Source organism: Nuphar pumila, chromosome 6 (assembly GCF_984573655.1).
Source record: "Nuphar pumila chromosome 6, dmNupPumi1.hap1.1, whole genome shotgun sequence".
In the NCBI taxonomy this organism is placed as follows: Eukaryota; Viridiplantae; Streptophyta; class Magnoliopsida; order Nymphaeales; family Nymphaeaceae; genus Nuphar; species Nuphar pumila.
This window is the reverse complement of record NC_143254.1, coordinates 51,551,728-51,623,816: the sequence shown is the minus strand read 5'-3', so window position 1 is coordinate 51,623,816 and position 72,089 is coordinate 51,551,728. Positions and strand designations below refer to the sequence as shown.

At 37.7% G+C, this 72,089-nt stretch overlaps 3 protein-coding genes across 4 annotated transcripts; 1 reads left to right on the top strand and 2 right to left on the bottom strand.

Annotated features, from left to right (window-relative positions):
• The first annotated feature begins 13,662 nt into the window (after positions 1-13,662).
• On the top strand, positions 13,663-18,907 carry LOC149834834 (uncharacterized). Its single transcript, XM_090009467.1, has 3 exons — positions 13,663-13,927; positions 15,512-15,669; positions 18,764-18,907. The coding sequence occupies exons 1-3, from the start codon at positions 13,663-13,665 to the stop codon at positions 18,905-18,907; spliced, it is 567 nt and encodes a 188-aa protein (XP_089865593.1).
• A 298-nt stretch (positions 18,908-19,205) lies between these two features.
• LOC149834833 (transcription factor MYC2-like) lies at positions 19,206-20,132 on the bottom strand. Its single transcript, XM_090009466.1, has one exon. The coding sequence runs from the start codon at positions 20,130-20,132 to the stop codon at positions 19,206-19,208; it is 927 nt and encodes a 308-aa protein (XP_089865592.1).
• A 34,379-nt stretch (positions 20,133-54,511) lies between these two features.
• Positions 54,512-56,872, bottom strand: PUT5 (Amino acid permease family protein). 2 transcript variants are annotated; one of them, XM_090010315.1, is made up of 3 exons: positions 56,643-56,833; positions 55,456-55,924; positions 54,512-55,278 (listed from the first exon to the last, which is right to left on the bottom strand). In XM_090010315.1, exons 1-3 carry the CDS (start codon positions 56,746-56,748, stop codon positions 54,747-54,749), a joined length of 1,107 nt encoding a protein of 368 aa, XP_089866441.1. In that variant the 5' UTR covers positions 56,749-56,833; the 3' UTR covers positions 54,512-54,746. The 2 variants fall into 2 exon arrangements, with proteins under 2 accessions (XP_089866441.1, XP_089866440.1); XM_090010314.1 differs by having other exon boundaries at positions 55,456-56,872.
• Positions 56,873-72,089: the final 15,217 nt, after the last annotated feature.

The window sequence follows — 72,089 nt, the reverse complement described above, 5'->3', positions numbered from 1 at the left end:
AAGCAGTTTTGACCTCTGTAAAAAATCGAATTTCTCAGACGTCTGGGAAATATCGATTTTCTTTTGTCAGGGTATAGACAGACTTTAATGCACCAAGTCCGCCAAATCTGTAGCCCCTATGCACAAACTTTCAACACAAAAGTTCTTCCTAACATTATTTTCTGTCATTTCCCAAAATTTGGGAATTTTTGGATCTGTTTCATTATTTTTCCTGGATTTTCCCTTTCTGTCTAACAGATTCCAATGTCCAGAAATCTCAGAGATTTAGGTCTCTGATAACAGTATGGCATTTTCCAAACCATAATGGTTTCAAAAAATCAAATCTTTCTCTGTTTGTCAAGGACATTTTCCCACAATTTCAGCCTTTTTCCCATCTGTCTGTTATTTTTCCCATATTTTCTACTGAAACATGTCTGTCTCCCCTAAATCCTAGAGTCGCCGGATTCTGATCCGACTTGCCGGAGTGGCACAGCTCCGACCATAGGTCAAAACCAGAAAGTGTAAAAGGAAAAAATCCTTTCCTTACTGTCCTTTGTCACCCCATAAAATTTGGGAAAATTTTATGGAAGTTTGATATCCTAAATCTCCTTTAGAATCAACATTTTAGGCAAAAATCACAAAATTTAGGATTTTTATTTGAATTTCTATGTTTAAAAATACAAAAAAAAATAGATTTTCGAGTTCTATTCTGTTATTAGGGTTATTTTAGGTGTCCATGCCAAATTTGGTTTAATTCCAAGTTCATTTGCTCCATATGTTAGTTTATTTTTAAATTCAGAAGCGAAAATCAGGTTAAATTTGATATTTTGTGATATTTTCGTTATTTTAAGGTTTTTATCATTTTCATGAGCATATAGAATTATATTAGGGTTAATTTCAATGTCATTTTAATTTCACATTATTCATTTTTGCAAAATTTATTTCAGAAAACCTTGGTTTCAAGGCCATAGTCTTGTTATCGGGGGTATTTTGGTCATTTTGACTTAAATTTCGAAATTTCAATTTATAATTCTCCAAAATTTCATGCATATCATCATATTTTATCATATTATGTTTGATTTATTTCATTTGATTTTCAAAATTCTAAAATTTACAAAAATTCTTTTAAAAAACCATGATTTCAAAGTCATCAGGGGTATTTTGGTCATTTTGACCCCAATTTCGAATTTTCAAGTTTATTTTCGAAATTTGTTCATTATTTATCATGTTTATATCAAAGGGGGTATGATTTTGGGTTTATATCTGAATAATATCCGATAATTTTCCATATTTTCGGATAACTTCAGAAAAACCTACATTTTTTTGCTAACCTTGTTTTCTAGTTTTGCATGAACATTCAATAAGAAGATTTAGCTTTTATTTCTTTTATTTCAATTCAATGTAAAAATCAATGTAATATTTGGAATAAGAGTTATTTTTCTGCTTAGAATAGGGTTGCATTGCATATAGTTTAATTTCTGCAAAATTTCAATATTTGATGTATGATCCATGCATATTTATTTCAAATTCACTATGGTTTACACGAATGGCACGTGCACAAGCTTTTATGAAGTTTATAAACTCGGTGGGATTCGTATTTATGGCCATAGTCAGAATACGAAGAAAACCAAGATTTATGACCTTTATATTAGCCACATTCAGTCTACACACTTAGGCTAACTTCAAAATGCACTGCATTTCTCAAAGTTTTAAAAGGACTTCCCAATTTCTCAATTGAAATTCCCCTTTCAAATTCATATTCATTCATTAATATCATTCAAATTGCATGATTTTCAAATTCATTTTCCAATTTCAATTTCAGAAAAATCAATTTTCTCAAGGATTTACCAAGTCTTTCTCAGGATTGGATTTTCCCAGAATTCTAAATTTTAAAATTAGATTTCAAAGTATTTCCCAAGTTCAAATCAAGATTTTCCTATGTTTTAACATTCTCAAATTTCAAAATCCCAAGTTTTCATAAATCCATTTTCTCAGAATTCCCATTTTCCTGAGAATCCATTTTTCATTTCAAAAGTCCTTTTCCAATGAATTTCTTATATTTTCTCAGAATTCTCAAATCCATTTTCTCAGAAAAGCAATTCCAAATTTCAAAATCGATTTTTCAAAGTTCAAGTCTTCATGCGAATTCATTTTCCAATCCATTTTCTGATTTTCAATGAAATTTAATGATTTTCCCAAGAATTCCAATTTCAAGTACTTTTCCAATAATTTTCCAAGCATATTTGCCAAAGCAAACATCATATTTTCTCAAACTTGCATCTTTTCAAAATTTCATAGCACAAGCCTGATTCTTTGTGCATTCTAGGAAAATAGAGCATAATTTAGATATTTGAGTCAAGTTAAAGCACATAATTGATCCTTGGTTCAATTACCCCTGGTAAAGGCGCCAGGAACGGTTGAACCTCGTACCAACAGGCGGATCCCATTCCACGGAATTTTCCCGCAAATTTTTAAAACGGAGGCGAGTTAATTTTCAAAAATCATTTTCAAAACTTTGGTCGAGTTTGACTCGCAAAATTCGTTTCTCTCTCGCAAGGGAGGGGAAAAAATTTTGCGATGAGAACAGGTTTGGCGACCGTGATGGGACCTGTCTTCGTCTGATCAATTGTGTGCTTTGACTTAGCTTAATTATCAAAATCGTGCTCTATAAACTGTCAGCTTTTAATTTCTGATATCATGTGAACCTAGGAGCCTAGACTTGAACCCACCTGACATGGATTGCATGTAGACTAGGCATGGTTTGGTAGGACCATATTGAGGAGAATTATGCATGCTCATTTAGACTTAGGTCTGAAATACAACACTCCTCAATCTAGGAATTGTATGAAAACAATGCTTGCTTTTTAAAAAAAAATCAAAATTTTATCTCTTTAGGACTTACAGCCCTCTGTTTGTCTGCATGTGATCATTTTTCAAAAACCACCCCACCTATGTCTACCCGGTCTTCATGTTGCTAGGCTCTCTTCCAGAACCATAGTTCGGGACAGAGCCTCACAACTGGGCCACTTATTTGGGCTAACGCCCCCCTGCCACGTACCAAGGGCCATAGTCCAACGTATATCGGCAGGCGCTCAAGGATGTTGGGAAAACACAAGCCTAGACCCGGAGATGAATTTTTATGCCACGTACATCAAGCCTCGGCTCGAGTATATCGGCATAGCATGATTGGACACAGTTGATCTGAGCCTAGAGTCAGGATTAGGATCCTAAAGCTCTTTCAAAATTAATGCATTTAGAGTAAGCTTCTTAGGGATTGCTGTATGTGCATAATTGTTTGTGATTAAATGTATAATATTCAGTTTCGTCTTATTTTCTCATACTTTTCCCAATTTTTCCAAAATATCGGACAATTTTTTTAAAATACCTCATTTTTCATCTTTTATGAAATATCTCCTTTTTCTCAAAAACCCTGGATGATTTTTCCAAATTATCCACCTTTTCTTCAAAACTCTAGGTGATTTTCCATTCTTCCGTTCCTCTGGACTTCGAATTTTCAGCATTTCATCCTGCCTGCAATTTTCAAAATTCTTGTATTTTTTCAAGGTTTAATTCCAATCTTTCTATCTTTCAATCCAATGGCATCTAGTCAGCTCGACTCTATCTTTCCTGAGAGTCACATCTCCTATGAGGTGCGACAAAGTCTTTATAAGCATCGAGCTCTTAGCACCGGATCCTTCTTTCCTCGGTGGTACTATGTCTGGTTCAAAAACTTCTCCCGTATGTTTTCGGACCACTTGAGCGATTGCGGGTTGGAACTGACATCTGCAGTGGGGAAGTTGACAGTTAATGGTAATCTGATCCATGCACTGGCAGAGCGGTGGAATCCACGCACTTGCACGTTCTGGTTCCCGTGGGGCGAGATGACACTACTGATGGATGAATTTTCAGAGATTATGGGACTGCCCGAGCCAGCCGGTCAGCCTGGAGATCCATTAGAGCAGCAATTTCTAATCAATGTCAAGGGTCTGGACCCCAAAGATGTCGTAGCTCGCATAACAGAGCGCAAGTCGTGGCCACTGATTGAAGAAAACGGAAATGAATACGTGAGCCTGATCGAGATCTACCGGCAGTATGGAGAATTTGCAGAAGTCAGCTCGTTGTCTAGGACAGCTCGAGAGAGAATTCAGCATGCGATGGTTCTGTGTACTGTGGGACTTGCTTTCTTTCCAGGTGGACAAAATTATCCCAAATAGGAGATAAAATACCGTAAAAATCTCTTACACTTTTATTTCCTTGTTTTGAATTATGTACCTTATCTTGGAGATAATAAAGTCTAGCCATATCCTTTTGGATAAAAGTACTTCTTAGAAAGCTCCATGCGTCACATGCCTTCTTAAATTTGATGATATTGGTAGCGATCTTGAACTCCATGGTATTCATAAACCATGAGAGTATTTGTGCATTGCTTGCCTCCCAATCTTCCAATTTATTTTTGGAATTCTTCCAAGGCTTTTTCTTTTTCTTCTTCGGACAAGGCATTGACTCGATCTCCTTCTCTTCTAGTCAATTTGAGTTGTGGTTCACTAGTAGAACCACTAACAAAATCCCACAATTTTTTTCTTTTGATATGATTCTCCATAGCCGTCGCCCACATCAAGTAGTTGTTTTCATTGAGTTTGTAGGTGATGACGGTGGCGAACTCTCTTTCTCCCATAATGAATACTTGAGTTTAGACTAGAGGAGATAGGGAATGATCAATGATCAATGATCAATGATCGAAGAACACTTCCTTCACGAGATTCTCCTTCTTTCAAGAACCTGGCTCTGATACCATGTAATGAAACAAGGTACAATAGAACAATAGGGAAACAAACACAATGCCAACAAAGGGCTTTAATAAACTCACTTAAAGTTGGTCACTAATGGACCAAATACAATCTCAAAAGAGATAAAAATACCAAACAGCACAAGAGGCATACAAGCCTATAAGATGGGAAAAAACTCTAGAGAAAACCCTCAAATGCTTCTAAAAGCATTGAGGAATAACAAGGGAGTGAGGCTCTATTTATAGAGCCTCACTCCAACACATGGGAGGCAATCCAGCTCTTTGGACTGCCTTCCAACAGTCATTATTATGACTATTGGGTGGTAGTCCAACGTCTAGTTGGACTGCTGCCCAACAGTCATATTTTGACTGTTGTGCACAACAGTCATATTTTTGACTGTTGTGCCTAACAGTCATATTTTGACTGTTATGCCCAACTGTCATATTTTTGACTGTTGTGCCTAAGTTGTATGGCAGTTTATTTATTTATTATAATGTTAAATTACATTTCAGTCTCTAGTGGACTGTACTATATGATAAAAGACAAAAATACCCTTATTGGGTATTTGAATACAATTTTATTTTTAACACAAATGTCGCTAAACAAATAGTTGTAATGATTGACCTTCATAAATTAAAATCGAACAAGCATTTATATAAGGCTTAAACGATTTACACAAACATTCATAAACATCGATCACGAGTTGCACAAGCATTGACAGTGCACTTGTACCACGATTTCTACTCATGCACAGAGCGATTTTTATCCAGTTGTGGCCGACATAGACGTCATTGTGTAAATCATTATACCATTGCGTTTTACACAATGAAGTTTGTCTTTAAGACAATGAGCTTTTCTAAGTGAACCATAAGTACCATCGCAATTTACACAATGACGTATGAAGGCTACGTGCTATCGCGATTTGCTTTTACGGGCAATGTCTATGTCAACGAAATTTCCTAATTGCTTTTACGGGCGATTGGGGTTGAGGGTTTAAGGATTTTGGGTTTTTAACGATACAAAATGAGTTAAATTCTTAAATACAAATCGATTTTGTTTGCAAATACAAACAAAGACATATCATTCTCGCCGTAACTTCGTAACTACAAATCCACATGATTTACAACCAAATTCATATAGAAAAAATACTAGTATTTAGTTACAATATCTATGGGAGGACAATTTTGTCGAACGCATATCTATCTTTTAGAGACTCAAATTTTTACAAAAGAGATCACCAAAACATCTGTATCGTTCATCGTTGTGTCCTTCTATGCTGATGATACATCCTCTGCAAGCAGACGAGCTCATTAGTAATGGCAACCCACTGCACTATTTTCCTCAGACTGAGGGTAATTCTTAGAGACTCCAGCATTGGTCAGCATTGGTGCGCTCTTGACAATAAGCTTCAAAGGTCAAGAACCGTTCTCTTGAAGGAGCCGAGGAGATACATGATAGATCGCTCACCCTACATATTTGTCATGAAGTATATCGAAGATTAGGCAGATATTTTTTCAACTGTGAAGTATGGTTTGTGAACAATGTAGAGTTCGGTAGTAGGAATAGATCAAATAGATGGACATCTGCATCACCCCCCTCCAGTTTATCAAGCACAGGTAGAAGAAACACAGAAGAACAAAGAAGAAAGAAAAATACAAGGAACAAGAAGAAGAAAGAGAAGAAGAAGAAGAAGGCGAAGGAGAAAAAAGAAGAAAAAGAAGAAGTTGCGCTGTCGCAGAAAAGAAAGAGGAAGAGAGGTTAAATAAATTAGGGTTTAAGACCTGGACAACGGGTCGGGTCGGGTAGGGTTTTATATATACATCTATATTAGGGTTTTATATATACATCTATATTAGGGTTTTATATATACATCTATATTAGGGTTTTACATTTTGTAGGGTTTTACGCACGTGTACAGGCATCGACACGATGTGTAATCTTGGTAAAGTACAAATCCAATTAACAGTTGCAAAACGTTATGAGTAAATCGTTATAATCCATATCGATATCGTTCACATAGACAAACAAACACATATCTGTTTTTTTTATACAATTAGACATCCCATTAATTACCTACTGATGATGATATCGGTTTTGTTGGTGATGATGGTCATGTGTTTTATCTAAGCCAAACCATTGTGGTCAGGTAAAAAAGACTAGGTTTTTTGGTAAATGATTGCGGTTGTAAATGACATCGATTTATAGTTTTAAAGTTATCGATTGTAAATGGCATCGGTTGTAAACCATTCCCGTTAATTACCCAGAGTTGAGAAATCGATTTGTATTTATGAAGTTACCGCGACAACAATATGTCTTTGATAGTCTTTGTGAACGAAATCGATTTGTATTTATAAAGTTACATCGATTTGTATCATTGAATTATTCACGATTAGTTCTTTACTAAGTCTGTATATCATGTGACTTTGTTTGTTAATGAATTATTCTCGGACAATACCGGATGCTGTGGAGGCCCTCCCATACAATATGGACGATACAATTTATATATAATGATTTATATATGTGAAGGCTAGATGAGAAAACGATTTTCACTAATTGTATAAACACTGAGTTCACATACAATTCTCAATTTATAATGATTTATATACCAAATTAATCACCATAGAGGCAATTTACTAATGGTTCAAAAATTATGCTATAGCGATTTAACAACGATCATGCACAAGTAGTAAATGTAACAACTTTTTGCTTTTAAGACAGTTTATTTATAGGATAACTTTTTGCGCAACTATAGTATATGTATAATGATTTGTATATGTGAAGGCTAGATGAAACAACAATTTTCAGTAATTGTATAAGCATTGAGCAACGGCGATTTACTTGCGGTATCAAAATTATAGCTTTGTATGCTAGATAAGACAACGATTTATACATGTGAATGATACATATTACAAGGATTTATACATGTGAAAGGTACATTATTAAACAAAGTTCTATTTTTAATACATGTGAAAGATACAATTCTATTTTTATGGCTCACGATTCATGAAAATGGCTTCATCCAAAAACTCTTTCTTAATAAGACCATCTAGTGTATACGCATATTCACCTCCTGTTTTGTTAAACTATTAACAAATCTGACAATGTGGAAATTGGGTCATACAAAGAGGCATGACAACTAACTTTATGGTAAGACTTAAACAGAATTCACACGCGATTTCTGTGTTCCATAGCTCGCTTTCGAATTGATTTGAGATTGTCATGAAACAAAACAATATAAGACACTACATTAAGTTTCACAAGAAATGCAAACATCCTCCCAACATTGATTACATACCAAAAGACTTATAAAACTGAAGCTATCATTCCGAAAAAACTGGTTGGGGGGATTGAAGGTTACAACATTAGAAATTATGTCCATAGGGTATTGTTGCATGTTGGAAATTACGTCTGTAGGGTATTGATGCATGTTGAAAATTACACAAGTTAGATATTACTTCACGTAATGCAATTTATATGGGAAGCAATATAATGTCTTACATACATGTTCATGCGAAGGGTTTCATTGCTTTTGCTTAGAGGTTGGTTGTTTCTTAGACCTTTTTTTGCGAACCAATTCTAGTCCACCCTTTGTCCTCTAACGACTGCTATCAGAGGCAAGTTTTCTTTTGATACCCTTCGCTAGGTGAATTTTTCCATCATAATCTACAACGTTCACTCCTGACTTGTTGAAGATGATGTTTACGCTTCGGCACTTTTCATGAGTGTCAAGGGAAACATGATTTACACCTTTGTTGTTCGCTACCATTTTTTTCGATTGGTCTTCATGAGCTGCAACGAACCGATGGTGAATTAAATGTACTTTTTTAAGTAACTTCCTTGACGCTTTTCTCATGCATACATAGGCTTCTTTACTTTTCGATGTCAAATCTGCAACATACATAAATGACCTACATAGTTGTTGGTAACGGGAGGATGTGTGGCACTTCTCATCAACACTAGATTGACTGACATTATCTGTATCTAGCAGTTCAATCTTTGCTTGTCTTTTCCATCTTTGCATTAAATATGACTCAGGTATTTCTCGTATCTTCTCTTCATTAAGTGCTTTTAATGCATGACGACATAAAATACCTTTGAATTCATACTTTTTGCACGTACATTCAACTATTTCACTATCAATATTGTACGTGACATGTGCTTTTTGCCTTTTTTGATGCTCTTCGCCTTTCCATACGATATAGTATTTGTACATATTCTTGGTTTGTATGCGTCCTTCTATGTTGCAATTTATGACCTGTATAACTTTCTTCTTAATGCATTCAAATACAGTTAGTGTATACAGATCTGCAGGTCGCATCAATATTTTCATGCCCAAAGTTACAAGGCGTGTATTGAAGTATTTCACATCTTGTTCAAGCTCATTCTGTCTAAGACCGTTTACAAATAATTCATATTGTTCCATGAAGTGAAACATTGTTAAACATGAATACAGGGTTTTCTTCAGTGTGACATGCATAAATTTCACTCTTTGTGTGCTTATCATACCTGCACAAAAGTATTGTCTTCCATATGTCAATGCACACTTCTCTTTTTCTGCACAGACAATCTTCAAGGTCGTATATCTGAATCATTTCCTCTCAATCAGACATAAAGGTGATCTCGTCTACACTCTCAAGTACACACCTAGTAAACTTTTTGTCAAACCCTATATTCTGATTAAATGTGTTCTATGTTCTTTGTTGCATTTTGAAATATATGCCACAAACATAGGCGATGATGTGCATCTGGCTACACATAAGACACTGCAGCTGCAATTGCGTGATCACCATCTGTAAGTACAACTTTAGGTTGCTTCTCATTCATGTGTAAATACTCTGAACAACTACTCAAAGCTTTCCTTGGTCTGGTCGTACAAAAAAGCGCTGCCTAATATACAACTCTGTGAGTGATGGTTCACTCCGACAAACTGCGCAAATGGCCATTGTTCAATATTAATCTTCACTATTGTATAAAAAACAAACACATAATTGAAGCATTCAAAATCTACTCTTGACTTTGAATCTGCCCAAAACATATTCACAGCATATTCATCTTCATCCAGTTGCATTGCACTAAAGAAACCAGGGTCAATGCTTGATTTCTTCTATAAGTAATCAACCAAAGAACATATTTCTCCATTCTTCATGTTATCTGTTCTCTTCCTTCTCAAGTGGTGTCTTAGATCCATAGGTGTGAATGACACATTCTCGCGACCATCATCTATGTGCGCAAACAAATTGTTTGTCTTCCTTGGTGCAAAGCCGATGCTATCAACTATTTCATCAATTGCAACATGTGCTTCTGTTACTTTACGATGTGACCTTAACATAGGAGTCATAAATGAAGCAGATAAATCATGATTATGATCACTGATTAAAGTACGAACTACATATTTCTCATTCAGAAGTCTTCTTAACACCATTATCGCTAGACATCCACATCTTGATTCTGGCATGCTCCTTGTTGGATTTTCACTTGACTTCTTTCAACCTTCCTTAGAACAAACATATGTCTTTCTCACCACGATACCCTGTGCATTTTTTTTACCAAGAATACCTTCTAACACGGAAGCCAAATTTTAAGGCATAATCATTATAAAATTTATATGCAACATCCTTATTATTAAATTGCATTTCTTCTACGGGAACAAAGTCAGGTGTACTATCATGTACATTCCCAGTGCCTGCACCTTTATCAAGTGTACTGTCACGATCGTCTACCTCATTATCGAATTCATTTCTTCAGCTGGAACATTCAAGTCAAGAGTGAATCCAATGCATGCACCCTTGTTATCATGTACATCATTAGTGCACATGTTCACTTCTTTAGGTGCTTCATTAGTACAAATGTTCACTTCTCCATATCTTTCAAACGATTGAGATAGATCATCTTCATTACAACCAGATAATAAGCTCACCACTGTTATAAGCAAGATATCAATTTGTGTTAGCAAGCACATATGTTTACTATGATTTATTCAAGATGCATATAACAACGGATACCGATAAGGTTAAGTCAAAGAAACGATTAAATGAATCACAGTATAAAACAACGGCGATTTGTTATTTGCTTATACTATGCATCGAGTTGTTACTTACCATGCCAATAAAAGCAACGGTTTGTCGTATATGTGTGCTAACAATAGCGATTTAATTATATCTACGATGTTGTGAAGCGATTTCAATAGAAATCGCTAAATGAGCTGCGATTTGAATACAAAAATCGCCACCGCAAGCATGTAATAATGTATTTCTGCACGCACACATTTTAAAAGTCTTTCTACAAATATCTTACAAATCGATACTAGAAAACACATAATATCTTACAAATCGATATACATATCGCATAATATATTATAAATCGATACGGTAATTCACATAATAGCTTACAAATCGACACTACAAAACACAATATCTTACAAATCGATATATATATCATAAAATATATTACAAATCGATATAAAAATTCAGCACAATAGCTTACAAATCGATATTAACAAACAAAACAATATCTCACAAATCGGTAGTATGTTACTACAATCGCGATTTGCGATACATTGCATATACTGAGTGAATGGAGGATACCGAATGGGGTAGAGGCCTTTCCTCGCATCTGTAAACAAGCATTCTTGTCAACAGGTCCTAGCGTCTTACAAATATCGTTAAGTTTCCAACCATCGAAAGGACAAGATCCACCTGCAATAACAAAACAATGCTTTAATGGCACTCACGACAACATACGTTCTTCAACGATAGCATGATGACATTGAAAGGTACTCACGACGCCTTAATGGCACTTGTTGGAATGTTTGTGCATCATTGTTTTCTTCCATAATGCCTAACGACAACGAAAAAGAATAGAAGACTGTAAAAAGAGATGGCCGACAAATGCCCTATGACGCCCATCAATGATCGAACCAGTCGATCGCGAACCCGAGAATGTTTTGTAACACAAGGCAGGAATGAGAAGGCGACAATGTGTTGTAACACAAGCTAAAAACCAAGGTGGAAACCTCGACTCGAGACGACGGCAAAGGCTGCTACTCCGGTGGCAAAGTTTGCATCGTCAAAGGGAGCTCCTGTTACAGCAGATGATGCAAAAGTTTACTGCTTAGGGCGAAAACAGAACGTTTGGACTTTGAAGAGTTAACATCATCCTCGACTTTCTGGATGGAAGATATTTTTGTCCTTTTCTCAAACTGTCGTTTTCTTTTTTTTGAATGAAGGACATTTTTGTCATTTTCTCGAACCGTCGTTTCATGGCGAGAATAACAAGACAGGCTACTTAAGTCTTTGCAACCGCACCGGACTCCGATGCTAAGTGATGCCGACACATGAGAATACGAGCTCCATGTGCTTATATACGTGGCGCTCATTGGGCCTCCCGAACACGCACTGTGGCTAACGGCCGTCTTCGGGGGAGAACACACACCACCTTTCTGCTAATGTTTGGTCTGTGATTGCACAGCTTTTGCCGGCATAGTAACATCAGGGGAGTGAATTGAGATCAGGTGCAATGTGATTGCACACTTTAAGTGTGATTACCCACCATCTGTTGTTGGGCCCCACAGCTGACAGGCTGTATTCCAAAGATGGTGGGAGTGGTCACACCTGATCTGTACTGTGATAATAAGTTTGTTGGTTATAGTTAATTAGCACTTATATCATAAAATTGCCAAGAATAAGTAGGTGATATATTAAAAATTATCTGTAATAAGCATGTGATGAGCAGTATCAGGAAGTATGTCAAACCTGAAAATCAATCTTCACAATATGTTATAAACTAGTGGATGTTGAAACTTGAAAGGGTTCAAATGCAAGAATGCAGTCATTTCATGTTTCAACTTTTATTCCACTTGTGTCTCATTTCTCAAAGTGATTTTAGGGTCCCACAAATCTCTGATGACACGTTATAACAAATAACTGCTTAATTGATTATAAAGCCCATATAAAATGAGTACTTTTGATTGCATTATTTTGTGACAAACGCCCCCCCTAAGGGAAAGCTTTTCCAGTGTGCAGGTCGAGTACTTGTGAAGTTCTACAATGAGGGTGCTGGAATAAGACATTGTCAATATTGCACCTCTTGGTGACTCAAAACAGCAGTTTTACCCCTTCATCAAAAAATTGATCACTTGTAAGATAGTTAGGCCTCTTTTGTTTTATGCAAGAGGTTGTGTGCCTGGCTTTTTAAGTTCAGGTTGGAATTGGAGAAGGTTTATCTCCTTCAGCTACAACTAATATTATTGCCATATAACCTATTTGGGTAACATTTCTTTTTCTTTTCCTTTTTTCTAATCACTCTGTTTTGAGGACCTTGTGTGTTGTATATATAATATTGATTGGCTTGCACACAACGCATAACTATACCTCCAGTGGAATGATCTAGAGCTGTTTGGTTTGTTTTTGGTGGTCTAAGCATTGAAAATGTTGCAGGGGTGTGGAACCTGTACGTGTTTATCTTTGGAAATGGTTCTCAGGCAGTTGTCAGTTTTATTTGTTGTAGGCATACTTCGAAATATTTTGCAAGAAAATTAAAATTCATGCTTTAGTTTTGTCTCTTCTTGTCCACATTCTTGCAATTTTGCATGCTTCGTGTTTTCTTTTGTGTGCCTCCCTAAAGAGCTTGTTATAACACACATATAAATATATATACATGAAATTGTAATGACCCCGATTTATAGCTCGATTTTTCTTGTGATTTTTTTTTTATAAAAACTCGGCGGAATATACAAATCAAAACTCAACCGAAATGGGTGGCGATCTCGTCGTACTGCCGACGGAACGACATCGAGCACGGGCCGGTGCAGTGCCAGAAGCGGTGGAGCAACTTCGTCGGAGACTTCAGGAAGATAAAGGAGTGGGAAAGGGAGGGCGGCGAGGAGAGCTTCTGGGTGATGCGGAACGACGCCAAGAGGGAGCGGAGGCTGCCAGGGTTTTTTGACCGGGAGGTCTATGACATGCTCGACGGCGGCCAGCATAGCTGCCATGCTGGCGGTGGAGCCGATCTTCGACAGCGGCCGACCCATCGACAAGGGCTTGTTCTTGGATTTCGAGTCGCCCGAGCACGAGAGGCAGAGGATGGGAGCCCTCCACCGAGTCTGCCGACAGAGGTAAAGGTCAAGAGCTCAGTGTTGCCACCGGCCGTGCTGATCAGTGTCGGTGAGCTTCAGCTTTCTTCTTCTTTTTTTAAACATTGGTTTTCGTTCATCGGTTGAGAATTATGAGAAATTTCTAGGGGATTTATTCGGGACGAATTTGATGTGTCCTTTTATTTGCATTCTTTTTGTGTTCATGTTTTGGTGCATGGAATCATCTTCAGCAGTGTTTTATAAGGTGTTTTGATCTGGGTAAGCTTTAATCTTTTGATTTGAATATGGTTTAGGGTTTCTGAATTTAGGGATTTAGGGATTTTCTTGCTCTGCTGATGACTTTTTTGCACTATCTGTTAAATGCACAACTCATATTTGTTGTTTCTCACATTAACTGCAAGTCAATATGAAGCATCCGCTACCATGGTCTTCCTTTCAGTTTGGTTCTGGGTGCACATTATGATTAGATTCGGATTATGGGGTATTTTAGTTATGGATTACTTTTTACTTAAATTACAAGAATAAGAATGGGAACCATTTACTGGAACTAATAATAATGATAAGAAGATGAAGAATGAAAGTGTTGACACAAATTTATCATTTTGAAATCCCATGAAGTGTCATAGGGACTCTTTTCATAAAGGCTACATTACTCGGTTCCTGAGTCAGTTTGCAGTTCTATCCTTTCTACCTAGTCAAGAATTATTATTCGTCACATAGATAAACTGAAAGTAGTTGGTACCTCGATTTCACGATCTGGTTGAGGGCAGTTTAGTTCTTATCTATGTCACAGGGATTCGGCTAGCAGGGTGCCGCACCCGCGTCGACGCGACTCGACGCGGATGCGGGTGCGGGTGCGGCACCGGGTGCGGTCAACCCAATCCTGGGTGCGTTGACCGCACCCAGGATCATTTCGGTCCATTTTTGTTTGGAGTTTTTTTTTAAAAAAAAAAAATTTGCCCTACGAAATGGGCTGCGAAATTTTAAAAAAAAAAAAATCTGCTAGCAGCTGACAGCAGCTGCCTTTTCAATTTCGTAAAGGGTTTTCTCTCTCCACAATAAATGACAGCAGCTGCTGCTCCTGCCTTTTCAATTTCGTAAAGGGTTTTCTCTCTCCACAATAAATGACAACAGCTGCTGCTCCTGCCTTTTCAATTTCGTAAAGGGTTTTCTCTTTCCACAATAAATGACAGCAGCTGCTGCTCTGCCTTTTCAATTTCGTAAAGGATTTTCTCTCTCCACAATAAATGACAGCTGACAGCAGCTGCCTTTTCAATCCTTTTTTGTAAAGGATTTTCTCTCTCCATAATAAATGATAATGATGATTCTTTTTAGTAAAGGATTTCCACTGTTCTCCTGTTCTCCTGACGAAATGGGTGCGTGCAGCTGTATATAAAATGAAATTTGAAAAAACCCGCGTCGCATATATATATATATATATATATATATATATATATATATATATATATATATATATATATATATATATATATATATATATATTTTGCTCCTGCCGCACCCCCGCACCCGGGTTTTTTGGAAGTGCCGAATCCCCGCACCCGCACCCGCACCCATGTGACATAGGTTCTTATGTTTTACAAAAGTTGAACTTCTCTATCTTTTTTGAAGAGTTACTATTATGCAAATGCTGCAGTGAAGCAACAACCAACCATGAACCCTGAGAAAGGGCCTACAGCTCAGGCTAGACAAAAGCAGAAACAACCACTGTCTGATGAGGGTGAGATAAATATGCAAGATAGGTTGATTGAAATTCTTGAGAGGTTTAGCAGAGTGTTTACTGCACAGCTTGAGGCATAGGACATATACTGCCAATTGGACAGAAATCAAAGGAAAGACCATGGTGATTGCTTGGTTGGGGTCCTGAACAAGCTCGATGCAGAGTGTTTACTGCACAGCTTGAGGCACAGGACATAAACTGCCAATTGGACAGAAATCAAAGGAAAGACCATGGTGATTGCTTGGTTGGGGTCCTGAACAAGCTCATGCACTCACAAAAAATGCAGATAAGTTGTAATGGAATCTAAAGCTGACGACCTGTGATGGCCCATCTTTTGTGCAGAAAATCAGAATTTTGGACACCCTCTGTACATTGCTATAAGCGCTGGAATCAAACTCCAGTTGATCATAGAATATGGAAGGTTGATGCCAAGAATCATGCTTGCTGATTGAACAAGATACAAGTGAGGCATGCCTTCAGCTGGATCCTCTGTAGGCTGTGCATTTATATGTAAAAGTGGTACTTCTAAGCTACCAAACTTTGATTCTATTTTTGTAATAAAGGCATGATGATGATGTTCAAAGTTTGATTGAATAAAGAGAATCTTTGTGCTAGTAATACATCCAGGGTCTTTCTATACAAAGCCCTATTTGTTACGAACCATGACATGATCATTCTATGGCGCAAACACCTGATCAACAAGTGTGGCCGTTGGCTGGCCCCAAAATTGATGAAAGATAGTATCCTCGATATTGCCTTCTGGCTCGAGACTTTCTTGAGAGGATTTCTTAAAAGTGGGTTTTTTGAAAAAAGAAATGAAAGTTTAAAAAATCTAAATAATGTAAATAGAAAATAAATAATGGACTTTAGTAATTTTTTTTATGAAAATATAAAGAATCAGTTAGAGAAGCTTTTAAGACATTTGTATAAAATAAGTTTTTATTAACATATTGTGACATTTTTGTTATTGCCGATATTTTGACATTATCGAAATGTGTGTTTTTATCTGCTGTTGCAACAAACCATTAACATCACGATCTTTTCAATTATAGGCGATAGTGGCGACTAGCCTGAATAGTGTAAAATTACAAAAATTAAGCTATGATTGGGGATGCAATAAGCAAACATCTCAAGCGCAAGACCATGATGGAAAATTCAAATGAAAAGTTTTCTACACGTTTCAAAAAATTTGTGCATTCCCAATGAAAGGAAGTAAAAGCGAAGCGCTATCAAGTCCACATCGGTGTCCCTGTCCATGTACATAGTTCTACAAGCTTATGGTTTAATAACACACAAGGGTAAGTCTCTTATTACAAGCTGTCATTGGCCAAACCAAAAACATCAGGAATTTGAAATGATTAGGCAATCCTACCATAATCAGCGGTAACAAATAACAGTAAAGAAACTAAATTCTCCAAATAGCAGCACTGCACAAGCCCATCGACCTCATCATATCTCCGAAGCTGCCATCATTTCATTTTAACAGTCAACATTAACCAGATCTTCCTAATATATTGTTATAATTCACAGTCCAACAACAACAGCCTCGGTTCTTCAACAAGTCTGCTGAGACCTCAACATAACTGATAAATCTCTCGTCGTGTGCTGGTCCATCATCTCCAGTTCAAAAATTAGAAATAGTCAATAGGATCTCTCGTGTCCAGAATGTGAAACAAACTTGTCAAAATTTATATGGGCAGCAATAAGTACACGTGCGCGCCTGTTTGTGTGTTGTAAAAAGACCAAAATTAGACACCAAATACAATTAATTATTTGGCAAGCATGAATAAAATCCATGGCTCATTACCTGATTCCAAGTAGAATTATTGAACACATCATCTTCAAGCAGCTGATGACAATAAAGTTCATTTTCCCACCCACCTAATGCTCAGAGAACCCACTGCATGAAAGACAATTTCATTTCAAGAAATATCTTAAACGCAAAAATATCAAGAATTAGGACTAAGACAACTAAATGATAATTCGAAAAAACACAAACTAAATGGGACAAGAAAAGACACACTCGATCTCTCAACACTAGCATGTTTCACATTAAAAACATTCAGCCTCGATTCTTCAACAAGAGACCAACAAAGTAACAGAATCATAAGAAAAAATTCAAAAAGTAAACACCTTACTATGCACCCAGAATCAAACTGAAAGGAAGACCAAGCAGCAGCCACGTACATGGCAGCGGATGCTTCATATTGGCTTGCAGTTAATGTGAGAAACAACAAATATAATTTGTGCATTTAACAGATAGTGCAGAAAGAGTCAGTTATGTCAAACAGTTTTAACATGAAATTTGTAACGAACTGCTAAATTTCATGTTTTAAGATCTAAGGACAATCAATGGAGCAAACAAATACTGTTCATAACACTGGATAGCACAGATACTGCCAAGAGTATTGCTTATTGCCACCAAATGAACATAATAAAGAGAGATTTAATAATCACAAAACTAACCCCAGGTGAACTAGAGAATACGTGCTTACTAATGTTGGCAATCAAAACTTTACCTTAATCAAGAATCTCTAAAATCCTAGTCTAATAATTCTGCAGGTAAGTCTTGCTTAATGGTAATTGGAAATAATAGAACTAATAAAAGTGATGACCAATCCCATGCATATAAATGTTAACAAATGATGGCTAACCTGTAAATTACTTATTCGATTACCTGATTCACAACCAATATACTGTATGAAATAGATGACAATGAAGGCTCAACATGAATGTTAACTTTGACAATATTGCCAAGGACAGTAAACAATCAAACTGGGGAGAACTTGGTTAAGATGAATCAGACTGGATTCTGTCACAAAATAATGCAATCAAAAGTACTCATTTTATATGGGCTTTATAATGAATTAAACCGTTATTTGTTATAACGTGTCATCAGAGATTTGTGGGACCCTAAAATCACTGAGAAACGAGACACAAGTGGAATAAAAGTTGAAACATGAAATGACTGCATTCTTGCATTTGAACCCTTTCAACATCCACTAGTTTATAACATATTGTGTAGATTGATTTTCAGGTTTGACATACTTCCCGATACTGCTCATCACATGTTTATTACAGATAATTTTTAATATATCACCTACTTATTCTTGGCAATTTTATGATATAAGTGCTAATTAACTATAACCAACAAACTTATTATGACAGTACAGATTAGGTGCGATCACCCCACCATCTTTGGGATACAGCCTGTCAGCTGTGGGGCCCAACAACAGATGGTGGGTAATCAGCTACAGCTGCACACTTAAAGTGTGCAATCACATTGCACCTGATCACAATTCACTCCCCTGATGTTACTATGTAGGCAAAAGCTGTGCAATCACAGACCAAACATTAGCAGTACAACATGTTACCGTGCAGTGAGGATTTTGATTGGTCTTCCTGAAGCTTACTCCTTTTGTATCCATTGCATTTACAAACAAAGAAAAAGCAATATCAATTCAGCCAGCAAGCAACTGTTCTGCAGATTGTGCAGTGTGCAGCCAAATTATGTCAAAACGTTAAAATTATTCATTTCATGACCCTAGAAACCAGAGAGAGAGAGAGTTCCATCAACTTTACGACTAAAAGAAGGTTGTGGAGGCATACCTTACACAGTCTTTTGATGGTTTAGCGCTTCTCTTATCCTCTTATATAGAGCAGATCTGAAAGTGTCAGCTGTCTTGAACTCCTCAGTGAGCTTCACCACCACATTCTGAACCATCAAACTCCCCACCGTCATCACGGTTGCATAGTGAATCACCAACTTCAGTTCTTCCAATGCCTTCATCAAGATGGACGCCGGATTGTTTCTGCTCTCACTCTGCACCCTAATCATAGCCTCCATCCCCAAGATCTTCACCTCTATTTCCACAACCCCACAACCAGAACCACCCTCTCCATAATCCCTGCTCTCAACCCTATCTCTCTTGTCATCATCACCACCTCCACCATTACTATTACTGTCATCGTTACTACGACCGGATTCGAGTTCGAGTTTGATACCTCTCAGCAGAGTCTCTCTTCTTTCACCTCCTCCTAGCGCTCTCTCCAGCGTGTCTACCTTCTCTCTCAACTCCTTGATATACGACACGGCGTCCTCCAAGAGGGACACTTTGTTCATCCTGGACACATTGGGCACGACGGACCGGAGGGAGTAGAACCAGCTGTTGAGCTTCTCCCTCCTCTGCCGCTCTGCCTCGACGGAGTTCACCGGCACATCCCCGCCGTTCCCAGCATTCCTCCCCCTCTTCTTCACCCGTTTCGCCTCCTCAGACACCATCGCCTCCTCGTACACCATCATTGGATGGGAGATCTCGTCCTTCTTACGGCTGTCATTCACCGTTTCCCTTCCGACACCCTCCACAGTGACTGCATACTGGCCACCACCGTCACCATTTCCGCCACCACCGTCACCATTTCCCTCACCTCCGGCAATGCAACATTTTGTGTCAATCTCCATCTGAAACAGCGTGGCCACCGTCAGGAGGAGGCCTTGGTCCTCCTGCACGATGTCGGCTGAGCCCAACTCGAGCATCCCATATCTGAGGGAAGCACACACCGAAGGATCGAGAAAATATCGGCTTAGATGGCATCGACGACTTCAGCGTCGCCGGAGACGAGTGGTACTTCGGGCTGGGGGAGGGAAGGGGAAGAGAGAGAGAGGGACCCAGAAGGAGTCCCCGTTTTTCGGAGTTCTTACTTTTTAATTTTTTATTTTACATTAAAAAAGCAAACTTGACGCAGTTAACGAAAAAACAAGGTAAGACGTGGCATTCATCCGAAACTTACAATGATGGGCCACTATTTTAACATGAGCAAACAGCTTATGTTCAGCATGACCTGATCTGCTTCTCATTTTAATCGTGTGGCAAGGGATGCTCATTATGGTTTTAAATGTTACGACAAGTGAATCAACTGCATTTCAGCTAAGGCAATAAAGAAATATGACAAGCATTGAAGAACTTGATGAAGAATCTTTGAAGACTAGTGTGTGAATGTTAAATTCATTAAAAGTCTTAGATTCTTGTAAGAACCTTACTTAGAGTGCATATTTCAGTTGCATTTCAGCTAAAAAGTCTTTAGAAAAACTTTTCTATAAGAAACCTTTATGAAAATCTTTTTAGAAAACTCTTTTCTTAAATTTTCGTGTTTATTAATCGACCAATAGATTCACCAGTCGACTAATCCTTTCGCGCCATATTTTCTAAAATGTCATTTTTATCAAATTAGTCGACCGAATGTTTTATTAGTCGACCGGACAGAATGTCTGTTTTCTGGAAAATTTAACAGCAGTCGACTAATGACTTTATCAGTCGACCGGACAGAACATGTGTTTTCTGGAAATTTAGCAACAGTCGACTAATGCTTTTATCAGTCGACCAGACAGAACTTGTGTTGTTTCTCAGAAAATTTTAGCAGCAGTCGACTGAAAGGTTTTTCAGTCTACTGATGATATTATCAGTCGACTAACTTTTCTCTAGTCGACTAAGTTTCAAATCTTTAGTTTTTCAAAGGGCTCGATTAACAGATCAGTCGACCGACGATAACTGTAAGTCTACTAATAGCTAATTATTAGTCGACTAACCACTGTTCCAGTCGACTAATTTTGTCGTTTTTCCTGAAACTTTAAAAAGATGTGTCTTTTCATTTTTCAAATGGTTTGATCATTCAAAATGGACTCTTTTGGCACCCTTTCATGCCCTCAATGTATGAAATCTTTCAACTATAAATATGAGTGCATTTTACACTCAAAAGCATTGCAATTCAATCAATTTGAATCAATTACTCTTTGTTTTTCACTTATATTCATTTTCTTACTCAGGTGATATTTTTCACTTTAGTTTTTCACTCAAATTCCTTTGAAAGATAGTGAATTCGTTAGTAGAGTATTTCAACAACCTCAAAAGTCAATTGCATCTAATTTGCATTCAAAAGAAGAGTTCATAGGTTGTATTGTAAGTTGTTACTTGTTTCAATTTTCTGTAAAAGGAAGGACTCTTGATTTAAAGGAGTTGTTTGCTTTCAGTAGGTGTGTTACAGGAAGTGGGAGCGGATTTTGTCTGTATAATCTTGTAGTTACACGAGGTTGATAGTGGAAATTTCAAGCGGGTTTTGCATGGGGACTGGATGTAGGTCGGGAAAGACCGAACCAGGATAAATTCTTGTGTTATTTGTGTGATTGTTTTGCGAATTGCAAAATCCTTCAAAATTCCGTAGACGATATTTAAAAGCACTATTCACCCCCCTCTAGTGCTTGTTGCCTTGATCCTACTGCACTTTCATCAAACAGTGGTCATCCCATGTTAGGTGAAAAAATCATGATTATCCTTCATCAGAAAGGTAGCCCTTTCGGCTAACTAGAGTTTATTTCACCTTACAATGATAACACGATCAAACAATTTCAACCATGATCCTTGAGAATAGGATCATTCATATAGGATACAAAAATAAACTGCAGATATTTGATATTCCTTTGAATGAGATCTCAATTCCAATTACTGTGTAACTAGAATAATCTAGCTTTTTTGGGATTTAATTCTTCCGCTACTGCAAACCCCTATATTATGTATATATATATGAGAACTAAAAATATGGTCATTTTCAACACCTTTTTTTTTCAAATCCAACCATGTGGATGTGCTTGGCACGGTGAATTTGCTAGGAATCAACCATTGGATAGTGTATTTTTAATAAAAAAATGTGATTTTTGAATGCTTGAATATTTATGAAGATTATGAGCCATTGATTTTAAAGTCTTAAAAAAATCTTATTTAGACATCCAACAATTCAAGAGAGGGTTCTTATAAAACCAAGCATGCAGATCATATGTAAATCTGTATGGTTAGATTCAAAAGAAAAGAATAAAAAATTCATAAAAATCGCAATTCAAATATTAGTTTTTATATTCTAGTGATTATATATAGAGAGAGAGAGAGAGAGAGTGGTAGTTGCTTGGCCACTTTAGTGTGCCAGACCAAAACGAACTAAAAAAATCTCGCTAAAATACTTTCAACAAAAAAGTCCCTGCTAAAGGTCTGACACCTTTAACAACAGTTTTTGTTGTTGCTAAGTCTGGCACCTTTAGCGGCGATGAGTTTGTCACGCTAAAGGTGTTTGAGTGGGTTTTTTTTTGCTGAGCGTTCATCTTGATGTGCAATGAACGCTCAATGTGCATCGGTTTTGGTCAGGGACGAAAGTGGTCATTTAACTACTACTTATATTTATATATATATATATATATATATATATATATATATATATATATATATATATATATATATATATATATAACTTCTTGTATCATAAAAAGAATCTAAAAAGATAATCTTATAAAACAAATAAATGACAAAGAAGCTCGTGTAGAGGCCCCTCCAAAATAGGAGGCCCTAGGCGGTGGCCTCAAATCTCAAAGAGGCCAGCCCGCCCTGGTTGGTGGTGGTTGGCATGTGGCTGCATTTTTTGTACTTCTGATGTTCTTTAAGTTATTCGAAGATTTACTTTCTTGAGATTCTTCTGTCCTAATTCTTGGTTACAATTCATTTAGATTCAGCTCATGCTTCAAAAACCCTTGGCGTCATCCTTATGATGTGCTGCTAAGACCGCTCAATCCCTTGGCTGGGCCATAGGCTGAACCTTAGGTGTCGTCGCGTGTGGCATGTACGCAGTGGCGTAGCTAGGATTCATGTGAGGTGGGGGGGGGGGGGGGGGGCAAACAAGAGTGTAGCAAAAAAAATAAAAATTTTGTGTGATAGTCGGGGGTTCGGGGGCAGTGCCCCAATTTTTTTTTTTTGAGATAAAATAAAAAATGGCTATAGTTATTAATAAAAATCTATTTCATATGGATGAATCAAACTATTTGCTGCAGTCAGGGCTGGGCTAGCACTGGGCTTTTAAAAAAATAATAATAATAACTGTTTCGGGAGGCAGGACTGGGCTACAACCCAGTCCTGCCCCCCTCTAGCTATGCCTTTGCATGTACGTGTCGGGTGCGCTCAAAGGTGTTGGGTCACTTGCTAACGCAAGTATTTTGCAGGATCGATGTCGTGTCACACCGTAGAAACAGCGCACACAATCACACTAGGTAGATCACAGTCGTGCAGGCCTCTTCACGCACAGGTGAAGGATTCCACAGGTCCGTGAAGGCACGCCCAACGCACAGGTTGAGGTCGGTCGCAGGAGTAAGAACACACACCGAAGTGCATAGTCTGTCAGTCGCGCACCCGGTAAGCTCGGTTACGTGGAGTTAGCTGTAACAGGAAACAAACAGGTAGAGCGCACAGGCTTAGTGCAGAACGTAACACAATTAAGTGCAGAAATGTTCTTGCACTCCGTCAGAGACCAGAAGTTTTGTCCATGCTTATGCTCGTCAGGCTAGGCGAATTCGGTGACAGCTAGTAGGCTCAACATTGCACAATGACCAGTAATTCAGTTGCAGGAAAAATGTAAAATTAACATAGCATTGAAATTGATTGCTTTTCGACTTAACTGTGAGAGTTTAAACGACAATCTAGAGCAGTGAGAGCTCAATAGATCATCGGATATAGAAAGCTCCAGCAACAATCTAGACGACGAGGAGTTCAACGGAAATCAAGTTTTCGATTGAGCATCCACAAGTTCAGAAATTGTGAATCAACTGCTCCTAAATTCAAATAAGCCTAATTCGATAAGATTGCTCGATTAGAATCTCAATTTAGGAAATTCAAACTGCAAGGAGTAAATGCACTCATCTCTTGGGCAGGTGAAGACGATGAGCATAGATTAGCCCAATCGATGTGTCTAGATCATAAGAGATTCTGGTAAGAGGAATTGAAGTATCCATCAGAATGAGGAATCGTCTCAGGTGATCATGATCCGGCCAGTCCAGCGTTCTTTTGCATGGTCTATTTGATCCTGGTACAAATCCAATGTGGCTAATGGGTCTCACATGGAACCCATATGTTGAATCCAGAGTTGGATATAGGTAATGAATCTAAAACATAGATCTAGGTAATTGGATCTAATGATCTAAAGTAGTGTGCCACAAATCTAATGACCCACTTGAATAGTGGGCTATTGAGATATGAACCAACTGGATAGTGGTGGACTCACTTCACATTGAATTCCCAACATATTTGAGAATCCAATGAGTTAGTTATAGCTGAGTAATTAACGACTACCCAAGAGAGGATAAATATCCCAGCAAAAAAAAGAAAGAGCTCAATAATTACATTGAGGGATCCACCCTAAAGCAGGTTGTTAATCTCATTCTATTATGTTCTCCTCTATCTCACCTTCATTGTACACACCACCATCTTAATTCCTACAGTGGTATCAGAGTTAGTTTTTTTTTTCAGCTGTGTGCAGTGGTGCCTGTTGATCTAAGCTCCCCTTGTCGAGAAACCCAAGAACCACTGGGCTCAGCCTGTGGTGCTACCAGTGAAAATCGACTGCAACATAAAAGTGACACGACAATCTGAGAGAGGTCGCAGGAGGGAGCCTATCATTGGAAGGGTTTATTCGCCGTATGAACATGTCCGCCAATAGTAGAAAAAAAGAAGGAAACAAAAATAAAATAAAAAAAATGAGGGGATTGGTCCTCCTCGCATTGTGCCAATGGAGACCGATTAAGGTCCCTACTTTTCATCAAAAATCGTGTCAAAAATGATAGAGGAGGACAATGACGATAAGGAAAGGGTCGACACGATCATGTCAAAGCCGTTGTCATCGGTGTTGGTGGTGAGAATGGAGAGGATCACTGGAGAGAGATTTTGGATGGTGGGCCGAGGCATGGTGGTTCATGACGAGGATCTGACGATATCTCTGAGGGCGTAGACGGTCGATCCGACTATCACGTGGCTTCGCGGCTTTGACGACAACCCAGAGGAGAAGTTTGTCTAAAGTCCCCTATATACGAGATAGAGCACAGTGAGCTCGTTTAAGACCAGATCTTGGGACCCGATCGAGAGGACGGTTTTGTCGCAGGATGGTTTTTGTGTTGGCATTTATAGACTTGTTTTATGTCTTTGTAAGTCTGCTATACATAACAGCTATATCCTGTCATTTCCTGCATACTTGGTTTAGCATTCATGCCTTCACATTTGCAGTTACTCTTTATACAGGTATGCCTGCACGAGTTAGTGTGGTAGGAACAAAAGTCACACAAACACTGCATTTTGGTTTAATCCCTACTTTCCAACTCAATACTCACAGTCCTTCGTTGCTCAGTGTTTAGCATGTGTATAAAGATAACACTGGTCTTACAGGAATAACCCTCCATATATAGCCATAAGGTGTGTCTTCACAACCTCCATAACCTTGAGGCTTGGGTTATATTCCGAAAACTTACCGTGAAAAGAAATAGGCAGCAGGATCTGTTCAATGGGATGAGTTTTATGTACGTTGCCATCCCATTCATGGGTATAACCAATGCATCATTTGTTCAATTGTCATATCCATTGAAAGGATTGGATTCTACAGAAAAGGGGATACTGGAATATATCTAGCAATGTCCTATGCTTTTGCACAGGTTGCTGCTGAAAGGTTATATGTCTTAACTCTGGTTTATGGGGTTATGATGTATTCAAGGATAGGATTTGAAGATCTGTGGCCAATTTTTTTTGTTTTGTATATTCTTCACATATTCCATGTTCATGTGCTTCACCTGCTTAACTGTTCATTTGCTGCTCATCTGATTCATTGGCTGGCTTGTCGTCGACCTGTCGATAAATCCTTACTGTTAAAATCAATTTTATTGTTGTAGCCTCATTTTGCTGTAGCATCCTTATGGTTTCGGTATTCCTCTCATTTGTTTCTTCTGGAATCTAATATCTACATTTGATTCATTATAAATTGCTTGATTGATTTAACATAAATGCATTGAGATTCATTGTGAAAATGTTGTTTTGCACCTCTGATCACTGGAAGCCTGTAAATAAAAATCCATGTTGTGATTATGATGAATATGTTGATCTTTTACTGCTAAAGAAGAGGGATAATTGTGGGTCAAACTAGTAGAATAGAGAGTAAGTGTATCCTAGGTTTTGGGAGTCATGGAATCAACAATGCTGAAGAAGAATCAAAAGTTACCACTTCTGGCAATGAATAATCAAAGCAAACACTTGGAAAATATCGGAGTGACCTTTTGATGTTGGATGAATCTGTAAGAGGTATGGATACTCCAAATTCATGCAATCATGCAACCTATGCTTCAGATATTGAAAATCCAGAATTATCAGTAATAAAAAAAACAATGGGGAAGGACAATGCATGCTTCAAGGTGAAAAGACTTGAAGGTGAAAGACCTAGAAGACCAAGCTGTGAAAGGCCTCCAAAATCATTACTCTCGTTGTTGTTAGATGTTGCAGATCAGAAGATGATCCAGCAACTCTCAGAGATTGCGATGCTAAAGTGGGCAAAGTTTGAAAGGATAAAAGTTTCAAAGAAGATAGGGGGGCAGCAAAGTAACATCATGCTTCACTCATTGAAATCATCATCATTTCACTACCCAACACATTCATATTTACCTGTTAACACCCACCACACTTGCATTTCAACACTTGCATTCGCTATTGCAATACTCAGTTGCAATTTGGGTGCTTCTTGTTATGCAAGCCATAACATTCATACAACAATCATTTCACCTACACACCTATAACACTAACACCATCAACACCTGCATTCAGCATCTATGTCCCTATACTTATACACCTCATGCATCTATCACCTTCACCTCCAAATTAGCATACCTTTCCTGCGCCTACTGCACTGTCTCACAATCATTTCTTCAACATCCATCTTACTCACAGCAGACTCATATCCCACTCTATGTTGTTGTATGCTTTTATCCTCTCACACCCTTTTGTCTAGCGCCTGCCATACTTTCAACATGGCCCAGCACCCATTGTGTTCCCTGTGCTGCCCTACTATCACAACATCTAGGTCATTCCCCTACATGCTTCATCATGTTCATAAGCATCTTTGCATTCTCATTTCAGAAAATGCATTTTACATACATTCTAGTGAGGATATCTCCATCTATGCGTAGACATAACACATAGGCCTTATACGTAGGTACATGCATTACATGTTGTATATGTATAGTATACATGCATTAGTTCTTACGTAGATTTTCAATCATAAGAATATATGTGCATATATGCCTTCATGTGCATCTTTTCATTCTCATGTATATTTAGGCATGCATATTCTCATATGCATATCCGTATGCATTTAGCTATGTGCATCTTAAATTCGTTTCACCATTTGCCTCCTTGATATCATGAGATATTGCTATCTCTCTTTTCATTCGTACTAACTCATCTTGTTTTGCAGGAAATGTTATTTTCTTTCTTAGCCTAGAAATTATAAATTCAAACTTCAATTTTAGAATTGTAATAGCTAGGTATTAATGAGAATATTTATATTTCTTGCACTAGATTAGAACGTATGAGCATACACATCTTCTAAAAATGCTTATTTTATATCATCTTCTCTTTTATTTCAAAATTTCACGAATGGGAATATGAATGACACGTGCATCATTTTAATAGGAGGTGACTAAACCCTAAGTTGATGATTTACAACAATGGCCATAGTCAAGGTGTGAACAAAACTTATGATTTTCATCTTTTATGGAATAACATTGGATCCACACTGGATCTCTTTTTAAGAAATCATCATATTTTTAAAAATATTTTCTTTCTTTATCAGAGTTTAACTTAAAATTAATACAAAATATATATCAATGGCCATAGTCATGATATATTGAGAGTTAATTTCATTTTAAACTCTATAAAAGCACCAAAAATGTGTTTTATTCTTCATTTGAATTTAAATATGATTATTATATAATACATTTTATGACCATAGTCAGAGATGTATTATATTCTAAAATCTTATTTTAATTCACTTAAAGGATGAAATATGCTTTTCAAATCCAATTTCAAATTCTTTAATTCATTTCATCATTTAGGATAAAATTACATCATATTTTCAAACATTCTTTTTCAGAATCCAAGTGATTTTTGAGATATATTTTCAAGTATCATCTTCATCTCTCAAATCAATCTTTAAATCTTATTCAAATTCATCATTCTATCTTATTTCAAAAATTCAAACTTCAATTTCAAAGTCCAATTTGACTTTGAAATTTCAAATTCATTTCCATATTCGAAATTCAATTTCCAATTTAAAAGTTCAATTCAAACTTTGAAAATTCAAATTCATTTTCATTTCCAGGATTCAATTTCAAATTCAATTTAGCATTTCAGATCAAATTTCAAAGTTCAATTTAACTTTGAAATTTTTGATTCATCTTTTGATTTCAAAACTCAAGCTTTAAATCAAATTTATTTTTCAAAGTTCTATCTAAAGATTGAGTCTTGATTCTCAATTTAAAATCAAAGTTTTGAGATTGATTCTGAATCTCAAAATTCGATTTTCTCTAAGTTTAAAACCCACTTTTAAAATTCAAATTTGGATTTCCAAAATCCATATCCATCCTCAACAAGCCCCATTTGGATTTTCAAAATCCAATTCCATTTAGGATTCAAGATTTCGGATTCAACTCCATTTTGGATTCTAGACTTCGGATCCAATTCCATTTAGGATTCAAATCCATCTAGGATTCAAATCCATCTAGGATTCTAGATTTCAGATCAAATTCTATTTCAAATTTAAAATCCAGTTCCATTTTCAATTCTCATTTCCAAATCCCATTTAAAATCTATTTCTCAAGTCTAAATTCAAATTCAACTCATATTTTAGGTTCTGAATTCAAAATTTCTTTTTTATAATCGATTCTTGAAAATCGATCCAAATTCAAAGTCCATTCTGACTTTGAAAATTCATTCTTATTTCAAATTTTCAATTCTAAATTTTGTTTCACCTAAAAGCTTATCTTTCCAAATTCTGATCATTCCAAAACTTGGAATTTCAAGTCTTTTCTTCCAGATCTATTTCAAAATCCAAGTTAGATTCAAAATCTAACTTTTTTAAACCAATTTCAAACCTTTGAACCATTTCTTCACTCCATTATCAAATTTATTTCAGAATCACTTGAAAAATCCCAAATTTCTAAATTGTTTTCTCAAAAGCATACATTTCTGCATTTGCATTGCACAAGCATAATTCTTTGTGCATTTAGACTTCGAATAAATTTTTCGACAATATTTAGGCAAAGCAAAAGGCATAAATTCGATCCTTGGTTCGATTACCCCTGGTAAAGGCGCTAGGAACGATCGAACCTCGTATCGACGAGTGAATCCCGTCTTTTCATTTTTTCGCAAATTTTTCAAAACAGAGGTGAATAATTTCAAAATATTTTCAAAAAATTAAGGTCAAATGAGACCTTTGCAAAAGAGTTCCTCTCTCTTTCTTCCTTTTCTCATTCTCTCTTCTTTTCTATCCTTTATTTTCCCCTTCAAAAGGGGAAATAGAAGTTAGAAAGGCTAAAAAAAGAAAAGACAGAACACAAGAGGAAATTTTTTTTGCAATGATCACATTGGGCTTGAAGCCTGGGCCAAAGCAGAGAACCATCAAAACGGTAAACTCTGAGGCCAAACCCATCCTTGGTAAAGCAAGAGATGTGGCTATTCAAGTGGGGAGTTGAGTCGGTAAAGTCAACTTCTCTGTAGTGCCCCTAGACGATTTCAAAATGATTTTGGGTATGGAGTTTCTGCGAAGCTAGAATGTTCTGATGCTACCAAAGTTTAACACGTTGACGATCATGGGGTCAGACCTGTCTCACACAGTGTAGTGCCTTAAGTAGAAAGGCAAGTCTTTAGTGCTATCGGCAATGCAGCTGAAGAAGGCTGTCAAGCATGGGGAGAAGACATTCTTAGTTGCAATACGCGCAGAAGAAGGAAAGGTGGAAGCACCAGTGTCGCCGACCTTAGCCCCACTATTGGAGAAGTTTCAGGGGTGATGCCTTCGGAATTGTCGAAGCGTCTTCCGCCAAGACGTGAGGTCGACCACAAGATTGAGTTGACCTTGAGAGCGAAGCCTCCCGTAATGGTTTCATACCATATAGGGTCAGCTGAGCTGAAGGAGCTGCTCAGACAGCTAGATAAGATGTTGGACGCAGGCACTGTTCATGCATCGAAAGTCTTATTTGGCACCCCAGTCCTTTTTCGGATAAAACATGATGGCTCCAAATAGTTATGCGTGAATTATCGTGCTTTGAACAAGGTCACGGTGAAGAACAAGTACCCATTGACACTGATAGCGGACTTGGTCGATCAGCTAGGCAGTGCTCAAGTCTTTTCAAAGCTAGTCTTGAGATCGGGTTATTGGCAAGTGAGGATTGCAGATGACGATGAGCCGAAGACAACTTGTGTCACCCGCTATGGTGCTTACGAGTTCTTAGTAATGTCATTCGGGTTGACGAATGCTCCAACTACGTTCATGACCCTAATGAATTAGATTTTTTACCCGTACTTAGACAAGTTCGTGGTAGTCTACTTGGATGACATCGTGATCTACAGTAGGAACATGGAGGAACATGTTGGGCACTTGCGAACAATGTTTCAGGTGCTGAAGGAGAATGACCTTTATATTAAGCGAGAGAAGTGTCTTTTCGGGCAGGAGGAGATCAACTTCCTTGGCCACGTTGTGGGGCGTGGTGTGCTGCGCATGGATGGGCAAAAGATAAGAGTCATCCAGGAATGGGTTCCGCCTTGCAAAGTGCCAGAGTTGCAGTCATTTCTTAGTTTGGAAAACTACTATCGATGTTTCATCTAAGGCTATTCTCTCATTGTTGCACCCCTCACTGATTTGCTAAAGAAGAATCGGGTATGGCTCTAGACAGGAGCGTGCCAAGATGCTTTCGACGGCTTGAAGAAAGCCTTAGTGAAGGAGTCAGTGTTGTGACTGCCTGATCATTCGAGACCCTTTGAAGTCCACACGGATGCCTCAAACTTTGTTATTGGCAGAGTTATTATGCAAGATGGTCATCTAATTGCATAAGAGAGTCGTAAGCTAAAGGATGCAGAGAGGCGTTACACGGTGCATGAACGTGAGATGACAGCCATCGTATATTGCCTCAAGACTTAACGACACTATCTTCTGGGTGTCGAGTTCATCGTCAAGATGGACAATGTAGCCACAAGCTATTTTTAGACACAAAAGAAGCTCACGCCTAAACAAGCTCGGTGGCAGATGTTTTTGGCTGAGTTCGACTTTGCCCTAGAGTACAACGTTGAAAAGACCAATGTTATGGCGGATGTCTTGAGTCGCAAGGCTGAATTGGCAGCTGCACGTGCGGAGCCTTTTGAAGTGCATTTGGAGGGCGCATTGTTGAGCCGCATCCGCGAAGGTATGAAGCAGGATCCAACAGTACAACACCTTGTTTCTTTGGCGCAAGCAGGGAAGACTCAGCAATTTTGGCTACAGGATGGCCTCCTCATGACAAAAGGAGGACGCATCTTCGTGCCGCGGTGGGGAAGCCTCCGCCGAGAATTGCTTAAGGAGTACCATGATACACTATGGGCCGACCATCCTGGTTAAGAGCAGACCTTAGCACTCCTTGAGCGCACTATTGGTCGCAGATGAGAGACAACGTGAAGGGGTATATGCAAACATGCCTCATCTGTCAACAAGATAAGGGGACAAACCAGAAGGTTGCGGGTCTCCTTAAACCCTTATCAATTATAGAACATCCTTAGGATAGCATCTCTATGGACTTTATTGTTAGTCTGTCAAAGGTAGAGGGTCTCAGTTCTATCCTAGTTGTAGTGGATCATTTTTCAAAGTATGTCACCTTCATTCCAGCTTCAAAAGAATGTTATATAGAGTTGTTTGTAAAGCATGTGGTGAAGCACTGGGGCATACCAAAGAGCATTGTGAGCGGCCGTGATGCTCGCTTCACGGGCAAGTTTTGGAGTAAAGTATTTTTGTCGTTTGGCTCTAATTTACTGTTTTCAACAAGCTTTCATCCGCAGACAGATGGGCAGACAGAGCGCATCAATTGGCTACTTGAGCAGTACCTTAGGCACTTTGTTAGTGCCAATCAAAAAATTTGGGTGAAGCTCCTTGACGTGGCACAATTTTGTTATAATCTATAGAATAGTGAGTCTTCAAGTCACAACCCGTATGAGATTGTCACGGGACAGCAACCACTGACCCCGCATACTCTTGTCATACAAGAAAAGGGAATGTCATCTTTCGCCTATCAGTTTGCTCGCGACTAGCATGAGCAGAATGAGTTGGCGAATGCATTCTTACACAAGGCGGCAAAGAGAATGAAGAAGTGTATGGACAAGCATCGTCAGCCCGCAGGTTTCCAAGTTGAGGACCAAGTGTTGGTGAAGCTATATCCTGATCGTACAAGCATCTTATGCGGGTGGCACCGCGAACTGCTCAAAAAGTATGAAGGACCCTTCATCATCACAAAGAAGGTGTACAAGCTGGCATACAAGCTAGAATTACCCTCAGACTTTAAGGTGCACCCGGTGTCTCACGTGTGCAACCTCAAGCATTTTCATCAAGATGATATAGACTCAGAACGCAGTGTGCCACAGTGCGCTCCTATCATACAGAGGGCCCCGACAGCATAACGGGCCGAAAAGCACCTCAGTCAGATCCTTTGCTACAAGGTCAACTACTTGGGTGAAGCGAAGAAATACTTGGTGCAATGGGAGAAAACAACGGAACCAACGTGGGAGCCTGCATTCCGAATGAACAACCGCTATCCGGCTGAAGTCAGGGCTTACCACGAAACATATGGCGCCAAGGACGGCGCATGATTTGAAGGGGGGAACATGTTCTCTTGCGACTTACATTGTACAGTTGCGCTTAGAGTTTGTTTTGCTTTTGTTGAGTCTGATGTAAGTTGTCCTATTCAGGTGAATCAATACCCTGAAGGGGTACCCTGAAGGGGCACCCTGTATACTTGAACTGTAATCACTTGCGGGCAAAATTGTAAATGAAGTAAATGCGTTGAGCTTTCTTTTGTTCACCCTCGTTGTGATTGTTTCTTGTGATTGCAATTTCTCTCCCTCTATTCTCTCTTGCTCTCTTGCACTCTGATTACAAGCTTCCGCGATCGGCAAACGAGTTGACAAGTAGGCTTGTGGCGGTGAGGAGGAACCGTCACGCCGCGCTAACCCATTGAACGTGACAGTAGGAGTCTCATCTCATATTGAAACAAAGACCATACCCTTCCTTTTGGCAAAAAAGATAAAGTTTTAATTAAAACCAAGAGGTGACAAGATGTTACCATACTAAGAAAAAACAGCATAAAAAACAGCAAGAATAACATCATGTCGGTGATACCAACCATTCCTACAAACATGCAACCAAGGCTCCACACGTCCAAAGAATAGTCGTAATCCTGTAAGTCCACCAATAGTTCAGGGCCCTTGAAGTATCTACAAAACAAATAACAAGAAAAAAAAAAAGATGATTCGTTGTTGCACCTCTCAATGATTATCAGTGCTTTCATATATAAAGCAAATGAAAAGGAAATGAGATTAGATTTGAACATGCACTCCTTTCTATTGTAATTTGACCCTGAATACTGATTTTATATATATGTTCAGAGGAGGAAAGTTTAGTTTGTAATAGATGTAAAAACAATTAAATATGCTCCACAGCATGCATACATGAGGTTGCGGACAATAGAACTTGAAAGGAAAATCATTTCCTTCGGGGGTCGTTTTCTTAAAAGGGGGGCCAGGGTCCCTCTTTCATGTGAAATGCAGACCAGCGTTGGAAACAGCCTGAAACTTTGGGTTGGGGGTGGAGAATGATACCATTTTCATAAAATGGTGGGCCCTCACCCACTTTCCCATGGAGCTGTTTCAGCCCCGGTTTCGATGATTTTGAGCCTCTTTTGATGAATGCACAACATTCAAAAGGAATCTATGCACAGTAGACAAAAAAAAATGAAATACAAATCTTGCATCACATGGAAATTGGACATGTATAAGGAAACTGATACGCAATGGACACATGACACAGAAATGACATTATCAAAATTCAAAGTATATGCATGCCTGTGTATGCAATGCACAGATTTTTATGTATATGACAAAAATTAGTACTTTCATAAATTATAAAGTCAACACTCAGGATTATTAAATTTCAAAAACATTGTCATGCTAATAACAAATTATGAAGGGAAAAAAACACAGATTGAAGTGAATTGTGACCATGTTCAACAAAGGTTCGACCATATTGGACAGAAAGCGAAATGGATACTAGAAGCCATGTGTGAAGCAGCAGCGGGGAAGCGAGTGTTAAAAAGGTAGTGTGAGGCGGGAAGCGGGATTCATTTTGGAAGCGATAGTGGAAGCCAGTGAGAAACAAAAAAGGAAATGTGAAGGAAACGAGGGGGAAGTGAAAATAATAAATATTAACATGAAAAACACAAAAAAAGGGGAGGAACCGAGGGGGGAGCAAGTGAGAAATGAAAGGGAAGCGAGAGAAAAGTGTGTTTTCCATAAATGGGAAGCAAATTTTTTCCATGCCTCCCCCAAAAGGGGGAAGCGTGGCGCTTCCTGCTTCAGAAGCACGCTTCCCCCCCTCCCTATAGGGGTGCTTCCGGTAACTATGGGTTGGACTATGTCCACAAACAGGACGCAATGGCCTTTTTCATTTTAGTGTACTGTCATGTTGTCACAGGAATGCAGAAAGCAAACTGTCCATGGAGAGGGCTCAGAACTCATAGGTTTCATCCTCAGGTAGAATTAACAAGTTTAGCAATGTGGTGCTACACTACAGCAGTAGGGAACTAACTTGAGAAAATGGTGCAGTATTGATTAGGAGATTCAATAATAAAACCCAGAATAAGTCATGTAAGTCAACTTGGCTTAAACCATGTCTCGAAGCAACACACACATTGCGCTCCTTGCCAGGATGATAAAATTCAGCAAGTCCCCAGTCTATCAAACGGAGCTTTCGCAATTCATGATCTATCATAACATTGTGAGGCTTAACATCGCAATTCATGGACCCAAGTATAGTTTGTGAAATTTTATACCAGGCCTGGGCCTGACCCATGTTCCAATAATTTTTTAATATAAAATGTGTTTCATGTAGTATGGTTTCTTTTATAGTAGACCTAATTAGACCCGAATCCGAACTGAATACCATACCCGAAAATCTGGTCCAAATTTGGTTTCACCTGGGTCCGAACCAAACTCGACCCGTTGATACCCCTACCACTAACAGCAAAACAAGACACGTTGGTGGTGACTAGGGGTGGCAAAATCTGACCCAACCCGCCAACACGCTTCTTAGCCGGGTTAGGGTTTGGCTTAAACGGGTTTGTGTCGTAAACGGGTCGACCCGCCTAACCTGTTTATTAAACAGGTCGTGTTCGTGTTAGGGGTGTGCTAACCCGCCAACCCGTTTGACCCGTTTAATAAACGGGTTAGGCGGGTGGTTCAACCCGTTTACACGAACCCGTCAACCTGCAACCCGTTTATATACATATTAACTTATCTAACCCTAACTCTATATATTAACTTATCTAACCGCCAACCCGTCAACCGGCAATCGTGTCTATGTTATCGGGTTGACCCGTTTAATAAACGGGTCGTCGTGTCATGTAATCGTGTCGTGTCGACCCGGCCCATTTATTAAACGGGTTAATCGTGTCGGGTTACCCGTTTAATAAATGAGTCATGTTCGTGTTTGCCACATCCGACCCGTTTAATAAACGGGTCGTGTTCGTGTTGAGGTATTCTGACCCGCCGACCCGATTGCCACCCCTAACTGGTGACTAGCGTTGGTGACAGGTCATCGATTTAATATGCACTTCCTTTCTTTTGGATATTTTTAATTTATTTTGTTTTTTGTCAGAAAGATAGGCCGGATCTCGGGTTGGATTTCTGGACAGGACCAAGATTTCATGTATAATTGACACGACTCGTGGACACGTCATAGACACGTTATGATAATTGTGATATTTAGTACTATTTTATTGCTCGTGTCCAAGTTTGCGAAAGAATAAAGCGTGTTGTTTCTGGAACTTGCTTTATCCGTGTCGATCTGTGTCCTTGTGACACGTTTCTCAGGGGTGTAAGTTGGTAGGCTTGGGTCGGGTTTTGGGGGTTTCATGGGACCCATATTTGAATTGGATAAGAAGAATAAAGCCTAACCGGAACCGATGTGATTTTGTGTTTGGGTTTGGTTCTGGGTGGACTATTTATTTTAGACCCAAATGGGTTTTTGGGTTCGGGCATATATATTGTTGGGTGTGTTCCACCGGTCGACCTGGATCTGCAGTGAATGCTAACAGGTTTTTCTGTATGACGGTTCGGGTGAGACCTGATTTATGAATAGGTTTGGATCTATAAACAGTTCGTTCGGGTATGGGTTAATTGAGGTACTAACTGGGAATATTGGCAAGCAGAAGCAGCCCGTCTCAAACTAGGTCAAGAAGGTTGAACTTTAAATTATGCTGCAGGGATGCTCCAAATTAAAGTTTACGTTGTGCCCATTTTATATAATATTATCAATAGAAAACTACATAAAAAAATAAATGGTGTTTCCTGTGTTCTTTCAACGGCATTCACGTGAAATAGCTATTGAACTTAAAAAATAAATAAAAGGCCAACTATTATACGTACTAATTATTATACTGAAAAACTTTTTTTAAAATCATTTTATTAAAAAAATCAAAAGACGCATACATTCCTGTAATGTTCGGATATATAATATAATAATACACGTTTGAAATATTATTTTAGTCGGTCATGTAGGACCGTGAATCAGTGAAGCCCAACCATATGATGCAAAATCTTATTATAGATGCAAAATTTTAGCTATCAATAATTCCAGCATGGCAAACATGGCAAGCCAAAAATTCCAGCATTAATTGTTGGATCCTAGGTTAATCCACAGGAAGAGAATCACTTGGGCTTTAAAATGATCATTAACTTGCAGCCAATTAACTTAATTCAAAGTATTTAGAGAATAATAACTTTGCAAGTATGGATACAAAGTGATGGCTATCAAAATGCAGGTATCTTGTGTGTTGGACATAACTGATCTGAATCCAACTCATTTAGGTGACCGGTTTGACACCATTAGTGGGCCACATTAGTGGACCACATAATGGGAATATAGTGGGTTGGCTGCTACTAAAATGATGTGAGATTCATGGCAATAGCCTACTCAAATTCTACATGCAGGTTTACGTGGTATAGGGTCCTGCTCAACGTCGACATAAGGCTTGGGCTCATCATGGGCGTCGACCAGATGAGGAGAACGCCGAACACCTGCACACACATTCTGTGGCATCAACGAATACACTTTCAGGTACGCTTTTGTGCATGTTGATGCAAGTAATTCCAACAATGGGTTATGGGCCCACGACCACGCATACCGCTGCGCGTGGGTGCGTGCAGGCCTGCGGGCATTTATTGCGATTGTCACCATGGGGCGACGTAGGTTGCATGTTGATGACAACAACCACTCTAAGGTGACTGTTTTTCCGACCGTCTGTCGCCGTGAGGCGATTGCAACAGATTGAAACTGTCGCCATGGGGCAATAGTGTTTCCCAACAGCCCGTCAACATTGGTCGTCAGTAAATGGCAACTGTCGCCGTGAGGCGAAAGTCTTTCCCGGCAGACTGTTGCCATGGGACAACAACCCTCACCGGCGACAGAGCCACCCTATGGTGACTGATCATCATCGTAGGGGTGACGTTGGTCACCGAACGATGGTGACAGTCGTTGTAGGGCGACTGCCATTCCAGGCAACCATTCGCCAGTGGCGCTTGTAGCTCCGACAACCCTCATTCAAAATAATAATAATAATAATAATAATAATAATACAGATCAGGGGTTTTACCTGTGGCCGTCAGGCTGTTGGGGGTTTTGCCGGCGCCGGGGTTGCCTAAGGATGTCGTCGGGGATGTCACCTGGAGCGTCGCTGCAGACGTCGCTGCAGACGTCGTCGGGGGGGGGGGGGGGTGCCGGATTGCCGGCATCCGTCTGGTGATGCATAGAATCGGCGGATTAAAAACCCCCTTTTCTCTTTTTTTTTGTTCGGCCATAGGGCTACAGAGCCGACTACCATCGCCGGGGAATCGGGATGATCGTCGTGGGGTGATATGCCGGAAGGAGCGGCCATTGGGTCGTCACACCGGCGAAGTCCCTTCACATCATGGGCCGTCGCCTGAGATCCCCTGCATCGTCAAGTTGCAGGGTGGTCGTCCTATGTCGAGGTCACCGAAGTTGTTGCCAGGATTGGAGATCGCCGAATGGACGATGTCTGGGGTTTGAAAACCCCCCTTTTCTCTGCCCTGCTTCTTCAGCCGTTGGGTTGGGTTTTCGGTCGATGGAGGTTCCGCCGTGAGTAGGCCGTCGATGTGGGTCGTCGACAGGCGATGCAAGTCGCCGTTGGGCGACATGGGTCGCCGGTTTTTGCTCCCTGGCGACGTGGGTCGCCGTGACATCCGGAGGAGAGAAACTGATTCGGTTTCTCAGGGTTGTGTAAACAGAAACCCTCGGGTTTCTGTTTTAACGCCCGATGGCAAGATCGGGTCCTGTGCAGACCGGGTATTCTGACCCGGTGGCATACCCGATCCAAATCTGGATTTGGGTGGATCAGGTCTGCCTAGATCCAATGGCTAACCGATCCTAGGATCGGACCCGGACCCATTTGGTGTTTGGGTTTGGGTTTGATCCATTTTGGGGCCAAATCCATATGGAGGATTCAGATCTACCTTTGATCCGATCTGCGGTTTTGTCTCATGACTGGACCCAAACCCATAAGGCATTGAGTCTGAGTTTGATCATGTGGACTTAGACCCATTTAGTATTGGGTCTGGGTCAGAACTGTTATTTTGTATCAGAGCTAGACCCATTTGGTTTCGGGTTTGGTTTGGTCCAGACGGTTTAACCGGGTCAAGATCTAAAATATCTTGGACCGGATTGTGATCCAAACACATCAGGTATTCGGGTTTAGGTCTAATTCGGAAGACCCAGATTCATTTTTGGATCAAGTTGTGGTTCAGACCCATAAAGAATCCAGGTCTGGATCTAATCTGGAGGCCCGAATCCAGTTAACCCTTGGTCAGACTCGGATCCGGTTATAACCGGGTCTGACCTGGATCTAGTTAAACCTTGGGTCATACCCGAATCCGGTTATAACTGGATCTGTCCCGGATCTAGTTAAACCCTGGGTCTAACCCGGATCCAGTTAAACCTCGGGTCTAACCCGGATCCGGTTATAACCGGGTCTTACCCGTATCTGGTTAAACCCCAGGTCCGACCCAAATCTGGTTTATACTAGGTCCGACCCAGATCCAGTTGTTACCGGGTCTGACCCAGATCCGATTCAAAGTCGGGTCTGGCCTGGGTCCAGTTTGAACTAATTCTGACCTGGATCGAGTAGGGTCTAGGCACTATTTGGCCTGATTCGGCTTTTTCCGGGACCGATTCAGTGTCATTTTTGACCGGTTCCTTCCAGTTTCTCACCGGTTCTGAGATGCTAAGACCCTGTTTTCTTAAATATAAGAAAATACAGGGATTTTGACATACAATTATAGGGTTTTATGAATTTTTGTTTATACTAGATATTGGTTCATAAGGTTCAGAACCGGTTCAGACCCTTGGATAACCGGTTCAAGGCCGTTTTAAACCGGTTCAAAGTGTTTTTAGACCGGTTTCTTCTTGAGGACTTTGGGTTTTACCCATATGGGCTTGTTTTAGTTATTTTTTTCCATACTTTATAAAGTGTTTATTGTATAAAAATCATGACTTAAGCATATTAATTTATGTGTTCCATGTTGGTTAAGTCATGCATGATGGTTTTAAGCATTAAGCATAAATTATGACTAAATTCATGATATTTATCATCAAAATTAGTCTATGCATATGAGTGAAAGCATGAACTTGTATTTTTTGATATAAAGAGTATCTTGTCATGAATATACAAGCATTAATATGTGTACATGGGCATGCTCCATAATACGAATATATTTTTCGGTAAAAGATCTTGATTGACTGACTTATGTTATTACCAAAGTGATCTGAGTCGTATTGATTAAGGATTCTTTGGACCATATTAAGATTCATTATTATGATTGTGTGTAAGTTTAACATCAATTCTACCCAAAAGTAGGTCATGTTCAAATTCACATAGAGTGTTATAGTAGGTGTGTTTTCCAGCTCATGAAGCATGTTCGTACTCAAAGGTACAGTGCTGAATTGCCTCTGGTTACATGATTTGCTAGTTTCACCAACTGAAGTCAATTTCTTGAGAATTGAAGAGACGGAACAACTATCAGTATTGTCATTTCCACCAAAGTGGAACGATAATGGCTCAACTATGCTTGTCTCAGAAAAGGTGAATAATAAGGGATCTCATATTTACCTTTTCAATATAAATCTCGTATAGAGAAATTTATCCCCCACTCATACGGAGAATAGAATAACCGTTTTGAAGGTTTTCTATGAGAAGTGAGAGCGCTCAAAAGGATGTTCATGAGAAGTGGGAGTATTCGAATAATCTTAGCCGGTTGCTTTTGCAATCTTGAGTGGCTTAGAATATTCGAGGTGTTATCTCTCACTGCAGGACAGTGAAGGAATTTCTGAAATCCATTGGGACAGAAATTATTGATTTTATACGAGGTTTTATCTCAGGCCATTTAGATAAGAAACTTCATTATAGGTCTTGGTATTGTGGACTCTATTGAGAGACCACTAAAGATCTTTTGTGATAATAAAGTAGTCATGTTCTTTTTCAAATAACAAGAGCTTAATCTCGTGTCGACACATAAAGTTAAAATACTTTGTTGTTAATGAAAGAATTGAGAATCATCTGGTATGTATTGATACAATTGAGACGAAGGAAATGACTTTGGATCCTCTTACTAAAGGGCTAGCACTAGGATTGTATTCCCAACATGTAAAGGGGATGAGTCCTTTTGATTGCTTCTTATGTATGACAATACATTATGTGATCACATTTGATTCTCCAAGGCTTTGCAAATTGTTGATTTTGCATAAAGGATCTCTTATATGGGTTAGAGCGAATAACAGAATAACAATATTAAAGAACCAAAAAGAAGAATAGGTAAGAGACCAACCTATTCATAAAGGTAATTTCAACATGCTTAAGCACTGAAGGTGAATTATAGTGTAATACATGGGAATATGACATTTCATAAAGGAGTGTTCATCTTCATGACTCATATGATTCATCATTGTGATAAAGGGTAGCATGTGAACCCACATGAAGAATTAAATCGAGATAACGGTAAAAACTTTGATTTAGTGCACTTTTGGTGTCAATGGGTCAAGTGGGAGAATGTTAGACATAACGGATCTGGATCCAACCCATTTAGGTGACCCGGTTTGACACCATTAGTGGGCTACATTAGTGGACCACATAATGAGGAGATAGTGGGTGGCAGTTACGTACGTAACTGCCTCTTTCCTCGTTATATAAGGGGGTTGGCTGCTACGAAAATGATGTGAGATTCATGGCAATAGCCTACCCAAATTTCACATGCAGGTTTATGTAGTATAGGGTCCTGCTCACATAAGGCCTGAGCTCATCGTGGGCGTCAACCGGATGAGGAGAACGCCGAACACCCGCATGCACATTTTGTGTCATCAACGAATACACTTTCAGGTACGCTTCTGTGTATGTTGATGCAAGTAATTCTAACATCTTGATCATCAACTAATGAATTACATAATGAAAATAGATAAAACAAAATAATTCAGATTATTAAGAAACCTCTGTACTGCAAAGTTAGTGCAATAATATATAATCACAAGACCTACAGCTAAAGCGTTGGTGAGTTAGACACAAAGATTAACAAAAGTTTCTTCATTGATTTTCACTTTAATATATTTTATGATTCACCAGTTAATTATAAATTTCACAACTGTAATTTTAATTGTAAGTACTTTTGCATAAACCAGGAAATAGCATCTCTTCATTTTCTTTCTGGAGCTTTACCAGAAGTAGCAATTAGCAATTTTCCCTCTGTGCACAACTATATATGCATTGTGAATTCAGTTAAAATATGAAAATTCTTTCACCTAATGTCAGTATATCATAAATCTGTACAAAAATTCAATGCTCGGCATACTTTTGGATGGATTAGTCAAGAATAGTTAACGTGGAATACAGCTACAAGCAAGGAAAATGACTTTCAATTCAAGAGAGAAACTGCATATATCATGTTTATGTCACATTCAAGCTCAACACTGGAAAAAGCCAAATTGGTTCTTCTTTTTGTCTTGAAAGTCCCTCATCATTGTAAGTTTTCATCTGCTCGTTCCGGAAGCTTTCCCAGTTGAGCCCTGTTAACCTCTCCCTTGAGTTTAACCTTGGATGGTTTCCAACAACTGGAATTTTGATAGTGTCAAATTTAGTACATATAGAAGGAAAGGATGCACCAATATTCCAGTGTATGGGCTCTTCCTCCTTGTTGCTACATCCAGTGCTCAAGGTCAGTTCAATATCAGTCTCTTGTTCAATCTCGCTCTCTAGTGCAGCATCTCCTGCATCCTCCATAATAAAGTCCTCAGCGGGGTGCTCCAGATCAATCATCATTTGCGTCCTAGGTGGATACTGGGATTGGTATCTAGCATCTTGTGAGCTTAGCCTTCTATGAACACTAAAATGCTGTGAGTATGTGGAGTGTGCAGTGGTTGAACCTTGCATCATCTCTTTGTTTTTCATGTCATTCATTAGTATTTTCTGAACTTGATACAGACGATGGAGCTCACATATCTGCACTTGTTCAGTAAAAAGATTATGGCATTATTGCATCATCCTAATTTTAAGAAATGCCAGCAAATCTTAATAATGCAACTACACCTAGGAAAATCTTCATTTGGGATTAAGAGTCAACCAAAATGAATTTCCGAAACATAACTGAAGAATAGAAGGAGAGTGGGACTGTTTTGAAGGAAAATAAAACCAGTGTTCACCTGCTTTTTAAATGTTTCTTCATGCTTAAGCATAGTTGTCTTCAAGCATTGTTTCTCATACTGCTTCAAATGCCTCTCCATGTTTGGATGAACTGATATCAGTGCTTGAAGTTTATTTCAGTGTTTCCTTTCTCTAAAAAGTAGGAAAGACAAGAACCTTAACCAGTGTTTTCATGAATTAGGTCTGTCTTAATTGAAAAGAGAATATTGGATCTTGATACTATTCATGTACCAACAACAAGACCATAAGTTGTAAAGGTAAAAAGCACAGAAATATGGCCACACACAAGTACCAATATGATGACCAAGACCTCAAAAGCATCCGATTTAGTAAAACAGAAAGTAATGATATCAGAGCTAATACTATACATAATACATCTTAACACAACCTTTTAATAGGATTAAACAATATGCAGTGAAACTGGAAAAATGTTTTAAAAATTAGTGCGTGGTGACACATTATTGGCAGCTCAGAAACATGTGAAAGCTTAACTTTCTCTTCCTCATGACAAAACAAATAGCACGTAATCAATGGCTACAAGCTCAACTGCCATTTAATTCAAGCAGATATCCTCTGATAACTATCATATCATAACTAACATGATTCAAGAACTTCATCACCTAACATAAAAATTGAACAGTTCCTTATAGCAGTACAAGTAATGCACATGTAAGAAGTTTTCAGTACAATTAATGCACATCTACAGATGCCTATAATAAACACTTTATTCATGGTTAGTGTCATATTAACAAATTTTCTAGGCATTTTCTGACATACATCAGTTCAAACAATCTTCAATGTGGATGTCTTAGGAGTCCGAGCATGGGCCAGAGGCTTAGGCGAATAGCAGGGTGCAGTTCAAAACGTATAATATGACTCAAGACTTTGGCTGACCCGCCCATTTGTCTTGGTTCAACCTGACGTTCATGGAAATAATCAGAGCCAGCCATTTTCTTCTTTTCCAATTCTTTCCTTAATCCAATCTACAACAATCCAAGCACCAAGACCAAACAAAGATCATTCTCATGCCTGCTCTTTTTACCTTTATAAATTCATCAAAGCTTTATTGTCTGGAGCTATTATCGGAAAAAAGATCATCTGGAGCAGCAGGAACATGTATCTATTACTTCATTGTTGAGGAAAACATGATACCATGAGTGGTCTGTTGTACAGGTGTGCTTCATCCAACAACAGTCTAAAGGCACACATATCCTTTTGCTTCCTAGTGGATGTCTGCAAATTTACATAGAAGCAACTCTCATTGCTGTTAAGCATCCTTCTTCCTGCACTAGAACTATGTTTCATTGATAAAGTCAAGCATACAACCCTGCAAGCTGACGATCCTATCCAGTTTCGCATGTTAAATGCCTTGTTTTGTATATTTGACAAAATTGCTGTTAACCATTGGGAAGGTGGATTTGGAAATCTGTCAAATGAACAGAATTCCCTCAATATCACGTTATAAAAGGTACTTGTTTTGTTCTTTAGAGATTGCTCAGCAGACATGGTGATAATCTTTTCAGCAGTCCCACTCATGAATTCCACGTGCAAATGAATAATACATGCAGAAAATAAATCAGATTCATTTGAGCACCTTCTACACCCACAGGAAGTTCATGTCCACTATCCGCACATGCCAATACCTCCACTAACACGTGAAAATTGCAGAGGAAGACAATTAAATTAATAAGATTCGTCTATCACCCTCTAAAACTAGTATCTGAACATAGCCAGGAAAAGATTATAGGTTCATTTTGGAATAGTTAGACCCTGAAAAGAAACATCTCATGCATGGTTTCAGTGCAACCTACAGAAAGGCAAACAAGGGAAAAGGAAATCCCAAAATGAAATCTATGGGAAAAACAGCCGTGAGTGAATTGGAGAAAGATAAACATTTCACAACAAATTCCTTCAAATTGAACAGAAGCCGTATTCATGACCAAGAAGTGCAAATACTGTTGCTAATATAGAATCGACCACAAAATGATCATCACAAGGAACACCAACATGGCGAATCAAGACCACAAGCTTCTACCTTCCATAACATGCCAATGACAGGCCTCCATGTTCCATAATATATCAAGTAATTGCAGAAAACATATGACAAGGGAAAGCAATGAAACAGCAGTTCTTTTTTATTATCTGGGTCATGATCCCATATCAAGTTGAACTATGAGAAAAGGATCGACTCAGGAAATGGACAGAACCTTACAAATCATACCTCATCCAATGCAGGACACTGCTGATGATACTTGGAGCGGTTTATTCAACAGAAACTCACAAGAAACAGATGAAAACAGAGAAGAGTTCAACTTATGAAAAGAAAAAGGATGAAGGGCTCTCGTGACTCGAATGAAACAGGGAATAAGTTGACACAAACAGTTCACTCCTTCACCACTTTTAGACCCTGACTCTATGCTCAAACCAAACACAACAAAACTGAACATCTACACTTACAAGTCACAGGTACCACCGAATTCTATGTAATACCGTGACAGTTGTCCAAGAAATCAAAGCCTCATAAACAAAACCAAATCTAGCATACCTCACCAGACACAAGCCCAACAACCGAAAGAACTTTAAACATCTAATTTTGACCAAAAACCCATGAGAGAACTAGAGAGAAGAAGCAATGTCTTCCCTTGTCCTAAGAATAGAGACAAAATTCCAGTAGCCAGGAGTCCAATATATACACAAAGAAACTAGGGAATCTACTAGGCTTTTAACTAGTTATATCACGTGGGCATGTGGGCATCATTCTTTTTTATCTTTTCTTTTTGCTGGGTCATCTTTGCTCTTCCTTTTCTTGGTGATTATCTAAGAGGAGCGGAAAAAAGACTACATGAATTTTATCACCCGACATGGTGCAGTTATATGCACGCGCTGCTGTCCCAAGAAGGAACAGTAGGCCCATGGGGGTGTGCAGAGGAGGTATAAATCATGAGAAACACCGTTTCAGCTGTTGCAGTAACTCATTTTTTGAATGAACGTGTACAATACAGACAGTGAATGCAGGCTGTCAGATTCCCTTGTTCTGAGCTTTCTCTCATTTTCTCAATCTTGTTTCAGTGCAAGAAATTAGTTTTTGAGCAGATGGGTGTTTTATGACTACGGTTCCGGACATGCTTGCCTCACTCAAATCCCACCAACCTACTGAAATGATCTCCCCTCTTCCAGATGTAAATTTTATTGTTCTGGGGTTAGCTACTACACTGAAATCCAGTGACACTTTTTATATTATGAAAGCCACAGAGTGGAGGGTGGTAGGGCGCACCTACCAATACATGCTTTGGCCGGTGTAACACGGCTAAACATATATGCAAGGAGGATGTGATGTCAAATATTAACGCTTCAGAGTTCAGACTACATAAAAGTGCCACAAAATGGTGTCAATTAGTTGGAGATTTCAACAGAATGCCACTATTTGAAGATCGCAAAGTTAACTGTGTCGCATGAAGATGAGTCCGATACATGAAGGAAACACTTTAACATACATGGTAAAGAAAATTACACCCCATCAACTCATCAACTTAAAGGCCATAAATGAAGAGGATATCATGTGATCTGACCGAGTACCTTGCAATGTGTGATGGTAGGGTTAGGAGATGCGTGGCATCCACTCACACGCCTCCTCATCTAAGGGACTAGTCACCTTTGCATATTTTCAAAAACACGCCTAAAGTTTGGAAATTAATAAAAAAAGCACCTAATTTTTGGAAATTTTTAAAATGACACTTAAAATTTTGCATTAATAAAAAATAAACTTCCATCCATTAAACCTGGCCCAAGATGATTTAAGAGAATTAATTTACAGGTTAACCCTTTAAAGACTCCTTCCCTCTCTTTTAGGTGTATTTTTTAAAATATGATGTTGAGGGTAAAATGGTAATTCTATGTCACATTTAACAGCACATCTGACGGTAGTAAACTCCTGGGTCTTTAATTTTAATTAACAATGATATTTTCTAATTGCACTTTTTAAATTTTTCTAAAACTTAGTTGCCTTTTTTTATTAATGCCCAAACTTTAGGTTTCTTTTTGAGAATTTCCCTAAGATTTAAAAAAATGAGCCAGTAGCAGCTCGACTCATTACAAGCTTGAGCTCGAGATCAGTTTCAGCCGAACCAAGCTTAGCAGGCCACGCTCGGTCGGTCATTTACCAGTCTTGGGTACTTGTGTGGATCATTCTTTGTGATAGGGCTGCATAGTACATTTCTGTTTCACAAAAGGATAATGTGTCATTTATAAGAAAGCAGATCGAGAGCTCTCCCAACTACCTTGCAAAGGTACTCCTGCCAGAGGAGATGAGTGGATGCCACACATCTGTATGTAGCGAAAAGATTTGCTGCAACAGTTTGTATATACAAAGGACTTACCAATTCTTTGTTTTTTGTTTCTTCTCCGGTGAATCTAAACCTGGCGATATGACTGATCTACATGCATGGTTTATTCTGTGAGGATCGATATCTCCGAATTAATTCTAACGTGTGAGTGGATTTTTTGGTCATCAACAGCCATAAATGCTTCAAATGTTCTCGACTCATAAAAACCTTTTTTTTTTCTGTGATTAAACACGATTAAGTGTATATTCTTAACAAATTGACCATGCACAACATATCTACAACTACAATGTTAGATTGAGTCAAAATAACTCACTCACATACACACATGTACTTAATGATTCGAGCGCAAGCTTGTACTGAATCGAGGTGCTACTGGCTCATTTTTTTAAATCTTAAAATCGTAAGAATAAAATTTGAGCACTCCATCTACATCTTTCAAGCCACACATCTCAATCAACATGTATATATATATATATATATATATATATATATATATATATATAGAGAGAGAGAGAGAGAGAGAGAGAGAGAGAGAGAGAGAGAGAGTAGGTGCTTGTGATACATGATTGATGGGTTTTTCTGCTCTTTCAGTATTTTTTTTGCAGTTCTGACTCCATAAATGTGTTGAGCATGGTCGATTTACGAGGAATCCACACCTAGATCATGTGTTTTCAATGAAAAAAATGATAGTTGGAGCCTCAAAAATTTACAAAGATTTTAGACCAATGATTTTTCGAACCTTATAAAAACTCACCCATGTGTCGAAATCAAACACTACAAGAGTTGATTCCTATACATAGATCACATTTGTACAGTTAGAATTCAAAAATAAAATGAAAAAACCTGAAAAACCCAGCAAGCACTCTACTATATATATATATATATATATGAGTAATGTGCGCCTGCCTACCTTCTCGTTCTGCCCCATTCTTCCCCCTCAAAAATCACTATTTGGTCTTTTTTATCACATCTAACACCATAGATGTGATCTATAGGTTTTATTTAGTGGCAACCAGTTTTTGGATCAATCTGATAATGTATATAAGTTTTTTCGGTGATCCAAAATCAATGGTTATGAAGTTATCAGTTTTTTCCAGCTCATAAAAACATGTTTTCATCGAAAAAGCATGATCCAAGAGTCCATTTTTACTAAATCGAGCATGCTAAACATATCTAACAGTTTAGATCTATCATTAAACACTTCAAAACTATGGAGGAGAATGATAAATGGGACCTAATATGTTCAGTTCTATATATATATATATATATATATATATATATATATATATATATATATATATATATATATATATATATATATATATATATATATATATATATATATATATATAAAAGCCAAAACACCTTGATTTTGTGCTCAGCCTCTGTGGCCTTCATCAGCAGCTTGTGGCTCAGTTTGTCAAAGTCAATTTATGAGCTTGAACAAGCTTTTGATTTGTTGAGCCGAGTAGAGTCACAAGCTGCTGGTCTCATTTGGCCTCCTCCACATTATTCTTTCCCTCTGGTTCAAAATTTTATTAGATAATAGATGTGCCCTCTTATCATCAAAATCGATTAGACAGTGGATGGGGTCTGCCTTTCACTTAACTGGACACGGGGAGGAATGTGCCTTCAATGTCAGTTGGTAGCTTCAAACTGACTTAAGTGAAGAAAAAACATGATAATTGACCTTGTGTAGTTTCAAAAAATTTCATTCTCTAAGAAAGTTTGTTACCATCTGACAGACTCATCATATGTATGCAGGCCAATATAAGTGTTGCATTTCATGTGTCGTTTCATATATTGTTGATAATAATATGCAAAGGAACCAAAATGTGATTAAGTGATCTTTATTTAGGAAAATTTGCTTATGAGAAATAGTTTACCTTGAATTCACTCCCCCACTTGCCAATAAAAAAGAAAGAAAAAAGAAAAAGTACATGCTAGGAACATTATGAAGTAAAACTTAGACGCGCTTAGTCTTGCTATTAAAATCTACTAGGTAAGACATTTTTCATCATTCTTAGTAGAAACTATACTATATTAATATATTGATTTATTTTGTTATTATAGAATTCCGGTGTTAGTCTCAAAAAAGCCTACCTTTTAGCTTATTTTTCTCTACTCATGGGAGATAATTAGGGAGCAACGGGTACAGAAGAGGCCACAGTGGAGATTCCTTTCATCGATTAATGAGTTCCTTTATCGGATCGTAGGAAAGATGCGCATGGACTCGTTGGTAAACAGTGTTGGTAGGGATTAAAGTTTTTATCTTCAGTGCCTGCCTGAGGGATTTTTGTGTGTGTTAGGGAGCAAACGCTGCCCAAGGGTTTGGTTGGCATTGCACTCTCTTTTCTTTTCTTTTCTTGGTGTCATAATGGTTTTTGTACCTTGGGTTGCATTGATTTGCTGTTAGAGTTATTAAAATTTGCTACTGTGGCTTGCGTGGTATTATGTCCTCGATAAAAAGTACTGTACATCATGTGATATTCATTCATTCTGTCTTGTCACATCAGGAAAACATAATGATTGAGCACTTCTGCCATCTACCTATAAAAAGTCCGGTGAGCTTAATGTGTTTAAACTGAGCCTAATGGGGAGCATTCGTGGAGTTTTTGGCCATAAAAAAAAGAAGTAAAAATTGGTACCAAGTTTTATTATAGTCAAACACATCCGCGATGACCTAAGACGTGCAATCATTCTCACCACAAAATGCTAACAACATTCTCAAACGCAGCCACATGTTTAATGTTTTTTTTATCAAAGAATGAATAAAAGATATTAAAAACATGATTAATATTTGTTCCAACAAATTTTTTAATAAAATTTCTTAATTTTTCAATTTTGTCACATAAAGTATTTGAAGCATTTTTTGCTTCAAATCTACTTGTTTCTAATTCCACCAGCCTCTTTGTTTTTGTCTTAGTTCTCGACAACTTCTCTCTCTTTTTTTCATTCCTTATTGCCTTAATTAGTTGATATGAAGTAGCATACCATGGCTTTATACACCGGAGAAACATGAATTACTCTTCCACAAAAAGAGAGGATTTGAATTAGAACCGGTTCCTTCTCAAAATGCCTTCTATAACAAACGAACCCTAAAAAAAAATGGGTCGATTTTTTTTTGAAGGGGATCATCCAAGGTGTTGCAACTCGTTTCAACTAATTGATGATACAGGCCAACTCGGATCGATTTTTTATTTTCTCAAGCTTTTGTGGACCCACCGTTCGTTTAAATTTTCCGAGGTGGGCCACCATTCCCATCGTCCGTCCATCCTTCGAGTGGACGTAGATCTCTCCATCTCTTGTGGGCCGCCCTCCTCTTCGTCTCTTGTGGGCAGTCGTTGTAAATGTGTTCAAATAAAGTAGGTGATTGCACGTTCTCTCTTTTTGTTTTTGTTATTTTTGAGAAAAATAAAGGGAAAATTCTATTTACAGCCAACCTTTTGTCTGTAATTCTAAATATAATTTTTTGAAACTCCAAATATGGGTCAAAATTTTCTAGAAAACTGTCTAACCAAGGCCTAAGCCAAATTACAATAGTGACCTTTCATCATTAAGAGTTTAAACTGTTTACTTTTTCTTTTCTTACGAGAATGAACGAGTACTTTTCAGTATTTAAGGAACAATTCAATAAAAAAAAAGGACTCACATTTTTCAATGTGATAGATGTTGACATGAGGTTCCTGTTTGATAGTTTTCAGTAAAAGTTTGGTCTATATTTGAAATTTTAGAAAAGTGTGGCCCATATTTGGAATTAAGGGCAAAAGATTGGCTTATAAATAAAATTTTCTCAAAAATAAAAAAATAGGAGGCTGAATATAATATTTTAAATATTAAATCAGTTTTTTTTAATTAACTGATCGGTAAGGCTGCTTTTCGTAAATTACTCTAACATGAATCTAAATTCTAAAGTTTCTCGTAGCACCACTCCTGGCCTTGTCACGTTTGGAGAATTGGGATCAGGTGAAATGGCATTATATGCTGCTGCCCCTGATCACCCTTCAGCTGCTGTTGGGCCCCACACTGACAGGTTGCACATAGATGGATGGAAGTAATCAGGTGGAGACCTGATCCTGCCTTTGTTTCTGTTTTAGAGGTAGGGATGTCAAACCACATCCAAATTGTCCCTGACTGAGATGCAATTACATTTAACACTTCAAGGGCACGTTTGGAATCGAGAAAGATGTAGGAAATGGGAACCGAGGTACTATTTTTTCGACCTCTCCAAACAAGCTAAAAATTTCCGCTGAAAAAAATACAAATTTTTGATAGAAAAGACTCCTCCAAGTGAGGTTGGAGGAGTCTCTCTTATCACAGTGTTTCCTAGCAGGAGAGACTCCTCCACGGTGCAACCACTTTATCTAAAAACACTCCTTGTCTTGTCTGGTCTTCTTCCCTTAGTGACTCCGCGCCATCTTCATCCTCGCTTCCCTCCCCTTCTCTTTCATCCTTTTTTCTTTGTTTTCCTCTTCTTCTGCTTCGTCGACTCTGCTGATAGCAGACATGTGATCAAGGAGGAGATGGGGAAAAGCAGCAGCAAGGAGAGAAGGGACGAAACCTACGTCAATGCCTTCCTGCATAAGAGGATTCACATCTTCGAGAGCATCCAAGCCGAGCAGATTGCAGATCTCCAGAAGATCGACGGAGAACCCATCAACTAAGTTAGGGAATTCGCCAAAAAGAGACGGGATTTTTGGGGTGCCTTCTTTGTTCCTGATGTTTTTTTTGGGATGATTTTGGGTTTTTTTTTGCCTGGATTTTTTTATGTCCAAGCTGAATCTTTTTCTGGTGTTTCTTATTATATATATATATATATATATATATATATATATATATATATATATATATATATATATATCTTTGTTTATATGTACTGTATATACAGATATTTCTGTTTCATTATTTTGGTTTATACATACTCTATATATATTTTTTGTGAACTTTTCTGTTAATATACACTGAAATGTTTTGTTTATATATACTGGACATATATTTTTGTTTATGTATATTGTGTGTGTATTCTGTGAAAGCATGTTTTCAAATTCTGTTAATATATGTTGAAATTTTCTGTTTATATATATTGTACATGTATTTTTGTTTATGTATACTATGTGTGTATTATGTGAAAGCATGTTTCCAAATTCTGTTAATATATGCTGAAATTCTGTTAATATGTTCTGAATTATATATACATAAATACATATATAAATAATCATGTTTCCATGAATTTTTCTGTTAATGTTGTTGAATATCACAATTGTGCCATATTCGTATTTTACTACCATATTCGGAGTTATGAGGTTCCTTTATTCGGCTAATATGCTGTTGTGAGTTGACCTTGGGATGCTGCATGGTTACAGCAAAAACAGACCGTTAGTATAGAAGATTTTATCATCTCTTAGTTGCAGAATTTAGGCTCCATTCTAACCCTCTAGTAGCATACATGATTATGCAGTCTTTACCATCTTCTTAGGAATGAGGAAAAGGGCAATATCAATTCTGCAATTAGGAAGGTTGAACTTCCATTAGTCGCCATATGCAAATGCAGGCTTCCTAGTGCAGGAGGAAGCCTGAATTTTTTTATTCGTTTTCTTGATAGACATGCCGCAGGATTGCCCCCATGGGATTCGAACCCGAGAAGCTCAGTTATGATAGCGCAAACTAACCAACCCGAGAAGAACAATAATTTATTAGCTAGTCGGAAAATTTTTTCATGCACAAACAAATTAGTGAAAAAAATTCTCTTTCTTTTCCAGCCCGTTTTTCTCATGCTACACAAACAAGCAAAAAACTTTCTTTTGGAAAACTTCTCATATCAAAAACTCTCATAGGCAAAACTTTCCTTTCCTATGAGAGTTTTCTCTCTTCCAAACGTGCCTCAAGTGTGGCACTGCACCTGACTGCCCTCCATCTCTGGCAATAGCATATCAGCTGTGGGGGCCAACAGAAAATGGAGGGCAGATCAGGTGCAACGGCACACTAAAGTGTGCAATGACAGTTCTCCATTTCTATGTTGCAGCGAATGTATTCCAGTCAACAGTCATATATGGATTAGAGAATTTAAGTTTTGATTAGTTTACAAACAATCAGATAATAGACCATGAGGTCAAATGAGCCAAAAGAGTCCAAGCATAATCTAAATTAAATTTGTTACCACTAATTATGCATTGAGCAAAAAGTTTCTGGCAATAATGCAAGTGAACATGCTTACAAGGAAACAAAAAGGAAATCTATATATAAATTGGTAAACTTTATAGATATTAGCAAACCACATTACAGCATAGATGATATGTACACCTTTATCAATATCTTTTCCAATTCCAAGAAGTTAATAATGTAGTGGGAAATATACCAGATAAAAGGTAATAATAATATTCTCAAATGACACTCTATGACATGGAAGTAAATTAGTTAATCGAAGAAGTACTTGGAGTCTTGGACTAGTATATGCTGCTTAGCAAAATCAACTCACACAAAAATCAAAGATCCTATCTAAGTGTGTATCACATCCAGTAAAAAAACATAACTAACCCAAAATATAGCATAAATAGACTGCACACTTCATATCAAATATTACAAAAACTATTAATCCCAAGGATGAATGAGGAAATACTGCTTTCGGTATTTATCATTCATGTATAGGAGAATTGATTTGTGAGCCAGATATTCTCAATGAAGTCAGTGAAACAAGAAGGCACCAACAAAATGAGGCTTCACAATAAAAGTCGGGGTACAACAATGGAAAGGGAAGATTAGTTGCACCATTTTAGTTAATAAATATTAAACAAGCTAAATCTTGCTGGCTCAAGGAAATGTACATATATTTAAATAACTTTTCATATAAAACATGGGAAATCTATAACTTTCAACAAATGAAGTACATTTTCAAACCGCGGTATTGTATAAGCTTGAGAAAATTCTACTCCAGCTTCAAGATTCCTTCCACGTTCTCAGGAGTATGTAGTTCCTTTTTACCACAAGCTGGGTCAGAAAGAAGGCTCATTGAAGCCTCATCTACCATCCCCTTGTCTTCACAAATTGCTGGTGCAGCTTCATGAACTTGATTTGTGGGTATGGACATAGAATCAAACTTCAACCACTTCTGATTCTTTGCATATTCAATGCTAGGATACAACACAATCCCAAGTATAATCACGCTGGTGCTTACAACAAAAGTCTTAAATGAAGCGAGGCACATAACAAGAATAAGCAAGAAAGCAGGAGGAAGGCAGATAATAATTGCCCCAAGTGTTTGAAAAGGAACTTTATATGGCCTATGAAGATCTGGCTTCTTTATTCTTAACTTTATAAAGGCCGCAAACTCAAGAAGCATCCCAACCGAATAAAGAAAATTTAGGAATTCAACAATCTCTTGGAAACTCATCCAGGATAGGAAGATAACTCCAGTTGCAGAGCATAAAATGCTAAAAGTTGGTGTTCCATATTTTGATCTGCACAAATTCGTTTGAATTTTGCTGTTACAGTTTGCATGAATTGATGGTTCTTCTAAACTAGACTGTAAGGGTAGATATATAGAAGAGCAGAACACTTGAGCAAAAGAGCAAAAATAACCAGATATTGAAACATAAATTCACAAGTAGAAAGGGAAAATAAATAATCCAACTGACCTGTAAGAGAAAATTTCAGGTAGCATTCCCATCTCACTCATCCCCAACAGCTGAAATGCATCACTACTCATTTCTGCTTCAAAAAGGCCTATATTAGACATAGCAGCCGCCACCTGAATCCACAACCTGAGCCATGCACCACCAATCATCATCCCAACTTGGGCAAAATAACCATCACTCCATTCACTAGTTGTGATCTCCAGAGCTCCGGTACCAGCAAGAAGAGGGATCAAATAAGAAAGCATGACCAGAATGACTGCTATAAACAGAGCCTTTGGGAACGTCGTGATGGGGTTCTCAACCTCTCCAACCAAAGTACTAGCTTTGTCCCAGTAATTCAAATTCCAAAACATACTATTAAAGTATCCCCTCCAATTCACCTTACTCACGTCCAGAGCCAACCATCGTCGCGGTTTCAACCTTGGAATGGATAGCAAACCCATCACAAGAAAAGGAATAAGCGAGAAGGCTGCGAGTAAAACAGCCGCAAAACCGACTACTGTTAGGCCTCTGTAGTTGAGGTATGTCAAACAGGTAGTTATGAAGAGTAGAAAGGGTATCCTAGCAATGGCCATATTGAAAACCGGAACGGAATGCTTCAAGTAATCAAGGAACAGAACAGGGTACAGAGCATTATCCATGACACCGCTGAACCATTTCCAGAAACCCTCCTGGAAACCCCAAAAGGGCCCAAAAGCCGCTGATATCCAAACAACATAACCACCATTCTCCGGAAAGCTTGTGGCTAGTTCCGCTGTGATCAATGCCTCTGGAACACTCCAAATGAGCGGGAAAACCAGGAAACCAATCAAGGACAAAAGAGGACCCCCTCCTGCCTTAACCGAATCCTCCACTCCAAATGGGCCTCCGGATACCTCATAGAAGATGAGGGCGATCAAAGGTATGAGTGTCAACTTATTACTATTATTACTACCATCATTGCCACTAACGCTCCTAGGGATTCCAATTCCATAATGGGCGCTATCATCTCCAATCGGTTCTTCGCCACCCATTAAGCCAAATCAGAAATCCCTCCAAATTAATGGGAAAAATCGACTACTGAATACCTACTTTTCCAATTTCACCACTTTTCCGTGATAATTTGGGAAATTTCTTGATGGGTGTGACCGAAACTTAATAAATATACAAGAAGGAGGGGAAACCGAAAGGGAGAGGAATTTAAGTACCCATATTCTCGGAGAAACGAATCGAGGAGGAGACTGCACTAATGGCGGGCATCGATTCAAGAGATTGGTATCTTCTTCTACCGTTCGCCATGGATGGTTTGTCCATCTTGGGTGCTACCCATCTGGTGATATGGAATGATCACAACGTAGGATCGAACCGCAGGGACAAACCAGTGGTTGGTTTGACGAAAAATAATTCTTGCGTGAGGAATCTTGCTTCCCATCCCACCATTCGTCCCTAGAAATTGGATGGTGGAATCCAATTTGGAAAATGACAGAGTCAACACAGTAGTTACTTCTAAGATCAAGCCACCAAACTGGGAAGAGCCAAGTCTGCATCATGTAGTGCTACTTGTTTAAAGATGCTACAATGGGAAAGGTCAGCACTACAATAGAAGGCAATGGATGGAATTATAAGGCAATTTGTTGAGAATAGGGTTGGGATTTTACCGAGAGAAATGGGGATCCATTAGACCTCATTCATTTGATGTAGGGATGAAGGACATGGAACAATGATATTAAGTGCACGAGAAAGAAATGATTGCAATCTTGCATTGCTTGCGAGTTTGGCATCACTATCTCTTGGTATCTCAGTTCGCCGTTAAGACAGATAACATAGCCACTAACTACTTTCAGACATAGAAAAAGTTTAACCCTAAGCAGGTTAGATGGCAACAGTTCCCGACAGAGTTTGACATTGTCTTGTAGTATAAGCCCGAAAAGACCAATGTTGTAGCTGATGCATTAAGCAAAAAGGCCGAGTTTGTGGCCTTGCAAGAAGAGGAAGCCCAGTTTGTTCAGTCTCAAAGCGACCTCCTCGACTGCATTCGAGAAGACATTCAGTCTGATCCATCAGCTCAACAACTAGTGACCCTAATTCAGCAAAGGAAAACTAGGAAATTCTGGATACAAGAAGCCCTCTTTATGACTAAGGGCAGATGTTTTTTTTTATTGTGATGGAGATTATTGCAGAGATTGGTAATCAAGGAGTGTCATGCTACACGGTACTTAGGGCACCTTGGGCAACATCGAATGCTCGCTTTAGTAGAGTAGGCCTACTACTGGCCTTTTATGCAGGATGAGATTAAGGGTTACATTCGCACCTACTTGATTTGCCAGCAGGATAAGCCGAGTAATCAGTAGCCCGCAGGACTACTCGAGCATCTTCCTATTCCAAGCCGTCTGTGGGAGAGCATCTCCATGGACTTCATTTTGGGACTACTGAAGGTGAATGACTGTAGTTCGATCTTTGTGGCGGCGGATCAGTTCTCAAAGTATGCTATCTTCATATCGATGCTGCCTACCGATACGGTCGAGCGAGACGAATGTTTGTTCGTGAAGCATGTTGTGACCAACTGGGGGATCCTAAAAAACATTGATAGCGACCGCGACCCACACTTTACAGGAAAGTTCTGACAACAAGTGTTTCGATTGTTGGGGACAGAGTTGCATTTTTCAATGTGCTTCCACCCCCAGACATATGGCCAAACGGAGAGAACCGACGCTCTCTTTGAAGAATATCTATGGCACTTTGTAGGTGCAAATAAGAAAGACTGGGTAGACCTTCTAGATGTCGCTCAGTTCTCCCATAACCTGCAGAAGCGTGAATCTACTGGTCATAGTCCCTGTGAGTTGACAACGGGGAGACAACCCTAGATGCCACACACCATCACAATGAATTATAAGGGCAAGACACCACTTGCCCATCGTTTTTCTCAAGACTGGTAGGATCAAACATAGTTGGCCAAGGTGTTTCTGCACAAAGCTACCAAGAGGATAAAGAAATGAGCAGATCAGAAGTGCTACCCTGCGGAGTTTAAAGTCAGAGACCTAGTATTGGTCAAATTGCATCTTGAGAGAACCAGGATCTTTCGGGGTCTATATCATGGCCTCGCTCGCAAATACGATCATTTCCTATCATCAAGCGTGTAGGCAACCTCACCTACAAGCTCGAAGTTCCTCTGCACTTTCAAATATATCTAGTCTTCCACGTCAGTAACCTAAAGTCATTCCATGCCGATGAAGAAGATAGCAACCGCAACCAGTCGATGTGAGCGCTAGCACCTCTCTGTACAACTGATGCCAAAGAAGTAGAGTACATCATGGATCATCTGAGCAATCATCAAGGATAGATCAAAGAGTATCTTGTCAAGTAGAAAGGATTGCCAGAAGAAGAAGCCAGTTGGGAGAAAGTGAAGAACGTCCACCAGTTTCCCTTAGCAGTGGACGAGTATGAAGCATGGGCCCTGTCGTCGAGGACATCGACAACTTAGGTTACACCCAAACTTTTTGCGCAGTTTTTGCCTTATACTAAGCCTACTTAAAGCTCTACGTGGCTCACACAGGTCTTTCGGCCTTGTAATGTTTGTACAACTTTACATACCTATAATTTGCATTTTCCTTAATGAGATTGTGGTGCACGACACTATTATATTTCACCGCGTTTAATGAATTGATTGTTATTGAACATTCCTCTTTTCCCATCTATTCTCTCCTCTCTCTGCTCTCTTTTCTCTATGTGATTGTTGCCTCATTGTAATCATGTGTTTGCATGCAATACTGCTTGTAAACTTGTTGCTTTGAAAGATCTGTTGCGTTCGCTTTTGAAACTTGCTAAAAGGCTTGTTGGGTCAAGGTTCCCCAACGCCGCACGTGCATATGAAATTTAGCCAGTGACACTATGACCCATTTTTCTCTTCTCTTCTTCCTCTAATGAGTCTAACCCAGTGACGGTAGGATGACACTGAACCAAGGGAAAACTGGGTTTCGTCCGCCCTATTTGAGGTGGGAATAGTGGACATAAAACGATGAATGAACCAGGAATAAAATTAAGGTGAAAATCAAAACCCGTGTAGAAATGAAGACAAAGATGGAGGGCAAAATTTTGAGACGAGGCAGGGGTGGAGAGCTTGTCCTCACCCTAGCTCCGATCTACTGTCATTTCTAGTTGAGAATAGTGCAACATGAAAGCAGATAACTTTCAAGGATTACTTTTCAAACTGAACAGTCAAACAAAAATATTTGTAATTTTTCTAAAAACCAACACTTCTGCAAATTTTAAGAATAAGAGAAAGATCCTTTATTCCAATCTTTTCTAGACAAAACTCCACTGTTACCAACGTTGTTAAAATCGGTTCTTTAGGTGAATCATTTTTTTAAATAAAAAAATCAAATCGATGTTTATTTGACCTTTTTCTACCATCAGATGACACAATGCCCTTAGAAAATAAAAAGATGTAACCCTTTTAAAAATATTGAAAAATGAATTTGAATTGTCTTTGGGTCAATTGAGACAAATTTTGATAACATTGCCTGTTAGACTTGCTAAAACTTTTTTATCAATAAGCATCACCATATAGATATAGTGACTTTAGTGATTCACACTTGCATATCAGTGGTTATATAGTTACATACGTTCTTCTAGTTTGCAAGGACTAAAGATTATCTAGAGAAGCAATGGTGTCAGATTCTGTTTTTCAATATAATCGATTTTCTAAAAAAAAGGAATCAATCTGAATTGAATTTGTTTGAATCAGTGTACTAGAAAGCCAGTTAAATTAATAAGAAAAAGCAAAAAAAAAACTTATATAGATAGGCTGATTTAGACCCAATTCTTGCAGAATCAAGCAGATTCTATTTTGACAAGTGACAACAATGTGGAGAAGCTCAAGTTGCCAAGCTATTTGTCTTCTTGAGTTAGCATCTTGTTGTTCCTTGGTTTGTGAAGACTGACAAAGTGATCATTACTGAAACCACCATAAAGGTGTAACACCTCGATATGGGACCTCAAGAGTCCAAGTTCGGTTGGTATTACTTTCCAGAGGAAAAGCATATAGAATTCACATAGAGAAAACATTGTTGATTTTTTTTCATTCTTATTTTAATAATTCACTTTCTTTTACAAAGTTCATCATTCATAATAAAAGAAAATAACAAGTACATGTGTGTGCCTGAAACCTATAGTTGTAATTATAGAGGGGCATAAGTCTACAACTTAGTAAGAAATAATTATAAGTAAATATTAACTTTAACTTACTACTGTAGTGGACTTTAAGCCCCTAGTCTGAGTTTAGTTTTCAACACACTATGCAAGGTTTGAATATTTTAATTTTTTTCTTTAACTCTCTCAAACATTCACTTGCACCAAACTAAAATACTAGGTCGGCTATACCGGTCATAGTTGTCTATTGGTGTAGTAACCTCTATAGAACACTTAAATTCTACAATGTTGGCCAGAATATGAACCATACACTCCCAATAATCTCTATATCATTAGGGACTGCAGTGAAACAAAAAAGGGACTCAACCAGCAGCTAGCTGGGAGGTCAAGATCAAACTCAATCTCAACATAGTTCATGCTACATCCTAACCATGATGGCTTTCAACTAAGCATGGTTGTCTAGAGTCTCAAATACCGTGTGAACATAACCTTAAGTCATATTTTAAGTTAATTATATTGAACCATATTCATAGGATCATGTTTCACTCATTCTCTCATGAGTGATATCGTGAAATGAGTACGACAGGTCCCACTCTCATTCTCAGAATGATATTAGGATTTACACTTATCTCATACTAAGCACATAACGATGTAGAGTCTCTAGATCATTAAATCATCGATAACCCACTCTCCATGATGGTTGTACTTGAAAGTGCAGTAGGATCGAGGCAACAAGCACTAGAGGGAGGGTGAATAGTACTTTTAAAAATTGTCTGCGGAATATTGACAGATTTTGCAATACACAAAGCAAACACACAAAGAACACAATAATCTATCCTGGTTCGGTCTTTCCCGACCTACATCCAGTCCCCAAGCAAAACCAATTTGAGATTTCCACTATCAACCTTGTGTAACTACATGATCATACAAACCAAATCCGGTCACACTTTCAGTAACACACCTACTGAAAGCAAACAACTCCTTTAAACCAAGAAGTCCTTCCTTTTACAGAAAATAAGTAACAACTTACAATACAACCTATGAGCCCTTCTTTTTAATGCAAATGAGATGCAATTGTCTTTTGAGGTTGTTGAAATACTCTACTTACGAATTCACTATCTCTCAAAGGAATTTTAGTGAAAAACTGAAGTGAAAAATATCACGTGAGTGAGAAAATGAATATGAGTGAAAAGCAAAGAGTAATTGATTCAAATTGATTGAATTGAAGTGCTTTTGAGTGTAAAATGCACTCATATTTATAGTTGAAAGTTTCCATACGTTGAGGGTATGAAAGGGTGTCAAAACAGTCCATTTTGAATGATCAAAATGTTTGAAAAATGAAAAGACACGCCTTTTTGAAGTTTCAGGAAAAAACGACAAAATTAGTCGACTGAAACAGTAGTTAGTCGACTAATAGTTAGTTATTAGTAGGCTGACAGTTATTGTCGGTCGACTGATTTGTTTATCGAGCCGTTTGAAAATCTAAACTTTTGAAACTTAGTCGACTAGAGATCAACTTAGTCGACTGATAATATCATCAGTAGACTGAAAAACCTTTCAGTCGACTACTGCTAAAATCTTATGAAAAACATACATTCTGTCCGGTCGACTGATAAAAATATTAGTCGACTGCTGCTAAATTTCCAGAAAACACATGTTCTGTCCAGTCGACTGATAAAGTCATTAGTCGACTGCTGCTAAATTTTCCAGAAAACAGACATTCTGTCCAGTCGACTGATAAAACCTTCGGTCGACTAATTTGACAAAAATGACTTTTTAGAAAATATGGCGCAAAAGGATTAATCGACTGGTGAGTCTATTGGTCGACTAATAAACACGAAAATTTAAGAAAAAAGTTTTCTAAAAAGATTTTCATGAAGGGTTCTTTTAGAAAAGTTTTTTTTTCTAAAGACTTTTTAGGTAAAATGCAACCTAAATATGCACTCTAAGTAAGACTCTTACAAGAATCTAAGACTTTTAATGAATTTAACATTTGCACACTAGTCTTCAAAGATTCTTCATCAAATTCTTCAATTTCTTCATTGCCTTAGCTGAAATGTAGTTGATTTTACTTGCTCATCATCAAAACCTTGTACTTGAAGTATCATGTAAGGCTTCATTGTCGTAACAATCTTTCCTTTTTTGATGATGACAAACTTAATCAAAGATGAAGCATTTAGATGCATAGATGAAGATTTTACTCCCCCTATCAATATGCTGCAAAACATTAAAAGTTAGTACATTCAAAGCACATATATCACATATTGATTGGTTTGCATTTCCATCATTACTTCATGCATTTTTAAATCTTTTTCATAAATGAAATTTTCAGTGCTTTCACATGATGTAATTTCCATGTCATAATGCAATATGCAATTTCTATCTTTTTCTCTTAATTTCGCATTTCTCATGCAAAATGCTATCTTTTTCTCTCCCTTTGTCATAATAAAAAAGAGTAAGGGCAAAAATAGCATAAGCAAAATGTAAATACAAGTTTAAAATATTACAACCCATAAAATATTAAAGTTCAGTAAAGACAGAAAATAAAGATCAGAAAAGTGAGTTGAGCAAGTCATTGATTGCAGTAACATCTTTCTGAATCGAAGAAAGTTGTTGAGTCACATCTTCACGAAAAGTGCGTTGATGCAACTCCAAAGCTTCCAGTCGCTGCAAAACTTCATCATTGTCTTGACTTGTAGAAAATTTCTTTCTTTTTGCTTGAGATGAAGGTGTCGCAGAAGATGGTGAGGGTTCAGAAATTGATGGTTCAGTAGGATCAGATGGTTCAGTTTGATCAACATTTAAAGGAGGCAGATATTTGATTTTCATCCTTTTAAAAATAGTTTGATCAAAGAACTCCTTTTGCTTAATATATTTTTCATTAGTTAAGGGAACTTTGAAATGTCTGAAAATACGAGTTAGAAGACATCCATAAGGAAGAAATGATTTTTGTTTCTATAAATTTGTAAAATACACATTGGCCCAATTTACAGAAATATTTCCAAATAAAACATAAAGAGTCGTAGATAGATTTGTGGAATAGTAATAAAAAGAACCAGTTTTAGGTAGAACATTGTGGGCAAGGATTCGTCCAGCAATGCGTGCACGAGTTTGAAGATTAGTATTTTTGAAAGGAGGGCAATGAGGTGCACCGGGAAGAAGAATTTGTTCAAAAATTCTTTCATCATTTAGTTCAACAATATTGAAAAGAGTGTGTGAAGGTGAAATTTCTAAGATTTCTCCAAGTAGTTTAGAATCAAACTCAATTTCAACATCACGAACAAGAGAGGAAAAAACTTCAGTTTCATGATCAAAATATAAATTCGTATAAAACAAGTGAATCAGAAAAGGATAGTGAAGGGTGTCTGCACAGGCATAAAAAGATGTGAAATTTCTGGAAATAATTCTCTTATTTTGTAACGAGAAAACAGATGAAACAGTACATTTCGGCCTGGTAAAATAGGTAGTGTAGAAATCGATCCAAAAGTATCATATAAAAGAGGATTTCGGAGTAATCTGAGAGAAAATCCATGTCTTGAAGAAGGTGTAGGAGGAGGAGAACCTAAACCTTTTGCAGATGCAGTCTTCGAACGAGGCATGGTTAAAACAGATTCACCTAAAAAATTAGTTGCAGAGAATGATGTTGGCTTCCAAAAGACGTTCGGCGGGAGGAAGATGTTGTCGTGCATCGTGCAACAGAAATAGAGGAGGATACGGTGGCTGACGGCGGGTGAGAAGGCTGCCACAAGGGGATTCCGGAGAGATCTGAAGATGCGTTGGTTACTGCAAGAGGATTCTGGTGTTTCCCTGTCACGGCCAAAAAATTCCGGCAAGGATAGGTTCGAACGACACTCCGAGGGTTTTTCGGAAGAGAGAGAGGAAAGAGAGAGAAAGAGGGTTTTCGTTTTTCAAAGGGTTTCGTTATTAAGAAAAAATGATAAGGTGTGAAAATGAAATGAAACGATGCCCTTTAAAAAAAAATGGGTGTTTTAAAAAATCCAAGGGGTATCGGGTCCCTTCAGTTAAAATTTTAAAAAAAATTTAGTCGACTAAAATTTTATCGATCGACTAATAATGTGCGACTCTTTCTAAAGATTTAAAAGCATCAGTCGACTAAAATTTTATCGGTCGACTAATATGGTATGATTGTGAGATTTTGTTCAAAAAATCAGTATTTTATAAATCCAAAAATGAGCAAATGCCTAGTTCTCTCCTAATTCTCATAAAATCTTCATTTTTAAGTGGTTTAGTGAAGATATCGGCATGTTGTTCTTTAGTGGAAATAAAATTTAATGAAATATCTCCTTTTAACACATGATCTCTTAAGAAATGATGTCTAACTTCAATATGCTTAGTTCTTAAGTGCTGAACAGGATTTTTCGAAAGATTTATAGCACTAGTGTTATCATAATAAATAGTTATTGTAGAGTAATTCAAACCAAAATCTTTTAAGGTTTGTTTCATCCATAGTACTTGTGAACACGCTAAACGAGCTGCTATATATTATGCTTCAGTTGTTGAGAGTGACACTGAATTTTGCTTTTTACTAAACCAAGAGACTAAGAAATTTCCTAAGAAATGACAAGTTCCGCTAGTACTCTTGCGATCAGATTTACTTCCTGCAAAATCTGCATCACTATATAAAACTAAATCAAAGGAAGATGATTTTAGGTAAAACAAACCAAAATTTGAAGTATCTTTCAAATATCGAAGAATTTGTTTTACTGCAGTTAAATGAGATTCCTTTGGATTAGCTTGAAATCTTGCACATATACAAACACTAAACATAATATCAGGTCGACTAGCAGTTAAGTATAATAGAGATCCGATCATACCTCTGTAGAGCTTAGTATCTACATTTTTACCATTTTCATCTTTATCAAGAGAAGTAGTTGTACTCATAGGATTCCTTCTTGATTTCGATGAATCCATCCCAAATCTCTTGAGAAGTTCTTTTGTATACTTAACTTGATTGATGAAGATTTCTTCTTCAGTTTGCTTTATTTGAAGTCCAAGGAAGTAGTTTAATTCGCCCATTAAGCTCATTTCAAACTCTTCCTGCATAGCTTTAGCAAATTCTTTACAAAGAGAATCATTAGTAGAACCAAATATTATGTCATCAACATAAAATTGCACAATAAGAATATCTGAATTAAGATTTTTAATAAATAAAGTGCAGTCTATCCGACCAATCGAAAAACCAGATTGTTCTAGAAAATTTCGTAGTCTTTCATACCACGCTCTTGGTGCTTGTTTAAGTCTGTATAAAGCTCTTTTCAATTTGTAGACTTTTTCTGGATATTTCTCATTTTCAAAGCCTGGAGGTTGTTCTACATAAACTTCTTCATTGATGTGTCCATTTAAGAATGCACTCTTAATATCAATTTGATATAACTTGAAGTTCATGTAACTAGCAAAAGCAAGCATCATTCGAATTGACTCCAATCGAGCCACTAGTGCATAGGTTTCATCAAAATCTATGCCTTCTTCTTGATTATAGCCTTGTGCTACTAGCCTTGCTTTGTTTCGAATGACTTCGCCATTTTCATCCAGCTTATTTCGGAAGACCCATCTTGTTCCAATTACTGGATGATCCTTTGGTCTATCAACTAGATCCCAAACATCATTCCTAGTAAATTGGTTAAGTTCTTCAGACATGGCCAAAAACCAAAATTCATCATCACAAGCCTCATTGATATTCTTTGGTTCTATTTTAGATATGAAAGTAACATTTGCAATATATTTTTTTAATTGCCTTCTAGTTTGGACACCACTCTTTATTTCTCCAATAACTTGTTCATGTGGATGATTAGGAACTTCTTTCCAAACCGGTTGAAGAGGAATATTTTCTTGAGAAGTACTCTCTATCAAGGGTTCTTCTTGAAGTATTACTTCTTCTCCTTCGCTTAGAGGTATAACCTGCTCACAATTCTCACCAAATGCAACATGTAAAGATTCTTCAATGCAAGATGTTCTTTTATTAAAAATACGATAAGCTTTACTTCTAGAAGAATATCCAAGAAATATTGATTCATCTGATTTTGAATCAAACTTATCAAGATTATCTTTGGTATTTAACAAGAAATATTTACTACCAAAAAGTTTGAAATATGAGATCTTTGGTATACGATCATAATACAATTCAAAACATGTTTTATGTAAAATTGGTCGAATAAGAACACAGTTTAAAACATAACATACTGTATTTATTGCTTCAGCCCAAAAGTATTTTGGTAAATTTTTATCTTGAAGCATGGTTCTAGCACATTCTTGCAAAGTTCTATTCTTTCTTTCAACAACTGTATTTTGTGGAGCCGCTCTAGGAAAAGCAAAGTTGTGAGATATACCATGTAAATCACAATACTTTAGAAAAGATTCATTTTCAAATTCACCACCATGATCACTACGAATTTTAATTATAGATGTAGATTTTTTATTTGTAATTCTTCTACAAAGTTTGGAAAATTTCGAAAAAGCATCATTTTTGCTTTTTAGAAAAATCACCCGTGTAAAACGAGAATAATCATCTACTATAACAAAAGCATACTTGCTACCATTCAAACTTTGAATTCTAGATGGTCCAAATAAATCTAAATGTAAAAGTTCAAGAGGACGTTTTGTTGAAACTATATCTTTTGCTTTAAAAGAACTCTTGATTTGTTTACCCCTTTGGCAAGCATCACATAAGTGATCTTTCTTATATGATATTTTAGGTAGACCTCTAATAAGATCATTCTTGGATAACTTGGAAATAATTTTAAAGTTAACATGTCCAAGTCTCTTGTGCCATAACCATTGAATTTCATTTGAAACAATAAGACATTTTTCATTAAAAGTGGGTAACTCATCTAGATATAGTTCATACACATTGTTCCTTCTTTTACCTTTAAAAATGATATTTTTAGATTGAAAATCAGAAATTAAGCATAAATCATTTTTAAAAGAAACATGAAAACCTTTATCACATAATTGACTAATGGATAATAAATTATGCATCAGACTATCTATTAAAAGAACATTTTCTATCAAGAGAAATTTTGGATTACCAATACCTATTACTTTTCCATTGTTATTGTCACCAAAGGTGACGGTTCCTCCATCCTTACTTTGGAGGGTGAAAAATAACTCCGGCCTTTCAGTCATATGTTTGGAACAACCGCTGTCCAATATCCATTTGCTCCTTATTTTGTGTACCTACAACAAATTTAGAAGACAAAGCATTTGACCCCTTTCTATTTTCGGGTCCATGAGAGTTAGTCTTAGGAACCCATATCCATTTGGATTTTGGTTTTCTTTGATAATAAATATTCTTTCTATAAAAAGATTTAGCATTTCTAGAATAATCAGGTCTAAGCTTATAAGCATTATAAGTTTCATGATTAGATGCATTTCTATTAGAACTGTAAAATTTAGTTCTATGAATAAATGGTTGAGAATATTGTCTTTGATTCTTCACCACATAGTTTGGTCTATTTTGAGTATCAAAGAAGCTATATCCCAATCCGGTTTTATTAACCGAGCATCTTTGAGAACCAAGAAGTCTTTCTAGATTCTCTTGACCATTTGTAAATTTGGTCACTATAGAAAGAAGATCATTTGATTTTTCTTTTAGACTAGTTATTTCTTTTTGTAAGAGATTGATTCTTGTTCCAATTTCTTTTATCTCAAATGCTTGACAAGCGTTTTCCTTCTTGAGATCTTCTATCTCTTGAAGTAACACTTTGTTTTGAGAGTCAAGAGTTAAATTTTCAGTTTTTAACTCTTTGTTTTTAGAACTTAGACTCTTAAATTTAGCATATAAATCATTGAATGCTTCTAATAAACCATCATAGTCAAATTGACTTACCGAATCTTCTTGTGATACAAAACACATGTTGACGACTTCTTCATTTGATTCTTCATCGGAAGAGGAGTCACTATCATCCCAACATGCTTGAAATGCCTTTTTCTTCTTGAATTGGTCTTTGGGCTTGATTTTGAGAAGATGACAATCTTTCTTGATATGTTTTGCCTTTTTGCAGTTAAAGCACTTGACTTCATTGGGATTGAAAGAATCCGCTTTCTTTACCTTTCTTTGAAATCTTCCCTTTTTGATGAATCTTCTGAATTGCCTTGTAATGAGGGCTATATCTTCATCTTCATCTTCATCTTCATCTTCTTCTGAATTTTCAGAGTCAGAAGTAGCCTTAAAAGCAAGAGATTTCTTCTTGGGTTCTTCTTCTTGTCTATCTTGAAGTTGGACTTCATATGCCATTAGGTTGCCAACCAAATCTTCAAGAGTGAGAGTGTTTAGATCATTTGCCTCTTCAATAGCTGTGGTTTTTCTCTCCCATTCAGGAGTTAAACACCTTAGGATCTTTCTAACTAAATTCACTTGTGAATATTCTTTTCCAAGGGATTTCAGAGTGTTAGTTATATCAGTCATTCTTGTTATCATGTCCGATATAGATTCATTTTGCTTTATTTTAAACAATTCAAATTTATGAACCAAAGAGGCGATTTTAGATTCCTTTACCTTTGACGTACCTTCGTGAGTCACGAGAAGAGTATGCCAGATTTCATTTGCTGTAGAGCATTGGGAGATGCGATTGAACTCTACCTTGTCAATGACACAATATAATGCATTCATTGTCTTGGCATTAAGTGAAGCAATCTTCTTTTCTTCATCGGTCCATCGGCTGAAATCAGTTGATAAAGTTTGGTATTTATCTGAAACAACTCTCCAAATATCAAGATCCATGGATTGCAAGAATATTGTCATCCTCACTTTCCAGTATCCATAGTTTGTTCCGTCAAAGAGAGGAGGACGAACAGAGGAGCATCATTCTTTGTGCTGAGATGTTGTAGTCGTCATGCTAGATGATGATTAAATCAAAATAATAGCAAACCTGCTCTGATACCAAATGAAAGAGCAGTAGGATCGAGGCAACAAGCACTAGAGGGAGGGTGAATAGTACTTTTAAAAATTGTCTGCGGAATATTGATGGATTTTGCAATACAAAAAGCAAACACACAAAGAACACAATAATCTATCCTGGTTCGGTCTTTCCCGACCTACATCCAGTCCCCAAGCAAAACCAACTTGAGATTTCCACTATCAACCTTGTGGAACTACATGATCATACAAACCAAATCCGGTCACACTTTCAGTAACACACCTACTGAAAGCAAACAACTCCTTTAAACCAAGAAGTCCTTCCTTTTACAGAAAATAAGTAACAACTTACAATACAACCTATGAGCCCTTCTTTTTAATGCAAATGAGATGCAATTGTCTTTTGAGGTTGTTGAAATACTCTACTTACGAATTCACTATCTCTCAAAGGAATTTTAGTGAAAAACTGAAGTGAAAAATATCACGTGAGTGAGAAAATGAATATGAGTGAAAAGCAAAGAGTAATTGATTCAAATTGATTGAATTGAAGTGCTTTTGAGTGTAAAATGCACTCATATTTATAGTTGAAAGTTTCCATACGTTGAGGGTATGAAAGGGTGTCAAAACAGTCCATTTTGAATGATCAAAACGTTTGAAAAATGAAAAGACACGCCTTTTTGAAGTTTCAGGAAAAAATGGCAAAATTAGTCGACTGAAACAATAGTTAGTCGACTAATAGTTAGTTATTTGTAGACTGACAGTTATCGTCGGTCGACTGATCTGTTTATCGATCCGTTTGAAAATCTGAACTTTTGAAACTTAGTCGACTAGAGATAAAATTAGTCGACTGATAATATCATCAGTAGACTGAAAAACCTTTCAGTCGACTACTGCTAAAATCTTCTGAAAAACATACATTCTGTCCGGTCGACTGATAAAAATATTAGTCGACTGCTGCTAGATTTCCAGAAAACACATGTTCTGTCCAGTCGACTGATAAAGTCATTAGTCGACTGCTGCTAAATTTTCCAGAAAACAGACATTCTGTCCAGTCGACTGATAAAACCTTCGGTCGACTAATTTGACAAAAATGACTTTTTAGAAAATATGGCGCGAAAGGATTAATCGACTGGTGAGTCTATTGGTCGACTAATAAACACGAAAATTTAAGAAAAGAGTTTTCTAAAAAGATTTTCATGAAGGGTTCTTTTAGAAAAGTTTTTTTTTCTAAAGACTTTTTAGGTAAAATGCAACCTAAATATGCACTCCAATTAAGACTCTTACAAGAATCTAAGACTTTTAATGAATTTAACATTTGCACACTACTCTTCAAAGATTCTTCATCGAATTCTTCAATTTCTTCATTGCCTTAGCTGAAATGCAGTTGATTTTACTTGCTCATCATCAAAACCTTGTACTTGAAGTATCATGTAAGGCTTCATTGTCGTAACAGTACTCTGGCCGCAAACCAGATAACCCTTTTCACAGGTCTTTACTTTCAGAATTTAAAGGGTTATGCATGTTAATCTCAATATAAAAGTCACATGACATTATTAGAATGAATGGACTCAAGTCTAATCACAATCTCATCATAGTGCATGTTATTTGCAAATTATAACATAGATATGCTATCACAAAAACAATATTTTTCTAATATGCATGGCATATCATGACTAACATGTGTATGTAATCATCTAGTTATGCTAATACACAATATCAACATACAACGCAAAATGGTTTATTCACAACTAAAATTACTTATAATATCCCTTACCTTGAATACAAATGTTGGGCTCAGATTGCAATCGAGTCTCAAGAGGCTCTAACAATAAGTTTTGATCATCACATAAGCATGTTCGTATTAATACACATTACTTTTTATATTTTGATAAAATTACAAAAATATCACTATTGAGTTGACTCGTCAGACCTTAATTTTTGTGTCTCTGATTTGACCAAAACCATAGGACACAAAGATTCTCCTCTATGATACGAGTCTAACACACCAAACCTCACTTAATTCTAAGTTCAAAGTGCAAAGATATGACCATTTTACTTAATCGAATCTTGGGTACACATAAGGGTAATTTGGTTATTTTGACTCTTATGATTAGACCTGACTCATCTTAAGTCAAAACAAGTTCAGTCTAAGCTTAAAGCACTAGGTTTACTGAACCTAGTCTCAACTCATCTAAGTTTGTTTCAAAAAAACTCAATTAGATTCTTAAAATTCAAAATTAATCATAAACTAGATCCAAATCCATTTCTGATCTGGATTCAAAATTATTAGAATGAATCCAGACCCAGTTCTGATCTAGATCCAAAATTGATTCATTCAGTTGGATACAGATTCGGTTTTGATCTAGTTTCAATACTAATCCGAACCAAATCCACTTCTATTCTAGGTTCAGATGAATAAGACAAAATCTAGACCTAGATTTGTCCGGATCCAGTTCAATTTGGATCAGTCTAGACTAACTGGATAGAATAGAACCCATATTCGGCCTGGTCCAAATCAGATCGAATGCAAACTGAGAATCGAGACCCAGTCAAACCCCACACGATCTGGTTTACACCCAGTCTGGTTCAGTCTGACTGAGTCAATCCGAACTCATTGGGTTCAGTCTGACTG

Excerpts from the sequence above, each read along its gene's own strand:
- LOC149834834 (XM_090009467.1), top strand. The coding sequence starts at position 13,663 with ATGCGGAACGACGCCAAGAGGGAGCGGAGGCTGCCAGGGTTTTTTGAC. Across the intron at positions 13,928-15,511 it reads GGCCGTGCTGATCAGTGTCG|TGAAGCAACAACCAACCATG; the intron begins GTGAGCTTCAGC and ends CAAATGCTGCAG. Across the intron at positions 15,670-18,763 it reads TGTTTACTGCACAGCTTGAG|TACAGATTAGGTGCGATCAC; the intron begins GCATAGGACATA and ends TTATTATGACAG.
- LOC149834833 (XM_090009466.1), bottom strand. The coding sequence starts at position 20,132 with ATGCTCGAGTTGGGCTCAGCCGACATCGTGCAGGAGGACCAAGGCCTC.
- PUT5 (XM_090010314.1), bottom strand. The coding sequence starts at position 56,468 with ATGGGTGGCGAAGAACCGATTGGAGATGATAGCGCCCATTATGGAATT. Across the intron at positions 55,279-55,455 it reads CCTGAAATTTTCTCTTACAG|ATCAAAATATGGAACACCAA; the intron begins GTCAGTTGGATT and ends GAATTTGTGCAG.